The sequence below is a fragment of the Schistocerca nitens genome, chromosome 9, assembly GCF_023898315.1.
Source record: "Schistocerca nitens isolate TAMUIC-IGC-003100 chromosome 9, iqSchNite1.1, whole genome shotgun sequence".
NCBI lineage: Eukaryota > Metazoa > Arthropoda > Insecta > Orthoptera > Acrididae > Schistocerca > Schistocerca nitens.
Window position 1 is genome coordinate 78,319,046 of NC_064622.1, and position 72,089 is coordinate 78,391,134.

Below are 72,089 nucleotides of genomic sequence, written 5' to 3' on the forward strand. Positions count from 1 at the left end.
ATTTTACAAAAAAATGTGTTGTTCTGACAAAAATAATGAAGTTTCTTGTACCTATTTTCAATGTCGGGCGGTACTGTACCCTTTCAATCAAACCGAATAATCCTTTCGAAGTCCCGTAAAACCGTCGTCATGACTTCACCAGCTGCGGATGTGGCTTTTCTTCAGAGGAGAGGTGGTGTAGTGCTACTCCATGCACTACCGATTTGTTTCTGGTTCGAAGTTAAGAACCCATGTTTTATAGCCTGTGATGAATGTTTGTAACGCCATGTAGCGCTCTATATGAAAATCACTGACTGTGCTGTGTGCGGTCTGTGGCTGGTCTGCATTGATGGAATTTGCTATTGTAGTGTTGGCCAGTTGGCTGTTAACAGCGCGTACCGTTGCGCAGTTAGAGGTGAGTCGCCAGCAGTGGTGGATGTGGGGAGAGAGATGGCAGAATTTTAAGAGCGGACGATCTGGACGTGTGTCCGCCAGAAACAGTAAATTTGTAATACTGGATATCATGAACTGATGTTGTTGTTGTGGTCTTCAGTCCTGAGACTGGTTTGATGCAGCTCTCCATGCTACCCTATCCTGTGCAAGCTTCTTCATCTCCCAGTACCTACTGCAACCTACATCCTTCTGAATCTGCTTAGTGTATTCATCTCTTGGTCTCCCTCTACGATTTTTACCCTCCACGTTGCCTTCCAATGCTAAATTTGTGATCCCTTGCTGCCTCAAAACATGTCCTACCAACCGATCCCTTCTCCTAGTCAAGTTGTGCCACAAACTTCTCTTCTCCCCAATCCTATTCAATACCTCCTCATTAGTTACGTGATGTACCCACCTTATCTTCAGCATTCTTCTGTAGCACCACATTTCGAAAGCTTCTATACTCTTCTTGTCCAAACTGGTTATCGTCCATGTTTCACTTCCATACATGGCTACACTCCATACAAATACTTTGAGAAACGACTTTCTGACACTTAAATCTATACTCGATGTTAACAAATTTCTCTTCTTCAGAAACGATTTCCTTGCCATTGCCAGTCTACATTTTATATCCTCTCTCATGAACTTATATATATATATATATATATATATATATATATATATATATATATATATATATATATATATATATATATATATATAACGACTTTTGAACACTATTAAGTTCAATACATAAATACATGGTTTGTTCTTTGTCAAAATCTTTCATTTGCTAACTATGCCTATCAGTAGTCATGAGACCCAGAAAATATTAGATACAGGCTCCCAGGTAGATGCTGTTTTCCTTGTCTTCCGGAAGGCGTTCGATACAGTTCCGCACTGTCGCCTGATAAACAAACTAAGAGCCTACGGAATATCAGACCAGCTGTGTGGCTGGATTGAAGAGTTTTTAGCAAACAGAACACAGCATGTTGTTATCAATGGAGAGACGTCTACAGACGTTAAAGTAACCTCTGGTGGGCCACAGGGGAGTGTTATGGGACCATTGCTTTTCACAATATACACTCCTGGAAATGGAAAAAAGAACACATTGACACTGGTGTGTCAGACCCACCATACTTCCTCCGGACACTGCGAGAGGGCTGTACAAGCAATGATCACACGCACGGCACAGCGGACACACCAGGAACCGCGGTGTTGGCCGTCGAATGGCGCTAGCTGCGCAGCATTTGTGCACCGCCGCCGTCAGTGTCAGCCAGTTTGCCGTGGCATACGGAGCTCCATCGCAGTCTTTAACACTGGTAGCATGCCGCGTCAGCGTGGACGTGAACCGTATGTGCAGTTGACGGACTTTGAGCGAGGGCGTATAGTGGGCATGCGGGAGGCCGGGTGGACGTACCGCCGAATTGCTCAACACGTGGGGCGTGAGGTCTCCACAGTACATCGATGTTGTCGCCAGTGGTCGGCGGAAGGTGCACGTGCCCGTCGACCTGGGACCGGACCGCAGCGACGCACGGATGCACGCCAAGACCGTAGGATCCTACGCAGTGCCGTAGGGGACCGCACCGCCACTTTCCAGCAAATTAGGGACACTGTTGCTCCTGGGGTATCGGCGAGGACCATTCGCAACCGTCTCCATGAAGCTGGGCTACGGTCCCGCGCACCGTGAATGGAGGGACGAATGGAGACGTGTTGTCTTCAGCGATGAGAGTCGCTTCTGCCTTGGTGCCAATGATGGTCGTATGCGTGTTTGGCGCCGTGCAGGTGAGCGCCACAATCAGGACTGCATACGACCGAGGCACACAGGGCCAACACCCGGCATCATGGTGTGGGGAGCGATCTCCTACACTGGCCGTACACCACTGGTGATCGTCGAGGGGACACTGAATAGTGCACGGTACATCCAAACCGTCATCGAACCCATCGTTCTACCATTCCTAGACCGGCAAGGGAACTTGCTGTTCCAACAGGACAATGCACGTCCGCATGTATCCCGTGCCACCCAACGTGCTCTAGAAGGTGTAAGTCAACTACCCTGGCCAGCAAGATCTCCGGATCTGTCCCCCATTGAGCATGTTTGGGACTGGATGAAGCGTCGTCTCACGCGGTCTGCACGTCCAGCACGAACGCTGGTCCAACTGAGGCGCCAGGTGGAAATGGCATGGCAAGCCGTTCCACAGGACTACATCCAGCATCTCTACGATCGTCTCCATGGGAGAATAGCAGCCTGCATTGCTGCGAAAGGTGGATATACACTGTACTAGTGCCGACATTGTGCATGCTCTGTTGCCTGTGTCTATGTGCCTGTGGTTCTGTCAGTGTGATCATGTGATGTATCTGACCCCAGGAATGTGTCAATAAAGTTTCCCCTTCCTGGGACAATGAATTCACAGTGTTCTTATTTCAATTTCCAGGAGTGTATATAAATGACCTAGTAGATAGTGTCGGAAGTTCCATGCGGCTTTTCGCGGATGATGCTGTAGTATACAGAGAAGTTGCAGCATTAGAAAATTGTAGCGAAATGCAGGAAGATCTGCAGCGGATAGGCACTTGGTGCAGGGAGTGGCAACTGACCCTTAACATAGACAAATGTAATGTATTGCGAATACATAGAAAGAAGGATCATTTATTGTATGATTATATGATAGCGGAACAAACACTGGTAGCAGTTAGTTCTGTAAAATATCTGGGAGTATGCGTGCCGAACGATTTGAAGTGGAATGATCATATAAAATTAATTGTTGGTAAGGCGGGTACCAGGTTGAGATTCATTGGGAGAGTCCTTAGAAAATGTAGTCCATCAACAAAGGTGGTGGCTTACAAAACACTCGTTCGACCTATACTTGAGTATTGCTCATCAGTGTGGGATCCGTACCAGATCGGGTTGACGGAGGAGATAGAGAAGATCCAAAGAAGAGCGGCGCGTTTCGTCACAGGGTTATTTGGTAACCGTGATAGCGTTACGGAGATGTTTAGCAAACTCAAGTGGCAGACTCTGCAAGAGAGGCGCTCTGCATCGCGGTGTAGCTTGCTCTCCAGGTTTCGAGAGGGTGCGTTTCTGGATGAGGTATCGAATGTATTGCTTCCCCCTACTTATACCTCCCGAAGAGATCACGAATGTAAAATTAGAGAGATTCGAGCGCGCACGGAGGCTTTCAGACAGTCGTTCTTCCCGCGAACCATACGCGACTGGAACAGAAAAGGGAGGTAATGACAGTGGCACGTAAAGTGCCCTCCTCCACACACCGTTGGATGGCTTGCGGAGTGTAAATGTAGATGTAGATGTAGATGTAGTTAGTCCCTTCAGTAGTTAGAATGTTTTATTTAGCTGGCAGTAGTGGCGGTCGCTGTATTGCAGTAGTTCGAGTAACGAAGTTTTTTGTGAGGTAAGTGATTCATGAAAGGTATAGGTTATTGTTAGTCAGGGCCATTCTTTTGTAGGGATTTTTCAAAGTCAGATTGCGTTGGGCTAAAAATATTGTGTGTCAGTTTAGTGTTGATCAGAATAAGTAAAGAGCGAAATGTCTGAGTGCGTTCAGTTCTGCTCAGCTGTTTGAAAATCAAATAAGGTAAGGGGTTTACCAGCACAGTAATTCAATAATTTTTCTAAGAGGACGTTTCTAACTGTGTGCAGCCAGATGGCAGGCGGAAAATCAGGTAGGATAGCGTGACCTTGTTGAGATGATGACAATCGTCTCGCCCAACGACTCATCGTACTTTTGTTCACTGACAGGTCTCCGTAGACGTGCTGAAAGCGCCCATGTATATCTGCTATGATCTGGGTTTCTGCCGAGTGAAACTCAATGACAGCTGTCTGCTTAGAAAACGCATCTCTGTTACAAGAAGCCATTCTGAGGATTACGTATAGGGAGTGAAACAGTAATGTTCCAAGATGTTCCACAACAAATTCCGCAATTTTTCTACCGGTGTTGACAGAAAAAAAAATACCGGAGACAGTGAAAGTGGTATACATTTCCATGATGGATGAGATGAAATCCGACATTTTTTGGAGAAGCCAATGATGTCATGCTGAGCAGTGAAACATTAATACGAGTGTGCTTTCCGTGGCACATGTAACGAGCGGCATGACTGAAATGGGAAAAAGAAACAGATGATTGCACGCATCCTCGGTAAGGCACGCATCGCACGCACGCCTATCGGCACCTGAGGCAGGTGCGAACAGGCAGTCGCGTCCGCCACATGTCCTAGCGGGGTCGCCACTCGTGCTCGGGCAGCGCCGCACCGGCCTCGGACAGTTTATTAGGTTTGGGGCCGCGGCGCGCCGCGCAGATTGCGCTGCGGTCTGCCGACCGACCATAAACCGGCGGCTCAATAAAAGACCGCCGCTCATTAAGGCCAGCGCCGACCCAATAATTAGCTGGCTCAATCGCCGGCCGCCGCAGAGAGCCAGCGCCCGGCGCCCGACACCGGTTCGAGTCCCGGCGGCGCCCACTCACTTGTAGCGCTCACTGAGCACTGGTCGCAGTGTTACGAGCGTGCCACAGCAGTATCGATGGCGGTTATCGCAGAAAGAACCTGTTTTCGGTTCTTTATCCCTATCATTTCCCGAAATAAACGTAGAAATCGAATAACGATCGGAAAATTTTGACTCTCTCACTTTCAAAATATAGAGAATCAAAATACAGAGCGAGGCAAAAAGGACTTTGCAACTTTTGAATAATATACAAGTTTACTGAGAAAACTTACAAAATCCGTAGATGTGTCATTTTGTAGCAAACAACCTCACGTTTGAAATAGAAGTGTCAAGTGACATTTTCGATGTGACTATCATTTGTGATGTAGCAAACGTCCCACCGGTAATCACTTTCTTTCCACATTCGCCTGATTCGACGATGTTCTCAATTTATCGTACACATGTTTAAATGAACGACGTGTAAGGTGAGTACGTTGAGGATATCTTTCAGCGTATAAGTCTCTAATTCTCGTTGAATTTCGTTGGCATTCCCCGTAAATGAGAAGCATATCGACTTGTTCTTCGAAGGAATGCATCACTCACATTCGCTTGATTCGACGATACTAGTCTTACCATTTCTATTAGTGTTTTATTTCGAAACCGTCAAATGGTGTTTACATGTCAATGGCACGTTAGATGGATACGCCGTATTCGGCGAAATTTACTATTTGCAAAATATACGAGAGAGAATTGTCAGAGCATGTGCTTGGATAAGTGCCGATTTGATAAGGAATACCACTCAATCCATGATAAGAAGATTGCAGCACTGCATCGATATAATGGTCATCACTTGGAACACCTTCTGTAAATGGACGTTCATGCCACCTTTGTGACCTTCGCTGACCATCAAAGACCTTACTGTTACACATCATTGGATTCGTCTCGATAGCCGCTATGAGAAAATGAGTACCAAACTATAGCATCCCATTTAAAAAACCAAAGTTGACCTTTATATCTCTGCAGTGACCCCATCTAGCAACAAAAAACCAACGTCATATTATGGCCCCCGTTGTCCCATGCAACTTTTGTCCCACAAACTTTTCAGCTCCTATCATACTTTCGGAGTTATTCTTGGTGGCAATAGTTAGTGACTTACCTTGTATAATATATGTGTGTACAGAGGCTACAAATATTAATTCTTATATTTTGTTCTTACGTTTGTTCTTTGGGAAGATCTGGTGCAGTCCCCTGGATGATATCGATCGTACAAACAGTCGAAACATAGAAATACCGAACACCATAAGCAATGAACGAAGGTAGGTTTGTCACAGTAACATTTCTTCGTGTGCTTCTCACTCGGGAAAGAAACATCGTAAACGTTGCTGAAGATTTCAAGCGTTGGTGATAATTTAGCTTTAAATCACGCATAATGGATCACACTACAGGAATTTCACCGAAAACAATTTCAAATAATTTTCTCATTCTTTTATTATTATTTTTTTTCATTCATTCACCGGGCATACAGTTAGCGGATAAATGATGACAACTTTATTTCAATATACACTACAAAACAATCGCGTAGTAATTTTCTGCGGAGACACTGATGCTGTAGAACATGTCACAGAAATGAATAAATAATACATTGTAATGTTGTTGCTTTAATTTGCTCTGAAAGCGGTACTGATAAACAATAAAAGCGGTTTAAAAGCTGTGAGCTATGTGGGGAAGTTAACCTTGCATTACTGAGCAACTGTTTCACCAGGTATCCTGTCTAGCTTACCAAATTCCCAACCAGACTAACATTAATTATAATCTTTTAATCGTCTTACGACAACCGGTGATATATATATATATATATATATATATATATATATATATATATATATATGAAAGAGAATTTAAATAAAAAGAAATAAATCAGTTTATATTTGGAAATTTATTTTAACATTGATCATTGAAATTTCAGCATATTAAACTTGAGTCATAACTAAGCTGGTGCCTTATTTAGGACTGTGAAAATGTGAGTTTGTAATCTTAGGGAACACATCAAATATGGAGCCAAGATTGGGAGACTGCATACAACACTGCATTCATAAAATAACACACGAAGAACGTTGAAACATATGCAAGAGGAAATTAACCACAACCAACTGATTCAATTTTCACCCAAAGAAGTTACGTTCGTAGCGCAATCCTGTCCGTCATGTAATTACCACACACTGGTATACTAAATTCATACTAACTCTCTGTGAAATCTTCCCGAAAAGAATAGCTGAGGTCTACTTTGATGATTACACCACATGCTTCACGTGGTCAACTTGGTTTACACAAAGAGCGTAACTCCACAATAATTTTGATAATTAAAATAAATTAGATCGAAAAGCAATTTACAAAAGAAAAACCTCGAACTGGTTACTATCGTCTTACTATTAACCTGATGGGTCAAACAATTGTATAAGCATGTGGTAATAAGCACGTGGTACTGGTCTTACAAAGTACACCCCACGTGGGTTGAACATAAAGAAAAGTTGCTATATTGAAAAATATTGTCAAGACGAGACGTTATAATCTCACGCAAATTCGCATTTAAGATTGATGTTCTTAGTTAGAGTTACTGATCAACACGTGGTTCCACTTTACTCACGAAGTAGTGACAAAGCAGCTACTAGAAGATATTCTAAACTTCACACTCGAATTTCACTGCGTTGCAATTTAAGATAACATAAGATATTTTAGATCTAAACCTGAAATAAAGGTGATTAAATTTTCAGTTAGGCTGAACTTAAGAAATCCATTGTCCTACGGACTTAGCAGACACGCGCTTAGCCGGAGATCTTACCACTTCAGTCGCTCGCCGGGGACAGACTGACCTGGGCTACTACCAAGGGTGCTTCCGTATACAAAACGGAAGTGACAAGAGAGGCAGCTTCCTATACCAACATGACAAGGGACGGACAGGACCATACTTAGGATAGAAACCTCTTTCCTTTTAGAAAGTGTAGCTACCTGTTCCGACGTTGGTCCTACTGTTCTCTAGCAGACAGGCTTGTCTGCTACCCTCAAGCATGCAACTAGAAGGGAAGGGGGATGACAGTATCTTATCATATACAGTATATAAAAGAAAGCGGAAGTAGATTCCGTATAAGACTGTGTGACATGACGTACATATAAACTGTGTTTTAAAGTGTAGTAGCGTGACAGATCGTTCTTGTTTATGTGTAAAAGTAACACGTTTCACTACTCAGTCTCCTCCCAGATAGTCAGAAACGCCACAGTAAATTTAGAAGAGAAATTTATGCCGTAAATGACAACAGATTTAAGAAATTAACATGAAAGGAATCCAACAGAGACCTTTCAACATATATACAAAAACCGAGCTAAACTAGTGTTTCTTTCACAGGTCCTAAGTGCAATGTACCTCATGGACGTGGAAAAAGTTTAAAAAGCTGATACCCATTTTCATTTGTAATGTGAGTGCATACACACTGAGTTGCGTAAGATAATTACTGCAACCACACATCATCAAAAACAAAGCAGTTTACAACACTTTTAACATTGTTTATAGGTGGCAAAGTGCATCTGTTTCACGAAAATCAAATCAAAATCACCAACTTCTCCTTTCCAAGACAGTCTGAAGTAACTAGTTGTGTTTTCTCATGCACCACAGACATCGTTTTGAAACATTATTACACATATCAGAAATAATGTATGCTAGTTTGAACATTGACCATATTTCTGCAGTGAAGACGTACAGAAGTCAGATTTTACCTAACACTCACGTTGTTTGATTTTATTAATAACATATGTATATACTGATTCCACTAAAAATTTCATCAGTGGAGCAGAAGCTCGTAGCCGCGAATAAATACTTTAGACTCTTCTTCAGCTGAACCTGTTGTTAAACTATTTACGGCTTCTGGCCTGTTATTGGCAATATTTGATTCTGAATGTCGGACACATTTCTGGTCCAAAGTAAGTGGCTTCAAATATTTATGAACGAGTAGAATATTCTTTTTTCCAACATTGATTCCATGATCGGGACTGTTGGCTAGAAAAGAGACATATTACTAGTGACAAATTTCATTGAGGAATAAACATATTGGGAAGTAATTGTAAGTATCCGCAGTCGCTGGAGGTTCTCAAGTTCACACCTGAAATAATTCATATTATAGACTTTTGAGATCGGAATATTGTAGACTGCTTAATAAGTTACGCCAAAAAACTATCCCATATGACAACATCTGCATTGTAGATAGTAACTGGTCGGGTGGTAAAGTAAATAATTGCGGGGGCAAGCATATAAATGAATATATAAGTAAGATCGCTGATTACGTAGGGTGCAATTAAGACCGTGTCGCCGTTCCACAACTGGTTATATGAATTTTATGAAAACTGCTACGTATGTTATTTAAGGTGCACGTTAGGGTTGGTGGCCGAAAGAACAAACAACAGATTTGTTTTATTACGGTACTTTAATTGGATTTAACCTTTTCGTGGTTAATGAGATATAAGATCCACTAAACTTATACACAGTTTTGAGCGTTGGGACGTCTACATCTCATATCCGTCTAATGCTAGTATGTAGCGGGGTACTTAAGGAACTTGAAAAAAAAAAGAAAAAGCTACTGACCACAGGATTGATATATAGAAGGCTGTGAGTAATCAAATGGAACGGCGTTTGTTTATAGGTGGCAAAGTGCATCTGATTCACGAAAATCAAATCAAAATCACCAACTTCTCCTTTCCAAGACAGTCTGAAGTAACTAGTTGTGTTTTCTCATGCACCACAGACATCGTTTTGAAACATTATTACACATATCAGAAATAATGTATGCTAGTTTGAAAAAGAAAAGATCAGAAACTATCTTCCTTTGTGATAAAATAATGTATATAAAAAAATTCACGCTGACCGATTTTGAAAATCATAATTTGTGTGCAGTAGGACGTATATGCCCCACAAAGTCATAAATATCGAAAACACTGGTGTTTGGTATGTCAAAGCCGTATTCAAATGTGTTGAAAACTTGTGCCTGATATTTCATATTTTTCATTTTCAGAAGAAGAAATATGTCTTGGCAGCGACTTGTTATACTTATTTCCATAATTGTCGTCCTGATAAAAACATTCTAAAATTAAATATCGACTCGATAATTGCCATGGGTAAGCCATAGGTTCTCATTACGACATGGATGTTGTTAGGTTCATGGGACACATGTGTCCCACATCACTGATTTTCAAAATCGGTCAGCGTGAATTTTTTTTATATATACATTATTTTATCACAAAGGAAGATAGTTTCTGATCTTTTCTTTTTCAAACTAGCATTTTTAGACTTAGAGAAAGCTTTTGACAATGTTGATTGGAATACTCTCTTTCAAATTCTGAGGGTGGCAGGGGTAAAATACAGGGAGCGAAAGGCTATTTACAATTTGTATAGAAACCAGATAGCAGTTATAAGAATCGAGGGACATGAAAGGGAAGCAGTGGTTCGGAAGGGAGTGAGACAGGGTTGTAGCCTGTCCCCGATGCTGTTCAATCTGTATATTGAGCAAGCAGTAAAGGAAACGAAAGAAAAATTCGGAGTAGGTATTAAAATCCGTGGAGAATGAATAAAAACCTTGAGGTTCGCCGATGACATTGTACTTCTGTCAGAGACAGCAAAGGACTTGGAACAGCAGTTGAACGGAATGGACAGTGTCTTGAAAGGAGGATATAAGATGAACATCAACAAAAGCAAAACGAGGATAATGGAATGCAGTCGAATTAAGTCGGGTGATGCTGAGGGAATTAGATTAGGAAATGAGACACTTAAAGTAGTAAAGGAGTTTTGCTATTTGGGGAGTAAAATAACTGATGATGGTCGAAGTAGAGAGGATATAAAATGTCGACTGGCAATGGCAAGTAAAGCGTTTCTGAAGAAGAGGAATTTGTTAACATCGATTATAGATTTAAATGTCAGGAAGTCGTTTCTGAAAGTATTTGTACGGAGTGTAGCCATGTATGGAAGTGAAACATGCACGATAAATAGTTTAGTCAAAAAGAGAATAGAAGCTTTCGAAATATGGTGCTACAGAAGAATGCTGAAGATTAGATGGGTAGATCACATAACTAATGAGCAGGTATTGAACAGAAGTGGGGAGGAGTTTGTGGCACAACTTGACAAGAAGAGACCGGTTGGTAGGTCATGTTCTGGGGCATCAAGGTATCACCAATTTGGCATTGGAGGGCAGCGTGGAGGCTAAAAATCGTAGAGGGAGACCAAGAGGTGAATACACTAAGCAGATTCATAAAGATGTAGGCTGCAGTAGGTACTGGGAGATGAAGAAGCTTGCACAGGATAGAGTAGCATGGAGAGCTGCATCAAACCAGTGTCAAGACTGAAGATCACAACAACAACAACAACATTTTTCAAACACATACAAAATAAATTTTAAACATGAAAGGGTTAATACTTTTGAAGAATTTTCATGCTGAGCTGGTCGTTTTTGCCGTCTGTACAAAGATTTTATGGCCACGGTCGCCATACTTTCAATTGCAGTCTTGGGTTAATTACCTGTTCCATGTTTGCAATAATTCCTGAGCTGACATCGACACAAGGCCTTCTGGGATTTCAAGGAAGTGTCCGCTCGCACGACCTCTGAAAAAATAAATGATGACTGCCCGTGCGCGCTTGTTTAGTCTGACGGCCAGAGCGTCGTTCTGCATTACACTAACTTCTCTAGAAATTTTGTTGTGTTAGTAAAAACCGACCTGCCCAAAATGACACACACACGATGTGTCACTTCTGAGAACCGGTGTCTAAACACGAAATGCTTGGAAGACGGCGTCGCGGGACTGCCTAAAGAGGACAAGCAGGCGGCGTCACTTCGAGGGGCGAGCGCCTTTGGGGTGCTCATTGTTTCGCGGGCGGCCGCTTGTTGCTGCTAAGATACGGCACCATTTACGATAGCGCGCAGAGACCAGTCAGCAGCTGTCGGTGTTGTGCCGCCGCCGTTAATATTGTCAACGCGCGGCCTTCGCCGAGTCAGTAGCCTATTGTCATTCGCAAATGTCGTAATTACCGAAGCGCCAGGCTTGCAGAAAGCCGCGGCGTTCCGCCGTGTACAGCATTCCTGGCCGGCGCAGGTGGGTGAGCGGCGGCGCGCCGTTCGGAGAACCTCAGCCGTCCGCCGATGGAGCTCCTCTTCGGTCACCGCGGACGTCGCACCGCGCGGTCGTCCAAAAATTTTACTGAATGCCGCTGGTGCTCAAATATGCAATTATCAGTGTCCTTGCTGAAACACCTTGAGAGGAAATTGATAATATGATGGGACAATAACGAAAATCAATTCATTTTCATCCTATTCCTTTCGCTTACTTGGCGAGTGTAAAAATACTGTCCACATGCACCCACACTTTTTTTAATCATGTCTGCCAAGACCTCCCCTCTTGTGCCAAACTTTCCATCTCAAAGTGGCAGTTTTATCCAATGTTTTCTGTTATTTGTTATCTTCCCCTCGAGTTCTTGCCTACTACGACTCCCTCTAGTACCACACATATACTTTCATCTTGTCTTTCTACAGCCAGTATTTTCCACAGCTGAAATCGTTAAAATTCAACAAACCTCCAGGGCCCGATGGAATCCCTATCAGATTCTATATTGAATTTGCGACTGAGTCAGTCCCCTCTATTAACTCTAAACTATCGTAAATCACTCGAACAAAAGACTGTGCAAAGTAGTTGGAAGAAAGCTCAGGTCATACCCATTTACTAGAAGGGTAGTAGAAGTGGTCCACAAAACTGTCGTCCAGTATCATTGACATCTGCCTGTTGGAGAATCTTAGAAGATATTCTGAGCTCAAGCATAGTGAAATATGTGGAAAGAAATGAGCTTCTTCATGATAACCAACATGGAATCCGAAAACATCGATCATGTGAAACCCAGCTCGTATTTCTCTCACATGACATACTAAAAGCTTTGTATCAAGGCAGTCAGGTAGATTCAGTACTTCTTGATATCCGAAAAACATTCGAGTCAGTACCACATCTACGCTTATTACCAAAAGTACGATCGTATTAAGTAACAAGTGAAATTTGTGATTGCGCTGAGGGTTTCTTGTATGGAGGCAGCATGTTATTTTGGATGGAAAGTCATAGATTTAAATGTAACTTCGAGTGTGTCTCATGGCAGCATATTGACAGTCTTGCGATTAATGCAGTATATTAGTGACGTTGCAGACAATATTAATAGTAACCTCAGATGTTTAGCAATTGAAGTACTGTCTGAAATAAGCTGCATAAATATTCAGTCGAACACTGCTAAGATTTCAAAGTGATACAAAGACTGGAAATTTGCTTTGAATGTTCAGAAATTTAAAAATTCTCTTCACAAAACGAAAGAAACGTTGTATCCTATAACTATAAATCAATGCGCCTCACAGCTGGAATCGATCACCTCATACAAATATCTGGGTGTAACACTTTGTAGGGACGCGAAACGGAATGATTACACAGGGCAGTCGTGCGTAAAGCGCGCGAAAGACTTCAGTTTATTGGCAGAATAGTGGGGCAATGCAATGACTCTACAAAGGACATTGCTTACAAAACACTAGCTTCAGCCATCCTAGAATATTGCTGAAATGTGAGACCCGTACCAAATACAGAGAAAAGCAGCACTAATGGTGTGGGTTTGTCTGACCCGTGGGAAAGTGTCACAGAGATTCTGAGGAAACTGAGCAGATAGATGTCAATTATCCCGAGAAACCTTACTTACAAAGTTTCAAGGATCGGCTTTAAATAATGACTCTTAGAATTTACTACAACCCTTCATATGTGGCTCCCTTAAGAAGACAAGATTAGATTAATTACAGCACGCACAGAAGCGTTTACTCACTCATTCTTCCCGCGCTCCACACATGAATGGAACGGGTAAACACCCTAATAACAGGTACAAAGGGATGTACCCTCTGCCATACATTTCACAGTGGTTTGCAGAGTATATATTTAGATGTAATTGTAGATATTCTTGTCGTCTCATTTCTTATTTCATGAGTACACTTAATTTTCATCTTTGTGCAACGCTTCGATTCTCTTCTTTTCTCTTTTTGCCACAGTCCATGATTCACTACATTCTGAGTATTTATTTCTTTAAATTAAGGCCTATATTAGATACTAGTTGCTTTCTTTAAGCGAGCAATGCCCTCTTTGTCTGTGCTAGACTGTCCTTAAATCCTTTTTGCTTCGCCCATTACGCGTTATTTTGCTTCCAAGCTAACAGAACTCCTTTACTTCATTTGCGACGTGGTCCCAAATTTTCATGTTAAGAAACCTCATTTATGCTACTCCTCATTACTTTCGTTTTTCTTTTATTTACGCTCTGTCCATATTCTGCCCTTCATTAGCCTGTTCATTCCATTCAACAGGTTTCTTATTCTTCCTCACTTTCACTAAGGGTAGAACGCGTCTGCATGCACGCTAATCAGTCTTGTCTTATTCTCATTATTTCTAAGTGGGAAATAGGACAGAGACTTTAGAACCGTCACACAATCTTCCTCGAATGCCAGTAATCAAAATTTGTCCACCAGGATTGATGAAGGACAACGTCCTAATGATGATGTTTGGTTTGTAGGGCGCTCAACTGCTCGTTCATCAACGCCTGTACAGAGTCCCAATTTTTACACAGTCCAATTGTTACACAATCCAGTCTAGCCACTGTCACGGATGCTGAGATGATGTTGAAATTATGAGGACAACACAAACACCCAGTCCCCGCGCAGAGAAAATCGCCAACCCGCCTGGTAATCGAACCCGGGACCCCGGGACCCAGAGGCAGCAAAGCTAGCCACCAGACCACGAGCTGCGGACAACCAGCTACTCGCATTTAAGTTCCCCAAGTATTTCTGTTGCACTTTCGTGTTGGTAACTGTCTGTCTGTCTGTCACGGTACTGTTGTCATGTCTACTTCACACGAGCTCCACAAGCTGAGGCAACAGTCTGTAACTGATCTCTCTAGTGTTTTGTGTGCGATATCGTGTCACAAACGTATTTCCGTTCCCAAAAGCTACCCAACAAATTCGAGTATTCCTCTCGTTTTCTCTAAAACTGATTTTACGTGATAGTCCAATTTCGTATCGCTTGTTAGTATTACGACCAAATATTTAAATGACGTGATGAGTTCCGTAGGTTCGCTGCTAATCTTGAAATAGGAGACTATCGTGAAATTGGAGCCTCTCGAGCTATAAAATTTACTTCTGGGATGGAGTGGTTCAACAACATAATACAAACGTCCGAACATAAATATATCATAACTTGGACATGTTCTTTTCGGTGTCGTACTGCTGGGATATAGGGGACGAGGAGGGGAATCTCTTTTACTGAATTGGTGTAACGACATATTTGTAAATAAGTTAATATTTTTGCATTTTCAAACTTTTGAAGCAAACAAGAATAAGACATACGTCTCTTATGAGATCAAGGGTCTCATATCAGTTATATGTACGGATAAAACTAGGCTTACTCTGCCTTCTCAGGTCAATCAAATGGACCAGTGCAGACACGTTTTTCGCAATCTCATTTTAGATTAATCGATTTGCCTTGAACTAATCGACCGATCTTCACGAGTGACGGGTTATTTTATTGCGTAGAGTACGTTATGTAATACACATTCAAATTCATGGACTTCGTCGTAATAGTTTGTTTTCGGTTACATCAACAACGAAAACGATGTTGTATAAAATTTCCAGAAGTTCCCTTAGAGGCAAAGTTTAAACAGCAAACGTATAATCAAGATGACTAGAAACATTTGAAAATGAGCAGACAGGAAAATTCTGAAGGCAGTGGTATAATATGCAACAAGTCGCCACGCAAGAGCATTGCTCAGAGGACTTAGAACACGTAAATGGAAGTGGCTCTACGGAGTATCATTGTTACATACACGAAACAATAAAACGTAAGTCGCAAAACTCATATTTCCGAACGCAGATTTGCTGTCGAGATGCAAACATAAAAACTTCTCCCGATGTAGTCGACGGAAACGGAAGTTAGCAGTACGGCATGACGTAACGTGGGATCACTGTCAGGTTGGTCTTCAGATAGGCACAGCATGGAAGAATCTGAAAGGATGGAAGAAAGGCTACAATTTACAGTCGTGTTGATATGGAACTCAGGTACGCGAGGTGCCTTGGCGTGGTGCGTTTTCGAGAAAGAACAGAAAGATTATATCAGAACAGCGACCTCAGTCGCACTCCTCGCGTACGCTATTTCGGTGATATTCAGCAGTATGGCATGTCACACGTTGCTGCAGATCTTCAGTTATGCCCAGTATAATGACGCCGTCCATTTGCCCCTCCCCTCTCCCCTTCATATACCAGTTATCTCGCCAGCGGCTCGTTTTCAGACTCATGTTTGATGGAACGTTTTGGCTTTACTAACGTTTACTTATAGCCACTTCAGTTTTATCAGACGTTTCAGTTTTGTTTATATGCTAGGTTGGTGTATAAGTTCGTAGCGTTTTCCCATAAACTTAATAAATACAACAGATATACATGACACAGACTTAAGTCATCAATAATACACTCCTGGAAATTGAAATAAGAACACTGTGAATTCATTGTCCCAGGAAGGGGAAACTTTATTGACACATTCCTGGGGTCAGATACATCACATGATCACACTGACAGAACCACAGGCACATAGACACAGGCAACAGAGCATGCACAACGTCGGCACTAGTACAGTGTATATCCACCTTTCGCAGCAATGCAGGCTGCTATTCTCCCATGGAGACGATCGTAGAGATGCTGGATGTAGTCCTGTGGAACGGCTTGCCATGCCATTTCCACCTGGCGCCTCAGTTGGACCAGCGTTCGTGCTGGACGTGCAGACCGCGTGAGACGACGCTTCATCCAGTCCCAAACATGCTCAATGGGGGACAGATCCGGAGATCTTGCTGGCCAGGGTAGTTGACTTACACCTTCTAGAGCACGTTGGGTGGCACGGGATACATGCGGACGTGCATTGTCCTGTTGGAACAGCAAGTTCCCTTGCCGGTCTAGGAATGGTAGAACGATGGGTTCGATGACGGTTTGCATGTACCGTGCACTATTCAGCGTCCCCTCGACGATCACCAGTGGTGTACGGCCAGTGTAGGAGATCGCTCCCCACACCATGATGCCGGGTGTTGGCCCTGTGTGCCTCGGTCGTATGCAGTCCTGATTGTGGCGCTCACCTGCACGGCGCCAAACACGCATACGACCATCATTGGCACCAAGGCAGAAGCGACTCTCATCGCTGAAGACGACACGTCTCCATTCGTCCCTCCATTCACGCCTGTCGCGACACCACTGGAGGCGGGCTGCACGATGTTGGGGCGTGAGCGGAAGACGGCCTAACGGTGTGCGGGACCGTAGCCCAGCTTCATGGAGACGGTTGCGAATGGTCCTCGCCGATACCCCAGGAGCAACAGTGTCCCTAATTTGCTGGGAAGTGGCGGTGCGGTCCCCTACGGCACTGCGTAGGATCCTACGGTCTTGGCGTGCATCCGTGCGTCGCTGCGGTCCGGTCCCAGGTCGACGGGCACGTGCACCTTCCGCCGACCACTGGCGACAACATCGATGTACTGTGGAGACCTCACGCCCCACGTGTTGAGCAATTCGGCGGTACGTCCACCCGGCCTCCCGCATGCCCACTATACGCCCTCGCTCAAAGTCCGTCAACTGCACATACGGTTCACGTCCACGCTGTCGCGGCATGCTACCAGTGTTAAAGACTGCGATGGAGCTCCGTATGCCACGGCAAACTGGCTGACACTGACGGCGGCGGTGCACAAATGCTGCGCAGCTAGCGCCATTCGACGGCCAACACCGCGGTTCCTGGTGTGTCCGCTGTGCCGTGCGTGTGATCATTGCTTGTACAGCCCTGTCGCAGTGTCCGGAGCAAGTATGGTGGGTCTGACACACCGGTGTCAATGTGTTCTTTTTTCCATTTCCAGGAGTGTATATTCTCCTTCACTATTTACAATAGTCTGCCAACGCTGGGGCACCGCGACAGTAGAAATCACATGGTATTGAGGCGAAGAATTTGTCGAGACATGTGCGGATCTCATTTTCATCCATAAAGGATGTTCGCATGTTTCCTGAAGGTTGTTCGATAGCGGAAATGGTGAAAATCTGATGGTGCATGATCAGGTAAATAACGTGGGTACGGAATGACTTCCCATCCCAACTCCTGTCCAGTGTTTTTTGTTAGTCTAGCAAAATGCAGACATGCGTTATCGTGGAATAGCATTACTTGACCCAGTCTTCCTGATGGTTGTTCTCGGATCGCTTCTGCAAGACGACTCAGTTGTTGACAATAAATGTCAGCAGCGGTGGTTACATCTCGGGAAAACAATTCGTAGTACACCACACTGTAGTTGTTCCACCGAATGCGTATCTTTATCTTTTGTGGACGCGTGCAGGTCTTTGTACGTGAGTTGCTGCTTTGTTTGGACTCAACCATTCCTTTCTCGCCGGCCGCGTTGGTCTCGCGGTTCTAGGCGCGCAGTCCGGAACCGTGCGACTGCTACGGTCGCAGGTTCGAATCCTGCCTCGGGCATGGATGTGTGTGATGTCCTTAGGTTAGTTAGGTTTAAGTAGTTCTAAGTTCTAGGGGACTGATAACCACAGCAGTTGAGTCCCATAGTGCTCAGAGCCATTCCTTTCTCTTCCTTATGTTAGCATAAAGATACCAGTACTCGTCACTAGTAACTCTACAGGACAGAAATGGTATGTGCTGCTCACGAGCCAGCTGATGACGGGCGAGCAGAGACACACGTATGGCCAGCCGCTAATTATTGTGATTGTGACTTATGGCATGCGCTAGTCACACACCCAGTTTTTGAACCTTCCCCATTGCATGCAAATGTCGCACGATGGCGGAATAATCACAGCCCACCACATTTCCCAATTCTCGATTCCATTCACGTGGATCATTCTGGATTGACGCTTGTAAACCATCTTAATCAAATCCCGTAGATCTCCGTGATCGCGGAGAGTCACTAATGTCAAAACGATCCTCGTTAAAACGAGAAAATCATTTTCTTGCCGTGCTCTGTCCAATAGCATTATCCCCACACACGGAGCAGATGTTTCCCGCTGCCTTCGCTGCTGTCATCCTTCTGTTGCACTCAAACAGAAGAATATGTCGAAAATGTTCCGATCTCTCCACTTAGCACTCCATTTTCTAGTGTCCACAGCTCCACTCACTATCTCCCAATGAAAAAATGACAATCTGTCAACTCAAGTATCAACAGTCAAGTGCAAAAAAAAATGACAATCGATAAATAAGCCCATAGCAACCGAAATACCAACGCGCAAAAGAAAACAGCTTTGAACTTGTTCACCAACTTAATATACAGTCAAAACTAAAGTGGCTGAAAGTACGCCTTAGCAGAAGCAAAAACGTTCCAAAAAACATGAGTCCGGAAACGAGCCCTCTGGGAGACAAGTGTTTAAATGCTCAAGTGTGGCTACGATATGCCACTGATTTCGGTATACTGTTCTACTTAGGACAAATGCATTTGAAATTTAAACGTTTCTATTAAGTCATTATCTACCTGGGGGCTACATTTCACCTATGGCCTACCCTAAGCAAAAGTATGTTGCTGTTTACTGGACAGAGGTACCTGTTAAGGGAAGAGTTACACATGTCGTCCTCACACTTGGACGCAATACGGTATTCCTCTGTGCAATGAATTGCGAATTCTTTCACACGCCCCTTTATTATCTCGTAAATCTAGGCAAGACTGTAAGCTTGGATGCTCCTGTTCTTCAAGTTTATCAATACGAGTGCCATACATTTCACTTCTAAGACGACCCTAGACAGAAAAATCCAGATGACTAAGGTCAGGTGATGTTGGGGCCCAAGATACAGGCCCAACAAGACCTGTCCATCTAGTTAAACTTCCCCTTATAAATATTATACATGACTGTGCTTAAACTAACACTTTTTTTTAGCGCAACGCAATCTCACTTTCAGTAATCCCTACAATAGAATGGCCCTGACTAACATTAACCTATACCTTTCACAAATCACTTACCTCACCAAAAATCTTCGTTACTCGAACTACTGCAATACAGCGAGCGCCACTACTGCCAGCTAAATAAAAGATTCAAACTACTGAAGGCACTACTACTGATAGGCATAGTTAGCAAATGAAAGATTTTGATAGAGAACAAACAATGTATTTACCTTAATAGTGTTCAAAAATCATAATATATAAAGCAGTTCATGACATCCATTCTTACAAATGTACTGTCTCTGATGGACACTCGTCCAGATCATCCGCTCTCAGAACTCCGCCATTTCTCTCCCCACATCCACCACTGCTGGCGGCTCACCTCCAACTGCACAACGCTACGCGCTGTTAACATCCAGCTGCCCAACACTACAATGGCAGACAACAATGCAAACTAGCCACAGACTGCACACAGCAGAGCCAGTGATTTTCATACAGAGCGCTACGTGCCGTTACCAATAAGAAAACCTAAACATCTTACTTACACTAGGAACGTCTTGGCGTCTTAGTTGTGTTCTTACATCAGCAGAAAAATGTACAGATACCCCTTACGCTTGTACGATATTCCATGGCGTTGCGCAAGCAGAATTTCCTCAGGCGGTTAAGGGATAATCCCGCCGCGGAAACCGCCGGCCTCGTCCGTACTGTTTTATTAGAACAATGTGTGATCCAATGGGGCGATCTCCCAGTACCTCTAGCCACACGTTCAATGAGAAACGACGCTGACGTGTTCACTCAAGAACAGCACGTGTGTTTAACGTCAAATTCGAGCACAATTACACGGGGGCTGACTCAGAAAGTTAACATTTGAAACGAGATATTCAAGGCATTGTGTTTTTTCATGGAAAGACGTATGGTTTTTAAGCGGCAATCGAAAACTCTTGAAAAGACGAATACGGCGTCGAAAATATTCGCAAAAATATCCGAGAAAAATGTTAAACTGGAAGGCAAGATGGCTGGAGTTTGCTATTGCGATGTAAACACTATAAATTGGGTCTCTCGTGCAAAGCTCTGTCATCGTGTCAATCCCTTCAACTGGTTACTATTTTCCTAAAAAGGCTTTCGCTTAAACATGAGTACGTACACACATTTGAAATACTTTACTTAAGGCTCTTGTGATGTGCAAGAAGTTAGCATATAGTTCCAGTTCCAACAGTCACCAGTGACATTGGATTTTTGTCGTATAAAACAGGGACAAAGGGAATTACGTTCAATCTTAGTAGGCCTATCATCTTGCGGCATACCAAGACGCAGCCTGGCACGGTGTTCAGGACGTAGCAGCCGAGTCCAGTCGTATTGCCTTAATATCTCCGCTCATTTGTCGTACACTTTTGAGAAAATTTTCAATTCGTGCACTAAACACCTTTATATCACTGTACTCGCCTTATCGAGAGGGTCCGTCAAAAAGTATAGCGTTCGAATTGAAAAAAACCTTACTTGCTTCAGTATTTCGTCATACTTAACAAAATTACATATATCTGTGCATACTATCATATTTTGAGCTGTTCACGAAATAGAATTTCAATTTCTCTGGCCCCCTTTCTTTTTACCTTATGACTGAGCAGATTACTGTCTACAACTTCCTCTGCCTCTATTTGGATTTTCTCGAGGTCCTCTTTAACTTGTTGGAGTCATGACACATTCTTTAACTGTCCGATGAACAGCATAATGTTGTGTGTAAGCCTCACTGTTGGTAGTCTTTGAACATGTCCATAAAGTTTCAATGTTCGTTTTCTAATGTCTGCTGCCAGGTTGGAGAATTTCTCTTTTGCTTTACAGAATTTCAGTCAGCATCCGTTCTCCGTTTTTTTCTTAGTCAAGAATTTGCTCATAATCCATCGTTGTTCCTTTTAGATGTTTTCCAGATAGGCTTTTCTACCGAGAATTAAAGTTTTGCTCGCGTACAGAGTTTGACGTTTGATCATCATATTGTAATGTCTAACCATTGTATGTGTGGACATGCACTTTTTACTGTACACGTATGCATTATCCTGTACACTCTCTTAAGTTTCTGTACTCGAAGTCTCTGTTCTTCCTTTTCCAGACCCGTTAATTTTATGATCTCACTGAGGTACTTGAAGCGTGTATTGCTTTTGGTTTGTTCATACTCCGTGTTTAATTTATGAACGTCACATTTAGCGCAGATGAATTAAGATTTTTCTAAAGATATACGATTTCAGCGCACCTGTTTGACTGCTGTGACTTTACGATTTCAAAAAATGGTTCAAATGGCTCTGAGCTCTATGAGACTTAACATCTGAGGTCATCAGTCCCCTAGAACTTAGAACTACTTAAACCTAACTAACCTAAGGACATCACACACACCCATGCCCGAGGCAGGATTCGAACCTGCGACCGTAGCAGTCGCGCGGTTCTGGACTGAAGCGTCTAGAACCGATCGTCCACTGCGACCAGCTCACGATTTCACTGCCCGCTACTATCACTAAAGCTTCGAAACAAAAGCGAGAGATGTTAATGGTACCCCCGGGTTCCCGGGTTTGATTCCCGGCGGGGTCAGGGACTTTCTCTGCCTCGTGATGACTGGGTGTTGTGTGCTGTCCTTAGGTTAGTTAGGTTTAAGTAGTTCTAAGTTCTAGGGGACTGATGAGCATAGATGTTAAGTCCCATAGTGCTCAGAGCCATTTGAAACATTTTTTTTTATTAATGTTACCTTTTGTTAGTCCGTAACCAATCTCCCTGTGAACACCAGTTTTAACTTCAAAGGCCTCTGATATTTCCCTTGTGAATTTTACGTCGGACTTTGTGTCCTCAGTATTCGCTTGATGAGGATTACAGTATTTGGGTCTAGTGCCTACCGTCCTAGGATGCTAAACAGAGACAATAGGTCAAGCGAGTTATATGCCTTCTTGAAGTCGACTGAAGGGCAGGTGTTTGCGTTCTTTCAGGTTGCCTTATATTTTAGTTTTGTTTTTGAGTTCAAGATGTGTTTTATGCATGAGCGCACTGGTCGAAAGTTCGCTAGTTATTTGCCGTCTTACGTCCAAATTGTACTTATGTTCTTTGAAGTAAATATGCTGAGACTATCTTGTATATAACGAAAGATCGCCGGCTGGAGTGGCCGAGCGGTTCTAGGCGCTACAGTCTGGAACCGCGCGACCGCTACTGTCGCAGGTTCGAATCCTGCCTCGGGCATGGATGTGTGTGATGTCCTTAGGTTAGGTTTAAGTAGTTCTAAGTTGTAAGGGACTGATGACCTCAGAAGTTAAGTCCCATAGTGCTCAGAGCAATTTGAACCATTTTTGAACTTGAAGGATCCCTTTATTGTGGAGTGGGTGGGTGAGTGCGCACATCCAGTCTTCTGGCAGCTACATATCAATGATGAGTTGTCTAAATTCCTCGTGTGTCTTCGCCGCTATGTGCATCAATAATGTCATCTTCCCCACGTGTACCGTTGTTTTTGAGTCGAAGCATATGACTGTAGACTAGGCATTTGGTGCGTGGTTGATATTCTGTGTGTGCTTGTAGAGGAATCTCCTTGGGAAAGCTTAAGGCGTTCCTGGACAGGTGAGCAGGTCAGAGAAGTATATCGAGCTAGCTCGACTTGTCAGAGCGAGTTCACCGCCCCGCTTTACTGACTTGACTCCCGGTCGCTGTGAGCGACAGGCGCCGGCGACAAGCTGTTAACCGGCCGCTGACGTCACGCAGAGTAGGCGCTTTTTTGCAGGGCGCTGCCGCCCTCCTCCGCCGCTGATTGCTGACTGGCGTGCGGTGGCAGCAGCAGCAGCCTCCAACGGCTCCAGCGCTGCCCGGATTTGCCTGCCTCAGCGACAGCGCCGGGGACCGCCGTGTCTGGTTTCGTGCAGGGGCGGCCACGACACTGCTGAAGGCGGCGTCCCTCCCAGTCCCTAAGACTGCCATCTCCGAGGGAGCTGCCCGCGGGAAGTGGGCTATGAGTGGCAGTTGGGCACGCCTTCTCTCATCAGCAGCGTTAGAGCATCACTACGCTCCACACACTCTCTCGTCACGTGCATCTGCTGAGCGGGGCCTGTGTCGTAACAAAAACTTGCTCCAGACACGTACTCGAACCCGGATTTCTCGCTTCTTGCTGGCAGTCGTCTCAACCAATAGGCAATTTCAGCGCATCTTCGGACCCGACTCAAAACATAAATTAGAAATTTTCATTAGCAGTAGTTTCCCTTCAGTTACTTCCGAACAACCACAGAAGGTTCTCAATTCCTGAACAGGACCACAAGGAAAACGAATTATGACAGAGGGCTGTGGCTTACCCTGCCACAAGGGGTAAATATACATACTACTCACGTTTGAGTCCTACCAGGTCACGCGTCGTACAACAGAGGACATTTTCTGAGTTTAGTTTTACCTTCCTTTCGTGCCCATTTTGGATCCATTTTCTCAGAATGGGCTCTTTTTCCGCTCGTCACACCAAGTAGTTACGGTCTGCTTGGATTGGTCGTGAACTTTCTGTCTGAAAATTTTTTCTCTCTGATAAATCAAGTTGTGTTATCCCCACCTTCCCTTAGGTCTTCTTTAACAGCTCCAGTCGATTTTATTGCCTCAGTTTTAGCTTTACTGCAATTGTCGTATAATTCCACAAGCTCTCTAGTTCATCTGATTGGTTCCAATCTCATTACATTGGGCAGAATTTTAAGTCTGCGTTTTTCCTTATCCAACTAAATGTTGGTTTGCTTTTCAATTCATTTTTGGCACCTAGTCTGTATGTTTTTTCTTTGCGGTAATTTGGACCTTTTCCAGATTACTTTTAGTTTTCTCTTTTTGATTTATTCAATACGTAAGTATGCAGTTTACTGCTTCTCCAAGAAGACGTTTTTGGTTATGCGAGTACACTTTTCATTGATCTTTAGGAGGAGATTTACCTATTTTTGTTTCCACAAAGAATTTACTTCGTTCGTTTCCATGAAAAGATTCCCTTGAACAACTTCTTTTCTTTCCAAGAACTAGTTTCAGTTTTCAGAAGGCTTAACTAAAACAGGCGGAAGACGTTTCAGGACAAATACTGTGAGGGAAATATCAGTACACGCTAAAAGTTTTAGCCAGTGAAGGCATTTTTATACCGTAGGGCGGAGCTGAGGGGGTAGAATGAGATCTGTTCGTCTCCCCCTCCATCCCCCCTAAAAAACAAAAAAAGCCAACATATTCATTACGCTAGATTCCAGCATTTCTGAGTGTTACTTTTCTTATATCAATTGTCATCATAGAATATAGACTGATTCCTCCCACTCTCTCCATTCATTTGGTGTGAGTGAAATTAATTCATTTTCTTCACAGTGGGCGCAACAGTCATAAAGTGATTCAATGAAGGTGGCATTTTTCCGTTTTATTTGGTAGGACCTCTTTTTAGTCATATACAGAATTCGGCTTAAAAATCCACTTTCCAGTTTTACCCAGAGCAAGGAGCCATACTTATGAAAATGGTGCACAGTCCACCTGTCGTACTACCGTTCGCGATGGTTTACAAATTACGCCGTTCGTGATGCTGAAGTGCACTGACCATCACCAAACCCTCGCGAACGGTAGCTCATCGTGTAAACACTATAAAAAGGCTTTTTAAGCCGACTCTAGTTGCATAACTAATGAGAGGTCTTGATAAATAAAGCCCGAGCGGAAAAGTTTCGCCTTTATTCGATAAATTATTTCAGTTGCTGCGCGTCTACACTGAACTCATACACTGAACCCATCACGCACGTGTCTCGAAGACAAGGTGTCAGTGTGCGCAGTGGGAGCATTCCTGTTCAATCCCGCAACTCGAAAATCCCTGGCTGACGTCAAGCAGTAATGCCCAAGCAGTATTTCTCTTATTATGTTGGGGCAGCAGTAATGCATTAATATTTCATGCTGAGTGGAACACGCTTCCTTAGCTTACTGCCTGCTTGTTTAATCAAAGACGGTTAGTTCATCCCGCTGAAAATAACAGAAAACATAAGGGTATTAAATTGTCTTCGGGTATAGCTCATGGTGCGTCGTATAATTACGAAAAACGTAAGTCATCTACCAGGAAATTCCGGATCCCATTTGTTCTTTTCACGCTGTAATGAGGATTAGATAGGATACGAACTTCGCACAGCTAACTTCTTCTTAAGAAGTGCAGTACATAACATAACGTATGTATTCTCTTTGCTCTTTTCACCATGATATATATATCGTGCAAGATTCTGTACAGCGCATGGCGCAGAGTGGTTCATACTAGTATCAGCGATGTTCTGCCATGTTCAGTTCGTGTACAGATCGACCAAAACAGGACTGTCCGTATGTACCGGTTCGCGCCCTAAGGCCGGTATTACCTTGGAGGTATAAGGAGGGGAGATGGCACTATGGCCGTCTGCTGTACGTCTGTTTGAAGCCGGTCGGCCGCCATGTTTGATTGGTCAAAACAGTGACAGAGCTCTTGTTAGAATTGCGTGTTCTTCATATTTAACGTTATGTCTGCGAAATAATTTCAGATGATGAGTGTTACAATGTTTACATGCATAACACAACGTCAGAATAGCTTTTTCAGGTGTTTTCGTTTTGTTTTTAATGCGTTTTTGCCCCAGCAATACAACTGATTTGGTCTCGTTAACTTAAGTGTTTCTTTTGGATACGAACTTCGAATGATGAAAAATAACAGTGTACAAAGCTCTTTTCAAACTCAAATCACCTTTTACTGTATTTGTGTCGATGTAAACTGAAAGCAGAACCCGAAAGCTATGCTAGTTTACATACCGGATGATATTTCTTAATCGTTTACACACTTATACAAAATTTCATTTGTAAATACAAACATCGTTTGTGCTTTGTCAAGAAAAATAAGCATATGAACCCACAGAGCCCTACGAGCTTCATTGATCAGAAATCTGAAATAAAATAAGAAGAAAACAGTTTCACAAAACGTAAACAAGGCCGCACATCTCACGAATATAAACGACAATATTTTACGAACGGGGCCACTTACGCATGGAACGTGATTCTTTTTAACTTGGTAGCACTATTCCAACGGTTAGTACACCCGTAAACAACGCAAACCGGCATTTTAAAATGAAAAAACCTTCAGCAGCTCTAGACAGTAGCACAATCGGAAACGAGTCTTCTGACCAAACTGCAATGGCGGAGCTCGGTTTCTGTCAGCTTCAAGTTTGTGACGTCATAGCATCTCCCCTCCTTATACCTCCAAAGGGTATTACACTATCAAATTTCTTTGTCTAAGATTTCATCAAAGATGTGATCAAATATTCCGTCAAATATACAGTATTTGACAAAGATCTTTGACGTAGCGCTAGAAGGGATATTACACTGTCATCATATTTTTCGTCAAAGTTCAAGATGGCTGACAACAACAACTTGTTATTAACCGCAGCAGTTGCATGTACCACAATTGCACTGTGTGCGCATGTGGAAGAGAAGAGGGGGAAAAAAAAGGAAACATACCTGGGTGAAGCCGTGGGATTTACGACGACACGATAAAAGCATTCAACAAAACTTGTTACGTGAGCTTATAGTGGAGGACGTCAAGTCGCACATCAATTACTTAAGAATGGATGAGCATACATTTCTGTATGTGCTCAGTGAAGTGTATCCTCATATCACAAAGCACAATATTCACTCAAGAACTGCTACATCTGCAGAAGACAGGCTCACTGTAACACTCCGATTCCTTGCTACAGGAGAGGGTTAGGTTAGGTTAGGTTAGGTTATGTCAGGTCAGGTCAGGTCAGGTCTCCAATCTTCTTAATCTATTTTTGTATTCAGCGTGCCTCACGTTGTAAAGCGCCTCATCAGCTTCATACATCTCTATTAATTTTGTAGTTGTCGGCACACACCAATTGTATTTACCGGCAATGTTTATAAAAACACTACAGACGACAGAATGCTGCAGCGATGCTAGCGCTCCATGTGGTAACATGTCACATTGCAGTGAACAGAAGACAAGCGAGTTCTTTGATCAAATATACAGCGAGGCCCTAGATTTGATCAAATATTGGACGACAAGTTCCCTATTACACCATCAAATATCTTTGACAAAGATATTGGACAAAGACATCTGACAAAGAAATTTGATAGTGTAATACCGGCCTAAGGTCGGTATTACACTCTCATATTTCACTGTTAAAGTTAAAAGGTCAAATACCTCGTCAACTCTCGCCTGTCGTCAAATAAATATGATCAACTCCAGAGCCTCGCCGTAGATTTGATCATAAAAGTCGTTCGTCTCCTGTTCACTGCAATGTGAAATGTATCCGCCGGGAGCGCTGCCGTCGCTACAGCTATTTGACGTTTCTGTATTGTGTTTGTAAACATGGCTTCAGAGTTAGTTTGTTCCTTCGACTCTTTCCTCTTTTTTAATAAACTTGCTTCGACTAGGGTCGGGGGTGAGCAAGAAGCACATTCCATGCTATTAATTATGTGTTGATGGGCAGGTGGAATATGCTGCAGTCGACTTCATGTCCACAATCACCGCTACAACCATCCCTCTTTACCTCTGGAAACATCCAGGCAGCTTTTCAGCAAGCTAGAAAATACGATGTAGTCACACTCTAAAATAAAGAAAGATCTTCCTTAGCTTCCCATTCTACATTGTCCATTTTTGAACTCTGCATGCCAAAAGTTAAAAAGCGCTTCATCTCTAGAATGAGATTTTCACTGTGCAGCGGAGTGTGCTCTGATATGAAACTTCCTGACAGATTACAACTGTGTGTCGGACCGAAACTCGAACTCGGGACCTTTGCCTTTCGCGGTAGAGCACTTGCCTGCGAAAGGCAAAGGTCCCGAGTTCGAGTTTCGGTCGGGCACACAGTTTTAATCTGTCAGGAAGTTTCAGCGCCTCATCTGTTTCGTACTTTTATTAATTTTGTAATTGTTGGAACACTAATTCCATTAATTAAATTATTTAAAAATGAAAACAATTCTTATTGCCCATATAGTGTACGAAACAGTCATTTACCTTCACATATTCGCTCTGCAGTGCTTTATAAATCGCTTCACACGTTTCTGGAATTTTTTGGTTAATGTGCAATGTGATATTCGAGAGCTGTGTTGTAAATTACAGTAGCACTCTCCTGTATTAAGAAACCACAATTTGCCTCTCTTTTGCACATATAGCATTTCTCAAGAGAGAATATTAGCGAACGAGGTGGTATAGTAGCTAGCACACTGGGCTCGCATTCGGGAGGACGACGGTTCAAACCCGCGTCCGGCCATCCTGATTTAGTTTTTCCGTGATTTCCCGAAATCGCTCCAGGCAAATGCCGGGATGGTTCCTTTGACAGGGCACGGCCGACTTCCTTCCCCGTCCTTCCCTAATCCGATGATCTCGCTGTTTAGTCCCCTCCCCCAAAACAACCCAACCCAACCATCAAGAGAGTATTTTGTTTTGTAATACGAGAAGCCACTTTACTGAGCAAATACCGAAATACAGTCTCATCCATTCGTAAGTAATTTATATATAAGTCTTGACGTTCTCCACTTACAGTTCTCGTAAGAAATTTTGCTAAATGCTTTTATTATCTCGACGAAGTACCTATGGCTTCATCGAGGTTGTTTCCTTTTTTTCCGCTGCTTTTCTTCCAAATACACGCGCAATGCAACTGTGGTACTAACAACTGCAGCGCATAATAGCAAGTTGTGTCCGCCATCTTGAAATTTGACGAAAAATATAACGTCAGTGTAATACCCCTTTTAAGCGCCACGTCAAAGATCTTTGTCAAAAAAATTTGACGAGTATTTCCTGTATTTCTTTGTCAAATATGATAGTGTAATACCGGCCTAAGCCATCGTCTCATATTCTCATAGGTGCAGCCTACGAGCGATAAACAATTAAGGCAGCAGGTTTCTTGCACCGTCTTCATCAATTAGCGGTTCTCTAAATTTGGCCAACAAGGGTCCACTGAAGCGACGTTGGACTATACTGAACTGCTGCATCTCGGAATTCGCTCGATGTTTACTGTCATGCTAACATGATAAGCGTTGTAAACATCGAACTGGCCGGATTAGGACCCTGTATGGGAGGATTGGCGTTTCACGTCCGCTCGAGGACGAGGTCATTAGAAACTGAAATCACGACCTGACTGAACAAGGATGAGGAGGGAAATCGATCGTATCCTTCTCAAGGAAAATCATCGCTGTATCTGCCTCAAGCTGTTTACGGAAGCCACCGAAGACATAATTCTAGGAGGCCGGTTGGGTACTTGACCACTGCTCCTCTTGACGGAATGTCCAGTGCCGTAACTAAGGTACACCGTCCCAAACCTCTCTCATCGTCCCAAACCTCTCTCGACAAATATTTGTTTTCCATCCGACTTGCCTGCTACTGATACCATGTTTTCGTCACACTTCTATCGGCTCCTGCTACTGCCTCTGGCTATTTAAACTCCAGTTGCTTACCACTAACCTTGCGGTTCGAATCTGTCGCGCTGTCGCTAGCATTGTATTGCATGTATCCAGATATGAAAACACCTCCCATGTAGCGCATTATGTGGAAATACTGTCTAGTCTATTGCGAGGTGCTCTACAGTCATTTCATTAATCTGAAAAATGTTTTATAGCTTGAACCCGATTGAATTAGACGCCCAAAGAATGAATAAGTAGGCGTATCACATGGTTTAAATATTCCTCGACCTCGTCTCGTATAGCAAGTAGCGGGAGAAACGATCTGGAGGGCGAATTTCAGATGACACTTCGTTTGAAATAACTAAGAAGGAACTGTCTTGCCACTCAGCGCTCCGTCCACAATAAAACGATGTAGTAAAAATCAAGACTCACGTGAAAGGTACTATGAGAGTATAAATAAACAAGAATTGTGCCCTAGATAAAGGACCGGCGGTGCGTGCAGTTAGTAATGACTGATTACCTGGTGCCAGTGGGTTGCTACTGCAACAGCTTCCATTGCCGTGCCGATAGAATGTAAAACCTGATGACTTTGGTCAGCACGAACTTCAGGTCGACTCAGTGGCGACGAATCATCTAAAATGTCACAAATATTTCAGTGTGAGCGACATTAGACGAAGAATTGGGGTTGGTAGCACTGATGCATTGGTAACGATATAATAAGAAAAAAAAGGATACCGTAGCACCAATAAAGTAATTTGCTGTCTTCGAAACCATTTGGTACGCACTGAGAGAAAGAAATTTATTCATTCATCAATGTCCTAATAAGTTATCACAGACGGTCTGGTCTGCTGCAATTACCAAGTTGATGAGGAACAATCATAATAAAATAAAAATTACTATGTGGTGGCAAAGGACAATATGTCACACTAAATTCTACTCTAATCTAGACTTTATGCAGTCGCAAGCAGTTCAATCTAAAGACTGAGATTTCCTCAAGGCCCAACAACACAGACATTCACTTTCATTACGTTCTACATCTACATCTACATCTACATTTATACTCCGCAAGCCACCCAACGGTGTGTGGCGGAGGGCACTTTACGTGCCACTGTCATTACCTCCCTTTTCTGTTCCAGTCCCGTATGGTTCGCGGGAAGAACGACTGTCTGAAAGCCTCCGTGCGCGCTCGAATCTCTCTAATTTTACATTCGTGATCTCCTCGGGAGGTATAAGTAGGGGGAAGCAATACATTCGATACCTCATCCAGAAACGCACCCTCTCGAAACCTGGAGAGCAAGCTACACCGCGATGCAGAGCGCCTCTCTTGCAGAGTCTGCCACTTGAGTTTGCTAAACATCTCCGTAACGCTATCACGGTTACCAAATAACCCTGTGACGAAACGCGCCGCTCTTCTTTGGATCTTCTCTATCTCCTCCGTCAACCCGATCTGGTACGGATCCCACACTGATGAGCAATACTCAAGTATAGGTCGAACGAGTGTTTTGTAAGCCACCTCCTTTGTTGATGGACTACATTTTCTAAGGACTCTCCCAATGAATCTCAACTTGGTACCCGCCTTACCAACAATTAATTTTATATGATCATTCTACTTCAAATCGTTCCGCACGCATACTCCCAGGTATTTTGCAGAAGTAACTGCTACCAGTGTTTGTTCCGCTATCATATAATCATACAATAAAGGATGCTTCTTTCTATGTATTCACAGTACATTACATTTGTCTATGTTAAGGGTCAGTTGCCACTCCCTGCACCAAGTGCCTATCCGCTGCAGATCTTCCTGCATTTCGCTACAATTTTCTAATGCTGCAACTTCTCTGTATACTACATCATCATCCGCGAAAAGCCGCATGGAACTTCCGACACTATCTTGTAGACTTTAGAGCTAACATTTAACACAGATGCATCAGGGCAAAGATGTCAGATTAAATGGAAGAAAGAAAACGGAAATAAACAGGTTTGAGGAAGGCGTAGATAGTGTCGACACTGTGACAGAAATACTGATTCGCTATTGTAAAGAAGGAAAACCGCTGGGGTATGCTGACAGATAAGCTACGCTCCTGAATGCAAAGTGGTTTTTCATAAGACAGAGGTTAGTGGGTACTATCTTCCTGAGTCGTGTGACTGCACTAGAGAAAGATTTAAAAGGTCCCGAGTTCGAGTCTCAGCGCACACTCCGCACTCTCATTCTGGAGAAAGATTTAGTTTTAATCATAGATACACCCAAGGCGCGGAACTTATCTGATCTTGTACTTATGGAATGATGACAATTTCTTGATATGCGAGAAGAGGTTCTCAGGACACAAATGACTAAGGAACCGAGTAAGAAGACAGAGAGTGTGGAAACCACGCCGCCTATCCAGTCGTATCCGGTCTATTTAAGGATAGCAAGAACAGCCGAACGTTACGCGCATTGTTATATCCAAGTATTCGTGGCTAGCTCCTGTCTACAGTTTTCACAGTTTTTGTCTTGTTGAACTACGTTACAGTACTAAAGGTTCGGCACTACTAAAAATCTGATTAGTTTTCCCTTTCTTTCGCGTGGAATATTTGTGTAAATTTTTTGATTGCATGTAGGCAACAAATAGTTTCCTGCACGCTATTGAAGTTCGTTCTTATCAATTTAAATGATTATCCGAAACGTTGTCGAGGTCTTTTACTATACCGTAAGGTGGCTTGCGGCATATCGATGGTTGGTTGGGCTGATTTGGTGGAAGAGACCAAACAGCGAAGTCATCGGTCTCATCGAATTAGGGAAGGATGGGGAAGGAAGTCGGCCATGCACTTTCAAAAGAACCATCCAGACATTTCCCTGAAGCGTTTTAGGGAAATCACGGTAAACTTAAATCAGTGTGGCCGGACGCGGGATTGTCCGTCGTCCTCCCGACTGCGAGTCCAGTGTGCTAACCACTGCGCCACCTCGCTTGGTTGAAATTAAATGAAATTTGAGCAGTGTGGGAGGAACTGCCTTACGGCAATGTCCCTTATCAACTTTCGGTGCGACATAAGGGTAACTTGCGACATCTTAGGGTTTAAGGTAGCACCTTAGTTTTGTGAACATATTGTGATAATAAACAATTGTCGTCATTGATAAGTGATATGACAGCACCAAGTTTCTTAGCGTTGATATAGAACAACTGATAAAAGAAAAGCTTCTGCCATAAGCACTGGAATCGAATTATGACATCAGGATACGTTTTCTGGAGCGAAAAAAAAAAAACAACAGATGAAATGTTTCAATGACGTAGATGTACAGTGCGTCCGCAAAGTCTCTCTACAGCGTCGAGCTCAGCGTGCCTCGCTTTGAGGGGCACGTAAGGTTGGCAGCACATTCATATCTTTGTGTAGGCTAGGGGCCTGGATTCACTGCTAGTGGCTGCAGTTATCTTGGGAGAAAAACCAATACACATTCCTAAGGTTTTTAGAACTGGAAAAAGTGTTCGAGAATGTAAAATGGTTCAAGACAGGAATGCAGTCTTTCGCCTTTACTGTTCAATCTTTGCATTGAAGAAGCAATGACAAAAATAAAAGAAATATTCCATATTTGGTTTAAAATTCACGGTGAAAGAATATAAATGATAAGATTCGCTATTGACACTGCTATCCTCATTGAAAGTGAAGGCGAATTACAGGACTTAGTGAATGGAATGAATAGTCTATTGAGTTGAAAATATACACTGAGAGTAGATCGAAGAGAGACGAAAGTTATGAGGAGCAGCAAAAACGAGACTAGCTATTAACAATAAAAGAAACGGCCTTGCCGCAGCGGATACACAGGTTCCCGTCAGATCATCGAAGTCGGGCTGCCGGGCGTGGCCGGCACTTGGATGAGTAACCAACCGGGCCGCCATACGCTGTAGCCATTTTTCTGGATGCACAAAGCCTCACGACGGCAATTGAGGAGCTGTTCGACCGAATAGTAGCGGCTGAGGTCAAAGAAAACCATCTTAACGACCGGGAGAGCGGTGTGTTGACCCCACGCCCCTCGTATCCGCATCCTCAGCTGAGGATGACACGGCAGTCGGATGGTCCCGATGGGCCACTTGTGGCCTGAAGACGGAATGCTTTATTAACATCAAAACTGGGAACCATGAAGTAAATGAAGTGAAGGGATTCTATTACCTTGAGAGGAAAATAATATGTAACAGACCAAGCATGGTGGATATAAAAAGCAGATTAGCAAAGGCGAAGAAGGCATTCCTGGCCGAGATAGGTCTACAAGTATCAGACTTCTGCTTTAACGTGACATTGACATCTCTGAGGATGTACGTTTGGAGCATAGCATTGTTCGGTAGTGAATCATGAACCGGGGGACAACCAGAATGAAATAGAATCGAAGTGTTTGAGAGGTGTTGCTAAGGAAGGATGCTGAAAATTAAGTGAAAACGGAACATATGGAAAACGGTGACAAGTATAAGTGATAGGATCATAAGACATGACGCCTTAAGACATCTGGGATCAGCTTCCGTGGTATTAGAGGGAGAAGTCGAGGGTAAAAACAGTAGGGGTACACAGAGACTGGAATTCATCCAACAAATAATTGAGGATGTGAGACAGCCAGCCGCTGTGGCCGAGCGGTTCTAGGCATTTCAGTCCGGAACCGCGCTGCTGCTACGGTCGCAGGTTCGACTCCTGCCTCGGGCATGGACGAGTGTGAAGTCCTTACGTTAGTTAGGTTTAAGTAGTTCCAAGTCCAGGAGACTGATGACCTCAGATGTTAAGTCCCATAGTGCTTAGAGCCATTTGAACCACTTGATGTGAGGTACAAGTGCTAGTCTGTAATGAAGAGGTAGGCGAGGGTCATATCAAACCAGTCAGAAGACTGATGAAAAAGAACCACAACAACAAGGAGGTCGGATTGCCATCTTTGCTCCTGATTTTCATACAGATGCTTTTCTTTTGTCCAAAGGTCTCTGCATCTATCTTTCCCATACTCATACACGCTTCTACAGTCTTACATTTCTGGTGTAGCCATTACTGCTTTACAAGTTTCCACTTTCTGTCAGTTTCGTTTTTAGTCGTCTATATTCAGTTCTACCTGCTTCATTTTCTGCATTTTAAAAATTTTCTCGTCTCGTCAGTTAGATTTAATACCTGTGTCTTATCAAAAGATTTCTACTGTTTCTACTGGGGCTTGACCTTTTTTTATTTGATCCTCCGCTGCCTTCATTAATCATCTGCTTAGCTACTCTTTCGTCTTCTATTGTGTTCCCTGTTCCAGTCCGTCGTAACTCAAATGTGCATTTGAAACTCGCCAAAACTCCTGGTTCTTTCAAATTATAAGGCTCCATCTTCTCATTTTCTACATTTCTGCAATTTCATCAGTTGTATCCTGCTGTTCATCACCAATAAATCATGGGCAGTCCACATCTGCCTCTGCAAATCTTATGCACTCATAAATCCGGTTTCGAAATCTCTGTTTTACCGTAATGTAATCAGTCTGAAACACTCTTCTGCCTCCAGCCATGTGCCTTTCACGTGTACAACATTCATTCATGATTTTTAAACCAATTATTAGGAATGGTCAAATTGTCTAACACATGGTTTCCCCTTTCACTCCTTTCCCAGTGTCCAATGTTGTCCTACAATTTTTTCATTTCGTTCTTTGCCCACTATAGAATTTCAGTTCGCCACCAAAATAAATTTTCACTTCTTTTAACTATGCGAATACTTATTTTTTCTCAACATAGATTGTTTCAGTCTCTTGATCATCTGCATAAACAGTAGCAATATAACATATAGTACTGTGGTAGGTATTGTTTTTTTTTGTCTATCTTGGTTATTATAATGCTGTTCTTAGTAGTATACCCGCATTTCTATTCTCTTATTCATTATCAGATCTACTCCTGCATTGCCCTATTTGATTTTGTATTTATAATCCTGTACTGACTTGACCAGAGCTCCTACTCTTCCTCCTACGCGCTTCACTAATTTTCCCACTGTGTCTAAATTCACCCTATCAATTTCCATTTGTAAATTCTCTAACCTATTCACCCGATTAAGGGATGTAACGCAACTCACACCGAATGGTGGAACGCCAGTTTTGTTTCCCGTGCTGACATCATCCTCCTGCGTAGTCACCGCGGGGAGACTTATTCATTGATACTGCCGTCCGAACTTCTGGTGCATTCTTTTGGTGACCTCAGGATGTCTTTTCCAATACCCCGTGGGTTCTAGGGTCTTAAACATGTGTTGTCATCTCTTTTCGAACCCAACTCCTCCGGCAGATGCTATCTACTCCTTGCTCTTTCATAATATACTTCTGATAGTCTTTGTGCAAAAACTTGGATCTTATATCTCTGTCAAAAATCCCTCATATTATGGATGCAAACTTGCGAGCGCCAAACATCAGTTCGGTTTTTGCGATCGACTTGATCCTGGTTGAAGCCTTTCGCATGTCTGTCGTGAAGTTATTTTGTAAGCCAACCTATTTCATTTATTATTATTACTGAAATCTGGCCTAAATCTAACCAGAAATTAAGTTTTGCGAACAGTATTTTAAGGATAGTACATCGCTTTGAAAAGATTTCATTTCTCATGGCAGGCTAACCTGTAATAACTTGGGGATTCAGAGTCTTCCCAGCTCTGATACCGTAACCAGGTGGCACTAATGCTTCAGAAACATCCGTGTTATTCGTCGTGTGTGGTGGGTTGTGGTATCTCTTCTGAAGGGGAAGCGATCCCTTCCTGGATCCCATTGTTGTTGCAGTGGGGTGTCGAGCATCGCTAACGCCACCCCACGAGTGCTCGAAGGCACGGCCCAACCCGAATAAAGCGACAGGCCCGCTTAGTTAAAATTCATAAACAGAGCCATTTGTGAGCTCGTCATACATAATTCGCCAATAACTCAGCGGCGCTTTAGAGCGGTGGCAGAGGCGGGGCCTTTCTTACGGCGCCTTCTGCAGCTTTCGCGCCGTTCTAGGAGTCTTTCTAGACAAGTGATAATGTTCTATGGTTTTACGGTTAACTATCCCATTGGTCGCTGGAATGGGGGTGTGAGATGTGCAGGATCGAATTGAATGTCTCAGATTTGCTGATCACAACAGATTTACTACGACCCTTCGAACAAAAAGTGCATTTAATGCTCAGTAGAAAAGTGGGATTGTGTTGTCAAAAGAAAGTAGTGACTTTGTTCTACAAGTTAATGAACAAAATAGGTCTAGAGCACGTAGTTTTTATTGTGTTTATTGTAAAGACCAGTTTCGGCCGAATGTGGTCGACCTTCAGGTGCAGTATATGGAGAGGACGATGGCGATCAGCGCAATCATTTGGTGCAAAACGGCACCCACCACCGTCTTAAGTACATTTTAGATCTGAAGACGGAAGAAATGGGGCCGTGTGTTTTCCTTCTTACTTATTTTGATTCATTTACCAAAACACTTCCTAAGTAATGTACAGGCTGTATCAAAAATCAGCCGGTTTGGCACGTCTATATTTCTGTAACTAATAAACATATACAATGAATTTTGTGCTTTGATGAACGAGAAACCCAAAAAGTTTTTTTTCTTACCTTTTCATAGGTGTTCCATATGCCCCCGTGAGATGCACGGCATATGTCAATGCGGTATTCAAATTGTTCCCATACTGCAGCGAGCATGACTAGAGTGTAGCTTCCACGGCTGCTGTTATGCGATGTCTCATTTCATTCACAGTTGTTGGTAATGGAGGCACGTAAACAGAGTCTTTTATTAACCCCACAAGAAATAATCACATGAAGTCAGGTCCGGTGACCTTCGAGGCCAGCAATGTAAGGCTGAATCATTTGGTCCAGTGTGACCGAGCCATCGTTCAGTAAATGCCTATGTGGTGGTGCCCGATCCTGTTCTACATCTACATCTACATCCATACTCCGCAAGCCACCTGACGGTGTCTGGCGGAGGGTACCCTGAGTACCTCTATCGGTTCTCCCTTCTATTCCAGTCTCGTATTGTTCGTGGAAAGAAGGATTGTCTGTATGCTTCTGTGTGGGCTCTAATCTCTCTGATTTTATCCTCATGGTCTCCTCGCGAGATATACGTAGGAGGGAGCAATATACTGCTGGACTCTTCGGTGAAGGTATGTTCTCGTAACTTAAACAAAAGCCCGTTCCGGGCTACTGAGCGTCTCTCCTGCAGAGTCTTCCACTGGAGTTTATCTATCACCTCCGTAACGCTTTCGCGATTACTAAATGATCCTGTAACGAAGCGCGCTGCTCTCCGTTGGATGTTCTCTATCTCTTCTGTCAACCCTATCTGGTACGGATCCCACACCGCTGAGCAGTATTCGAGCAGTGGGCGAACAAGCGTACTGTAACCTACTTCCTTTGTTTTCGGATTGCATTTCCTTAGGATTCTTCCAATGAATCTCAGTCAGGCATCTGCTTTACCGACGATCAACTTTATATCATCATTCCATTTTAAATCACTCCTAATGCGTACTCCCAGATAATTTATGGAATTAACTGCTTCCAGTTGCTGACCTGCTATTTTGTAGCTAAATGATAAGGGATCTATCTTTCTATGTATTCGCAGCACATTACACTTGTCTACATTGAGATTCAGTTGCCATTCCCGGCACCATGCGTCAATTCGCTGCAGATCCTCCTGCATTTCAGTACAATTTTCCATTGTTACAACCTCTCGATACACCACAGCATCATCTGCAAAAAGCCTCAGTGAACTTCCGATGTCATCCACCAGGTCATTTATGTATATTGTGAACAGCAACGGTCCCATGACACTCCCCTGTGGCACACCTGAAATCACTCGTACTTCGGAAGACTTCTCTCCATTGACAATGACATGCTGCGTTCTGTTATCTAGGAACTCCTCAATCCAATCACACAATTGGTCTGATAGTCCATATGCTCTTACTTTGTTCATTAAACGACTATGGGGAACTGAATCGAACGCCTTGCGGAAGTCAAGAAACACGGCATCTACCTGTTGGTAAATGAAGTCGTTCGAATCAGTCTCCAACTGTGAGAAAAGAAAGTTCTCAAGCATATCGAGATATGTGCTTCCTGTAACAGCGTTCTCAGCAAAGAAAAATGGACCATACACCTTTACCCGTGAAACTGCACAAAACACATTAAATTTTGGAGAGTCCCTCTCATGCTGTACAACTTTACGTGGTTGTCCCGTACCCCATATTCTCACATTATGATGATTCACCTTTCCATTTAAATGAAATGTCGCCTAGTCAACAAACACTAAGTGTGGAAGAAAACTCTCATCCCCCATCTTGCCAAGAACGAAATTACAGAACTCCACACGTTGTTGTTTGTCACTTTCACGAAGAACTTGCAGTAGCTGAATTTTGTATGTTTTCAAGTCTAAACGTCGATACAGCACGGGCCGGACGGATATCGGGGGCATGTTGAGCTGTCGAGCTGCACGGCGAACAGATTTCTGGGGCCTCCTTGTGAAACTATGGCGGATGCATTCGACGTCTGTGTCAGACACCCGGGGGCGGCCCGGCGATTTGCCTTTTCACAAACAACCTATTTCTCGGAATTGTTCAGGCCATCGTCTAATGCTCTGTGCTGCAGGAGAATCCACAACATACCTAGTACGAAAGTCACGCTGGACAGTTATTACTGACCCGCACTGCCCAGAACTTACGACACAAAACTCTTCCTATTGTCCCGACACCATTTTTACTAGAACTACAGTGGGCGCACACTGCTGCTACATAGCGGGAACCATGTAAAACTCGAGAGTTGGCTCCTTCCAACAGTACCTTGTTGAGGTACGTACCTCAAATAACATTATAGTTATGGTTTTTTTAAATCGGATGATTATTTTTGATACACCCTCTAATTTCCCATCAGTTTCAGTTTACGAGAGAAGACTACAAAATTTTCCATGTGGAGATAGGATCTGCAACTTGGTAAATAATTTACTAGACCGTAAATATTTCTGAACACAGACATTTGAATCAGTTTTGCCTCTACCAGCAATGTAGGTAGGAATCTTGTGTACGACATCTCACAACCAACTGGGGAATTCTGGAAGTAAAGGATCTATAAAGTACTACATAGACCAAATGGGCAGAACTTTCAAAATCCGCTTCCAACGGTTCATTGACCGTTTCTGCCTTAACAAACGCGACAAATCAGCTGTAGCTAAATATATAGGCGACACAGGTAACAGTATTACAATAGATAACAATATTCAACAACTAGATACTTCAGAGAAGAATGGGAGAAATGGACATCTTAGAGTAAATGGAAATATGGATGCGCAGCAAAAAATAAAATTAACATCGAATGAAACGATAGATTTGGCGAACTGGCAGCTCTTCGTCAACTTTAACTCACAACTATTACATCAGAGAATCCACAGAGAACAACAGTATGTATGGCTCTGTATCTTCTACAGCTATATTTGTGTAATTTTTTAGAGGAAGTTTATGTAACTGTTAGCAACATCGGTTATATTTTCTCTTGATGCAATATATTTCAGCTGCTAACAACAAAGGTGTTCCGCCAAAGTGTGCAGAGGACATTACAAAGCGACAGGTAACACCAGAATCGACACAGAGATAGTGAAGTCGAACTAAGCTTTGTTTTGACCACCACCTTGTTTCTAGAGCACACTGGCGTTGATTGTAATAAACAACATGTCGCAAGTGTTATTTACAATTTCCTAAACAGCGGACAAAGAAATCCAGTTAGACACAGGAATGAAAGAGAGTGAATACGCCACAGAAAGAGAGCCACTTCAGATCAGCAGGGCAGGCCGCAGAACATGTCAAGAGAAAATAAGACTTATGTGTACCTGCGTAAATGTCTTTGTAATCCCATTTATCGCATGATACTGACGTTGTACTTGGAAACACGTTGCAACATTAAATAATGTAAGCAAGACAACGAAAAATTTTGGTTGACAAATGGCCCTGAAAAACTTGTTCATATATTTTAATAAACAGTAGTTAACAGGTAGTTAAATGATGGACGATAATGAGAATATTTAACTTATTTACACTCCTGTTAAACACCTTTGGTTAGGACCGTTTCATACAAATGCTTGCTGCAAGTTTATTGTGTCCTCTGTGCAATAATGACCGACACCAAATGTTTTCCACATACGACCTCTTCTAATGGCAGGCAGGAAGTCTATTACGACAGCTACGTACTTCCCGATGAGAAAGAGAACAGTTGCTAGATAATAGCGTCAGCGATAACTATTCCACTATATATATATATATATATATATATATATATATATATATATATATATATATGTGTGTGTGTGTGTGTGTGTGTGTAGTGGAATAGTTATCGCTGACGCTGATATATATATATATATATATATATATATATATATATATATATATATATATATATAAGGCTCACCGGCCGCTTGACCATCTTCTTCTTCTTCTGTGCGAATGCACAAACAGTGCTCGAACTCATGGGAATCGGCAACGCGCCGCGAGTAATGATTATAATGGGCGGGGGCACTACGAATGTAGTGCGGGGCAATACGTTGAGACTGTGGGTTTCGCGGGAGGCGTGCCAGAGATAAATCCCTACAGTCGCGCTATCCTCTGTGTCCTCGGTGGCTCAGATGGATCGAGCGTCTGCCATGTTAGCAGGAGATCCCGGGTTCGAGTCCCGGTCGGGACACACATTTTCATCTGTCCCGGTTGACGTATGTCAACGCCTGTAAGCAGCTAAGGGCGTTCATTTCATTGTAATTTATTCCACTATATGACTGCTGGTCAGATTAAAAGTAATATTTCAGTCGTTATTGAATTAATACTGAAATTTAAAAACTATTTCATGTCTCTAGAACGGAAAAACTATATACTAAATAAATTATATCACAGCCGATACCACTGACCCCAATTATATCACAGCCTAAATCGATAATTTCAAGAAAAGATATCTGGTCTATACTGTGTTTTGTTCAAGCAACTGGTCTGATATCCCAAAAAAATAATAATGGCGAGATTTATGTGGATGTATATTTGGAAAGCTTCAGGTCGGATCGTTTTGCTCCTTCGGAAATACAGCTCCGGACAAGGTGAGAGAGCGCTCTTTTTTTGTGCAGCTCTGCCGTCAACACCGTATTCGATTTTTAAAGCGTATCCGTCCACGTTTCGCGCAGCCACTTAGCGAGACTGCGTCCATCATCGAGTCTGTGTCGGTCGGTTCGAAGTGCCGCGCCATAATGAGGCTCCGGGCAGTAAATCGCAGGCACTCCGCACTTTCGCTAAAATTTTATTTCACGACTCGAAAAGTTAATGGGAGGAGGTGCTTTCTCATTAAGGTGTTCCGACCGTCCGACGTCAAACGTCTGTGGCTGGAGGGGCGCAGTCGACAGCTGCGTTCCCGACGCCAACTGCAGACGAAGAGCGGCCGTGGAGAAATGGGCGCCGAGTGGCGGGACAGCAGTTGCCGGACGCTCCAGACCGACTCCGGGCCGCCGGCACTGTTTTCCAGTACGTCCGGCGTTGCTCACCGCCGCCAGCGACGAACGAGGGCAAATTCCAGGCTGGAGCGCCACCAGCGCTTAACGACGCGTGGGCTCACGTCACGCGAGTCGCGCACGCACTCTCTGGGGGGGCTTAATGTCCAGCATCAGAGGGAGGCCTCCTGGGGCCTTCAGGGTTGCCACCGCAATCTGTGACGAAGACCTCCCGGAAGTGTCGACACCAACATTTAGAACAGCAGACTACCAATTTTTTTAATTTTTGTGGCATGTTTCTACATATATATACTAAGATGGTATCTGTTCTTTCGGACATGTCCGAAAGAACAGATACCATCGGTGACCATGCAGCTCGTTAGAATGAAATTACAATGAAATGAACACCCTTAGCTGCTTACAGGCGCTGACATACGTCAACGGGGACAGATGAAAATGTGTGCCCCGACCGGGACTCGAACCTGGGATCTCCTTCTTACATGGCAGACGCTCTATCCATCTTTTTTTTAACACCAACCTTTTTTTTCAGAAGAAAAAAAGTGCCAGAGGAGGCATCGAACACGAGATCTCTGGCGTAAGAATCCAAGCCCTAAACACCTTTTTTTTACCATCTTTTTTTTGCGTGTTGCCTCCTTGTTTGTTTTTTTTTACATATGATTAAGAAAGGTAGGAGAAACAGAAACATTTATTATTCACAAAATCAACTTAGTACGTCCTGACACATGATAACTGTCCTGGAAGGAACCTCGCTGCCGTCCTACCATGCAGCATGAAATAACAACAAAATCAAAGTGGGGCCACCTCCAGCACCCTAAAAAAAAGTATTTATAGATATGAAAACAAAATTTGAAGTACATCCATTTGCTATCTGTGCAAGCGTTAGTTCAAAAATGGTTCAAATGGCTCTGAGCACTATGGGACTCAACTGCTGTGGTCATTAGTCCCCTAGAACTTAGAACTACTTAAACCTAACTAACCTAAGGACATCACACACACCCATGCCCGAGGCAGGATTCGAACCTGCGACCGTAGCAGTCTCGCGGTTCCGGACTGAGCGCCTAGAACCGCGAGACCACCGCGGCCGGCCGCAAGCGTTAGTTTTTCCTACGTCGCACACTCGCATAGTGTTCTTAGTCGATCACTTTACTTGGTCGGTTTCACAACGAAAGCACCGCCGCTCATCTTTGCGCACCCGGCACACCCCAAGTATATGGCGGGTCCGCAAAAACCGTTACTAGGAAATTGGCATACCAATCCTTGTACTTTTGTAGCCGTAATAGTTTGGTGTGTCCATCTTGCAAGTATTGCCAGTAATACAGGACGTTCAGTAAGTTCGTACATGTGTCTCTATAGATGTAATGGACCGTCATACCTGTGATCCACGCCACTGCGTTCGTGTTATGACGCGGAAAATAAGTTTCTTCTGGAAAAAATACTATGTGAGAGCAGACTGCTGTATAGATAGTGCGCCGCATGAACGCGATTATCTTTCTTGCGAGAGTCCAGACAGGCAATGCCTCGCCGCAGACCAGCCGATGGTCGTCCGTATCCAGCACGCCGCATTGCTGACACAAGGGCGAATCCGCCAAATGTATTGCATACTTTTTATCATCCATCTGAGCCACCGAGGACACAGAGGATAGCGCGACTGCAGGGCTTTATCTCTGGCACGCCTCCCGCGAAACCCACATTCTCAACGTATTGTCCTGCACTACATTCGTAGTGCCTCCGCCCATTATATTCATTACTCGCGGCGCGTTGCCGATTCCCGTAAGAGTTCGGGCACTGTTTGTGCATTCGCACAGAAGAAGAAGATGGTCAAGTGGGCGGCGAGCCTTAACTATATATATACTAAGATGGTATCTGTTCTTTCGGACATGTGTAATGAGTATAATGGGCGGGGCACTACGAATGTAGTGCGGGACAATACACTGAGAATGTGGATTTCGAGGGAGGCGTGCCAGAGATAAACCCCTGCAGTCGCGCTATCCTATGTGTCCTCGGTGGCTCAGATGGATTCCAAATATACTTCCACATAAATCTCGCCATTATTATTTTTTTTGGGATATCAGACCAGTTGCTTGAACAAAACACAGTATAGATCAGATATTTTTTCTTGAAATTACCGATTTATGCTGTGGTATAATTGGGGTCACTGGTCGCCGGCACGGTAGCTCAGCGTGTTCGGTCAGAGGGGTAGCTGCCCTCTGTAAAAAAAAAAAAAAAACTGAGTTAATCGATCAACAACGAACTTAAATATCTGTCTTACGACGTCCGCCCCGAGCAGATGCAACGAACAAAAGCGACCAAAATGAAATTTAAAAAATAAATAAATAAATAAAAAGATGGCTAGAGCGTCTGCCATGTAAGCAGGAGATCCCGGGTTCGAGTCCCGGTCGGGGCATACATTTTCATCCGTCCCCGTTGACGTTTGTCAGCGCCTGTAAGCAGCTAAGGGTGTTCATTTCATTGTAATGTTTCTACATCTCCAACTTTTTTATTTTTGTGACAGGTTTCTACGAGGGTCGTTTAATACGTAATGCCCATCTTTTATTTTCTCAGAACATATTTATTGTTAAGGGTCAGGATTTGGTGCCAATATACATCAACATGTCTTGAGCATGTCCTATTTTTCTACGTAGTCTCCATCACGTTCTATGGCCAACGTTGTGGAAGAGCATGTATTCCCTGCTGGTAAAAGCTCTTGTCCTGTAGGCGCAGCCATGTTTTCACTGCATTACTGACACTCTCGTCATATTCAAAGTGTGTTCCCCGTAGAGAATCTTTAAGCTCTGACAATTCAGATGAAATGGCCTTTATTTGAATCGTGTGGCATGCTGTGAGCATTTGTGGAACCCATCGTGAGCACCTCTTTGAATATCCGGGAATCTCGTTCCAGTGCCGACCGACTACTGTAGAGCCAATTGTTGAGGTGTGATGCACCGGTCGGCACGAATAATGGCATCCGCACGATTCAGCATGTCTGGAGCAGTGGCTGTGACAGGACGTCCCGAGCGTGGCTGATCAAGCAGCTCTGTTTCTGCATTTTCTGAGGCTGTAACTTTTTTTATCCATCGCCCAACTATAATCCTATCAACTACATCATCGCCATACACTGCACGCAAACGTTTATGGATGTTCACCACGGTTTCTTTTTCTGCACGCAGGAATTCAATAATAACACGCTGTTTGTAACGTGAGTCGTATGTAGACGCCATTTTGACGCTGCACTGCACCTCTGCCACTCCCAGACCGGTTCGAAACTTCACCGGCGCACAGAACAAACATCAAATGTGAAGCACCAAAAAGGACGTTTGTCTATGTATATTAACGGCTTTTTAAAAAATTTGGGGTATTGCTAATTGAACGAGCATCGTACATCTACGTCCATCTACCTACATCTACATGAATACTCTGCAGTTCACTATGAAGTGCCCGGCTGAGGATTCACCAACCACCTTCAAGCTCATTCTCTACCGTTCCACTCACGAACAGTGTGCGGGAAAAACGAACACTCAAATCATTTGTTCGAGCTCTGATTTATCTTATTTTATTATGATGATCATTCCTCCCCTTGTAGGTGGGCACCAAGAAAATATTTTGACACTCTAAGGAAAAACTTGGTGATTGAAACTTCACGAGAAGATCCTGCCGCAGCGAAAATAGCTTTTGTTTTAATGACTGCCACTCTGATTCACGTACCATATCCGTGGCGCTCTCCCCCCCCCCCCCCCCCCCCTGTTTGCGATAGTAGAAAACGAGCTGCCCGTCTTTGGAATTCTTAGATGTCTTCCGTCGGCCCTATCTGATGTGGATCCAATACTGCACAGCAGTATTCCAGAAGAGGACGGACGAGCGTAATGTAGGCACTCTCTTTAGTAAACCTGCTGCATTTTCTAAGTGTTCTGCCAACAAATCGTAGTCTTTCGTTCTCTTTGTCCACAACATTACCGGTCCAATTTAAACTATTCGTAAATGTGACCACTAAGTATATAGTGGAATTTACAGCCTTTTGATTTATGTGGTTTCTAACAGAAATTTAGCGGGTTCCTTTTAGTACTCATGTGGATGACTTCATACTTTTCATTATTTATAGTCAGTTGCCACTTTTCGCTCCATCCAGATATCTTGTCTAAATCGCTTTGCAATTTATACTGATCATGTGATGAGTTTATAAGTCTGTAAATGACATCACCTGTAAGTAATGTAAGAGGACTTCTCAAATTGTCTCCTAAATCGTTTACACACATCAGGAGCGCCAGATATCACTTCTGGTTTACTTGATGACTTTCCGTCAATCAGCCGGCCGAAGTGGCCGTGCGGTTAAAGGCGCTGCAGTCTGGAACCGCAAGACCGCTACGGTCGCAGGTTCGAATCCTGCCTCGGGCATGGATGTTTGTGATGTCCTTAGGTTAGTTAGGTTTAACTAGTTCTAAGTTCTAGGGGACTAATGACCTCAGCAGTTGAGTCCCATAGTGCTCAGAGCCATTTGAACCATTTTTGAACTTTCCGTCAATCACTACGAAACTGCAACCTTTCTGAAAGGAAATCGCGCAAAACTGAGACGGTACTTCATAGGCGCGCTTGCGAGGAGCGATGTCAAATGCCTTCTGCAAATCTAGAAACGTGAAATCAATTTGGAATCCCTGTCGAGAGTACTCATTACTTGGTGAGAATAAAGTTGGTAAGTACTCATTAGTTGGTGAGAATAAGAGAATAGTGAGTATCACAAAAACGATGTTTCCTGAAACCATTTTGGCTGTTTGTCAATAAATCGTTCTCTTCGAGGTAACCCATAACGTTCGAACACGGTATACGTCCCGAAATCCTACGGAAAATCTACGTTAGCGTTATGGGTCTGTAATTCAGCGGATTACTCTTATTTCCTTTTTTCAGTGTTGTGCAACGTTTCAGTCTTTAGGTACGGAGCTTTCGACGAGCAGACGATTGTATATGATTACTAAGAGTGGAGCTAATGTGCCAGCATACTCTGAAAGTAACCTGACTGATATACCCTCTGGACCGGACGCCTTGTCTTTATTAAGTGATTTAAGCTACTCCGTTTAATGCGGACCACAACGAATTCGCCTCTTGTGCCATCCTATCCACGTCAGAGCAACTTACACTCAACTCTCTCAATTGCTGAAATACACTCCCGGAAATTGAAATAAGAACACCGTGAATTCATTGTCCCAGGAAGGGGAAACTTTATTGACACATTCCTGGGGTCAGATACATCACATGATCACACCGACAGAACCACAGGCACATAGACACAGGCAACAGAGCATGCACAATGTCGGCACTAGTACAGTGTATATCCACCTTTCGCAGCAATGCAGGCTGCTATTCTCCCATGGAGACGATCGTAGAGATGCTGGATGTAGTCCTGTGGAACGGCTTGCCATGCCATTTCCACCTGGCGCCTCAGTTGGACCAGCGTTCGTGCTGGACGTGCAGACCGCGTGAGACGACGCTTCATCCAGTCCCAAACATGCTCAATGGGGGACAGATCCGGAGATCTTGCTGGCCAGGGTAGTTGACTTACACCTTCTAGAGCACGTTGGGTGGCACGGGATACATGCGGACGTGCATTGTCCTGTTGGAACAGCAAGTTCCCTTGCCGGTCTAGGAATGGTAGAACGATGGGTTCGATGACGGTTTGGATGTACCGTGCACTATTCAGTGTCCCCTCGACGATCACCAGTGGTGTACGGCCAGTGTAGGAGATCGCTCCCCACACCATGATGCCGGGTGTTGGCCCTGTGTGCCTCGGTCGTATGCAGTCCTGATTGTGGCGCTCACCTGCACGGCGCCAAACACGCATACGACCATCATTGGCACCAAGGCAGAAGCGGCTCTCATCGCTGAAGACGACACGTCTCCATTCGTCCCTCCATTCACGCCTGTCGCGACACCACTGGAGGCGGGCTGCACGATGTTGGGGCGTGAGCGGAAGACGGCCTAACGGTGTGCGGGACCGTAGCCCAGCTTCATGGTGACGGTTGCGAATGGTCCTCGCCGATACCCCAGGAGCAACAGTGTCCCTAATTTGCTGGGAAGTGGCGGTGCGGTCCCCTACGGCACTGCGTAGGATCCTACGGTCTTGGCGTGCATCCGTGCGTCGCTGCGGTCCGGTCCCAGGTCGACGGGCACGTGCACCTTCCGCCGACCACTGGCGACAACATCGATGTACTGTGGAGACCTACCGCCCCACGTGTTGAGCAATTCGGCGGTACGTCCACCCGGCCTCCTGCATGCCCACTATACGCCCTCGCTCAAAGTCCGTCAACTGCACATACGGTTCACGTCCACGCTGTCGCGGCATGCTACCAGTGTTAAAGACTGCGATGGAGCTCCGTATGTCACGGCAAACTGGCTGACACTGACGGCGGCGGTGCACAAATGCTGCGCAGCTAGCGCCATTCGACGGCCAACACCGCGGTTCCTGGTGTGTCCGCTGTGCCGTGCGTGTGATCATTGCTTGTACAGCCCTCTCGCAGTGTCCGGAGCAAGTATGGTGGGTCTGACACACCGGTGTCAATGTGTTCTTTTTTCCATTTCCGGGAGTGTATGTTGTTGGATATATTCCAGTCTTTCGTCTTTCTCCAAAGTTTTGACTCCTTACAGCTCCCTATAGTACTATGGAAATTATTCTCTGATATGTTGACAATTGTTCTACCAACCTACCCCTTTTTCTTATCAGTGTTTTCCGTACCGCCGATTCTGCGGACAACCTCCTCATTTCTTTTCTTACAGATCCAGAGAGAGGCAGCTCTGACGTTGTCGTTGACAATGAAAGCAAGACTGAAGAAAAAGTAGGCTACATTCATTGCATTTGTCGATATGAAAAAAGCGTTCGACAGAGTCAGATGGTGAAAGACGTTCGAAATTCTGAGAAAGATAAACCAAGAACAATAAGACTGGAAGAAATGGTTCAAATGGCTCTGAGCACTATGGGACTCAACTGCTGAGGTCATTAGTCCCCTAGAACTTAGAACTAGTTAAACCTAACTAACCTAAGGACATCACAAACATCCATGCCCGAGGCAGGATTCGAACCTGCGACCGTAGCGGTCTTGCGGTTCCAGACTGCAGCGCCTTTAACCGCACGGCCACTTCGGCCGGCGTGACTGGAAGACCAGTTACAAAGGGCGTAAGGCAAGGGTATAATTTTTCGCCTCTACTGTTCAGTCTGTACATCGAAGAAGCAATGACGGAAATAAAAGCAAGGTTCAAGAGTGCAATCAGAATTCGGGGTGAAAGCGTGTCAATGTTAAGATTCGCTCATGATATTGCTGTCCTCAGTGGAAGTTAAGAAGAATTACGGGATCTGCTGAACGGAATGAACGATCTACTGAGGACAGAATACGGATTGAAAGTAAATCGAAGAAAGTTGAAAGTATCTAAAAGTACCAGAAATGAGAACAGCGAGAAACTTAACATTAGAATTGGGGATAATAAAGTAGTGGAAGTTTGGGAATTATGCTTTCTAGGCAGCACAACAGCCGATGATGGACGGAGCAAGAAGGACATAAATAGACTAGTTTTTGTATGCCCATCCTTTTGGCAGGACGTCTTTTAGGGGACGCCGTTTACTATTGTGAAAAAATAAAGCGTCTACAGCCGTCTTTATGATTTTATTTATTTTGTTGCAACGCGTTCCGCATCCACTACAGCCTGAAGATGGCGCATTGAAGCGCCGAAACTGGTTGCAACAAATAAATAAAATCATAAGGACGGCTGTATACGTTTTATTTTCTCACAATAAACAGACTAGCGTTAGAAAAAAGGGCATTCATGGCCAAGGGTAGTATGCTAATATCGAACATAGGTCTTAATTTCGGGAAGAGAATTCTAGAATGTACGTCTCGAACATAGCATTGTATGGTAGTGACACTTGGACTATGGAAAAGCCGGAACAGAAGAGTATCAAATCATTTGAGATGTAGTGCTACAAAAGAATGTTGAAAATTATGTGGACTGATAAAGTAAGGAATTAGGAGGTTCTCTGCAGAATATGTGGAACACACTGATAAGGAGAAGGGACAGGGTGATAGGATGGTTCAAATGGCTCTGAGCACTATGGGACTCAACTTCTGAGGTCATTAGTCCCCTAGAACTTAGAACTAGTTAAACCTAACTAACCTAAGGACATCACATACATCCAAGCCCGAGGCAGGATTCGAACCTGCGACCGTAGCGGTCTTGCGGTTCCAGACTGCAGCGCCTTTAACCGCACGGCCACTTCGGCCGGCTGAAGTGCTTCAAAATACATTTTCATAACTTCCTTTCTGAAGGTAAGTGCTGTGTTTGATACCAGTAGACTTATCTCGGCCAGGAATGCCCTCTTTGCCCGTGTTAGTCCGCTTTACATGTCCTCCTTGTATCGCGCGTCTTGCGTTATTTTGCTTCCAAGGAGCAGAATTCTCTCACTTCATCTATCTCGTGGTCCCAAATTTTTAAGTTAAATTTATCACTAATCGTATTACTGTTAGTGATTTAGTAATTCTTCTACTCTCAGTCCTCATTCTGTGTTCACGAGTCTGTTCATGCCATCCAGCGACTGTAAGTTTTCTTCCTTTCAGTGATGACAACAATGTCAGTAGCGACTCTTAGTAGTGACATCCTTTCACGTGATATTTTAATCCAGCACCTGAACCTTCATTTTATTTCCATCATCGCTTCTTCGATTTGTAGATTAAACAGTAGGAACAAAAGACAACATCTCAGTGTTACACATTTTCTAATCCAAACAATTCTTTGTCTTTTTCCTTTTTTTTACATTCTTTTACACATCTTATAACCAATTAACCGAGTTTCTCTACAGCTTATTTCAATTTTTCTCAGAATTTCGAACACCTTTCACCATTTTAGTCGTACGCTTTTCCTACATCTACAAATCCTATGCATGTGTCTTGATTTTTCTCAAGTTTGTTTCCACTACGACGCATAACGTCAAGACTGTCACTCTGGTGCCTTTATGTTTCCTAAGACCAAACTGGCCGTCATGTAGCAAATCCTAACTTTTCTTCTCCCCTCTATTGTGCGTGTGTAACGGCCAAATGTTGCAGCTAGATGCGACTCATCGAAATAGGTTACACACAGGTGTGTAGTGAACGTGGCAGCACGTCTCAAGTTAACCGACTCTGAACTTGTGACGATAAGCGCAAGGCGCTTGGGTCTTAGCATCTCCAATGCCTCTCTATGACTTTTGGCCATTCGGTGTACCACATCTAACAGAAACATTACTTGCTGTGTTGCTTCGTTATTAACGTCTATTTTGGCAGTAACTGGTACACATCTTCGAAATAGCATTACTTTTGTTTTTCGTGTGGAAATATTTAAATTAGACATCTTCGCTACTTTCACAAGCAGTTGCGGCCCATGTTGTGGAGAACTGAAGGTTACATTATTAAATAGACTACTGGTCATAAAAATTGCTACACCAAAAAGAAATGCAGATGATAAATGGGTATTCATTGGATAAATATATTATACTAGAACTGACATGTTATTATATTTTTACGCAATTTGGGTCCATAGATCCTGAGAAATCAACACCAAGAACAACCAACTCTGGCCGTAATAACAGCCTTGATACGCCTGGGCATTGAGTCAAACAGAGCTTGGATGGTGTATAGTACAGGTACAGCTGCCCATGCAGCTTCAACACGATACCACAGTTCATCAAGAGTAGTGACTGGCGTATTGTGACGAGCCAGTTGCTCGGCCACCATTGACTAGACGTTTTCAATTGGTGAGAGATCTGGAGAATGTGCTGGCCAGGGCAGCAGTCGAACATTTTCTGTTTCCAGAAAGGCCCGTACAGGACCTGCAACATGCGGTCGTGCATTATCCTGCTGAAATGTAGGGTTTCGCAGGGATCGAATGAAGGGTAGAGCCACTGGTCGTAACACATCTGATATGTAACGTCCACCGTTCAAAGTGCCGTCAGTGCGAACAAGAGGTGACCGAGACGTGTAACCAATGGCACCCCATACCATCACGCCGGGTGATACGCCAGTATGGCGATGACGAATACACGCTTCCAACGTGCGTTCACCGCGTTGTCGCCAAACACGGATGCGATCATTATGATGCTGTAAACAGAGCCTGGACTCATCCGAAAAAATGACGTTTTGCCATTCGTGCACCCAGGTTCGTCGTTGAGTACACCATCGCAGGTGCTCTTGTCTGTGATGCAGCAACAAGGGTAACTGCAGCCATGGTCTGCAAAATGATAGTCCATGCTGCTGCAAATGTTCGTGCAGATGGTTGTTGTCTTGCAAACGTCCCCGTCTCTTGACTAAGGGATCGAGACGTGGCTGCACGATCCGTTACAGCCATGCGGATAAGATACCTGTCATCTCGAGTGCTAGTGATAAGAGGCCGTTGGGATCCAGCACGGAGTTCCGTATTATCCTCCTGAACCCACCGATTCCATATTCTGCTAACAGTCATTGGATCTCGACCAACGCGAGCAGCAATGTCGCGATACGATAAACCGCAATCGCGATAGGCTACAATCCGACCTTTATTAAAGTCGGAAACGCGATGGTACGCATTTCTCATCCTTACACGAGGCATCACAACAACGTTTCACCAGGCGACGCCAGTCAACTGATTTTTGTGTGTGAGAAATCGGTTGGAAACTTTCCTTATGTCAGCACGTTGTAGGTGTCGCCACCGGCGCCAACCTTGCGTGAATGCTCTGAAAAGCTAATCATTTGCCTATCACAGCGTCTTCTTCCTGTCGGTTAAATTTCGCGTCTGTTGCACGTCATCTTCGTGGTGTAGCAATTTTAATGGCCAGTAGTGTATATTTAACGTGTCTAGAAGAAGACCGTACTTCCATTTTTGTTTCGTTTTTGTGTGTAACGTTATCATACGAAGGACATTAGCGAATCATGCTACCTTCTGACATCAGAAAAGCGAGCTACGCATTCTGTTGCGAAAAAGGAAGTCAAGAGGTCGCAAATTATCGCGGACACACACACACACACACACACACAGGGAAATGTACTGAGCAGGATTCAGAGCTACCGTTGGCCGTAAATCCAGTGTCCACCGGCACCGGCGTCGGCGTGCGACTTGCTTTATTTATTTCGCGCTTCAATAATTCTGACGAAACATTTATACACGTAACGAATTACCTCGCGGCAAAGCGCCGGGGGTGACAGCATCGACTCTGGGAAGAGGGAGCGAGCCGCGGGCTGGATAAACTAAAAGAAAGGCGGCGAGTAAAAAGAAGAACCCCCGCTGAAAGCCACAATAATTTTCCCGCCGCGCTTTTCGCAAGGAGCAGCCGGGAGCCGAACCACTTTGCGACGAGTTTAAGATACTGCGCCGGCGGCCGAGCCGGAATAAATCTCCGGTTGGCACGAAGCGTGAGCATGCGGGCTGACAAACACACACACACACACACACACACACACACACACACACACACAGCACACAGCATAGATACACTTGTTTACGAGGGGTAGTCACAAAGTTTCAGTTATCACCTAGAAAAAACAAAAGCTGCGACCATGGATTATGGTGATGCTGATAGTCGTTCGCTACATATTCGCCGTTGGACTCGACCGATTTTTCGCAACGATGGATGACCTGGCGGAAACGTCTGTCCGAGAGAGTACGTTCCGGGAAGAGTCGGACAAAACATCACTTCGTCCCATATACCAGTAGTCTCGTGTAATGACCACAAGGAGAAAATTGGAGAAATCAGAGCTAATACGGATGTTTACCCACAATCATTCTTCCCGTGCGCCTCTTACAAATGGAACGGGGAGACGGGAATGAGTTAGTGGTAGCAGACGTACCCTACGCCAATTAGTTAGTTGCTTACATGTTTCACAGGTCATTTAAACGATTCCTTTATCGAAATGATGTGGAACGAGTCAGTTTACGTGAAAAGTATACATGATTAGTGTTAACATTAAGTAACACTTTTTTTTTAGTCGAGCTCGTGCAACGAAACTTAAAAACCAAGTTTTCTTTGTCAACAGAAATTCGTCGATGGAAAAGGAGTTGTCCAGAAGCAATGAATTTAAGGTAGGTTTAAAACATGTTTTGTTACCTGTTAGGCATTTTATGTTAGTAGCCAAATGATCAAGAATTTTTGTTGCTGCATATTGAATTCTTTTCTGAGCCACTGACGGCTTTAACAATGGGTACTAAAGGTCATTTTTCACTCTAGTGTTGTAGGTATGGGCATCACTGTTCTTCGCAAACTGCGATTGACTATTTATGACGAATTTCATTAAGAAATATGTATATTGTGACGGTGCCGTTAAAATGCCCAGTTTCTTGAAGGAAGACCTACGTAACGCCCGTGTGTCAACACCACATACTATTCTTACAGCTCGCTTTTGTGCAATCAATACTTTCTTTCTAAGTGATGAGTTACCCCCAAAAAGTGTTACGTACGACATTATTGAGTGGAAATATGCAAAATATGTCTGGGGGTTGATTCGTTTGTTTCCAACATTAGCATTTACACGAAGAGCAAGAGTAGCAGAACTTAATTGTTGGAGAACCTCACTAACATGCTTCTTCCGGTTCAAGTTTTCATCAATATGTACATCGAAAAGTCTGGAGCATTCCACTCTATTCACTGACTCCTGTTCATGTGCTACATCAATTGCTGGTACGACTATTTGTTGCACAGAACTGGATTCAGTGGACGTTTCAAAATTTAGGGAGAGTCTATTTTCTGAGAACTACTTTATAATTCTCTGGAAATTATGATTTACCGTCTCTTCTGTGGCTTTCTCTCTAATGGGATTTATCATAACACTAGTATCGTCTGCAGGAAGTACCAATTCTGCTACTTTAATGTTAGATGGAATGTCATTCGCATATATAAGGAATAGGAATGAACCAAAAATTGAACTCTATGGCTCTTCCTTTGTGATTTCTCTCCAGTCACTAAAATTTGTCACCCTTCCGTCATTCTATGAATTATTCAGCAAAGCCTTTTGCGTTCCTCTTTATTAAATATGTTTCAAACTGGCTGTATGTAAAGCTATCAGTTCCATAAAATTTAAGTTTTTCTAAGAGAATAACATGATATGCAGTCAAATGCCTTGGGAAGAGCACAAACAATAATAAGTGGCTATATTTTATTATTTAAGGATTGTACTATTTGACGAGTGAAATGTATAATTAGTTTTCTCAGTCGAGCAGCCCTTCTGGATTCCAAATTGTAATACGCTAAGAAAATTTTTTCCACTTAATTGTGAGAGTGCTCTTGAGTGCATCACTTCTTCGAATATTTTGGAAAAAGTTGTCAGTAAGGAAATTGGACGATAACTGTTTAAGACGGTCTTGTCATCTTTCTTATGAAGAGATTTAAAAATGATATATTGTAACTGTCTGGAAAAATTCCTTGCGCCCACACACGGTCCGGTGGTTTGACCAATCCAGACGTACAGGGGAGATGTAGACGATGTCTGCATTTTGGGTGCTCAGTTTTCTGTTCATCTCCATCTTGGTTGTGGAGCAATGGCTTATTCGTCCGCGAAAAGAGGATGAAGTGATAGAGTACAGTCTCAGGAGAATACGGAGATTGGGCAAAATTTGATAGTGTAAAGAACCACCATGCGTGACACGATATTTCGGTGGTATGCTCCAAAGGAGGTTTGCCCCTTCCGAGCATAATCTGTTAGCACCCCAACATGGCAGCCCCAAAACACAGCATCACCTAGCCCTATAATGCTTTGGTCTTCTCCTTTTTCGGCGGCTGTGACTCCGTATGTTTCCACTGCTTACTTTGCTCCTTTCTCTCGGGGTCATAGTGACACAATCGGCGGGACGCAGCGGGAGACGAACTGTGTCATCTTCAAAGTGTCGCCCAAGGTACGGAAAACTCATCTGTGAGTAATTGTTTTTACTTTTTTCTACTGTCGTCTCGACTGTAGCACACCCGTCTTCTAGCACCAGAGCCTCCACGAGTCTTGTGATTCGCTGTTCTTCATAGAAAGATGTGGTAAACCTCCATTCTTGGTCATTCAGGCATACACTGACGAAAAAAGAATCGCAATACCAAGAGGGAGTTGTGCGACATAAACCAAAGTTGGTACCTGCAAGGCCGGCCGGTGTGGCCGAGCGGTTCTAGGCGGTTCAATCTGGAACCGCGCGACCGCTACGGTCGCAGGTTCGAATCCTGTCTCGGGCATGGATGTGTGTGATGTCCTTAGGTTTAAGTAGTTCTAAGTCTATGGGACTGATGACCTCAGATGTTAAGTCCCATAATGCCATTTGAACCATTTTTTTCAAACACACGCTGTAAGAATCGTCATTGGACGTGATGGGTTGATGTTAGTCAAGAATGTTTTTAAACTGACAAAGATGCCATTACCAACATCTCACTGAGTTTGAATGAAGACGTGTAATAGGGCTACGAGAAGCTGGGTATTCCTTCAGTAATATTGGTTCAAAATGGTTCAAATGGCTCTGAGCACTATGGGACTTAACTTCTAGGGTCATCAGTCCCCTAGAACTTAGAACTACTTAAACCTAACTAACCTAAGGACATCACACACATCCACGCCCGAGGCAGGATTCGAACCTGCGACCGTAGCGGTCACGCGGTTCCAGACTGTAGCGCCTAGAACCGCACGGCCACCACGGCCGGCCATTAATATTGCAGAAAGACTTAGCAGGCATGTGGAAATTGTACATAACTGCTGGCAGCGGTTCTCATGAGAATGTACGGTTGCAAGAAGACCTCGACGTTGCATTACCGAGAGGGAAAACCAACGTGTCCGGCCTGTGGCTCCGATGTATCATACTGCATCTGCAGCAGAAGTTAGAGCAGCAGTTGGCACCACAGTGACACAACGAAGTTTTACAAATCGGTTACTTCAACAGCTCCGATCCAGACGCTCTGTAGCGTGCATTCCACTGATCCCAAACCACCGCCATTTGCGACTTCATTGGTGTCAAACGACAGCTCACTGCAGGGCAGGTTGGAGGTCTGTTGAGTTTTCTGATGAAAGCTGATTCTGCCTCGGAGTCAGTGGTGGCCGTGTATTTGTTAGGAGGAGGCATGCAACCAACCCGTCTGCGTTCCAGACACATTGGACCCACACCTGTAGTTATCGTCCGGGAGAGCGGTTTCGTCTGACGGCAGGAACACTCTCGTGGTTACTCCTGTAAATGTGTTCGTCTATCTGGTGATTCGACCTGTTGGGCTGCCATTCATCAACAGCATTCCAGGGGGTGTTTTCTAACAAAGTATAGCTCGCTCACATGCCGTTGTTGTAATCCAGCACACTCTACGGATCTGTGCTCAATGACCAGACCTGTCTCCAATCGGGCACAAATGGGACATCATCGGACGACAGCTCCAGCGTCATCCTCAGACAGCACTAACTGTCCCTCTACATCTACATCGACATACATACTCCGCGATCCACCAAACGGTGCGTGGCGGAGGGTACCTCGTACCACAACTAGCATCTTCTCTCCCTGTTCCACTCCCAAACAGAACGAGGGAAAAATGACTGCCTATATGCCTCTGTACGAGCCCTAATCTCTCTTATCTTATCTTTGTGGTCTTTCCGCGAAATATAAGTTGGTGGCAGTAAAATTGTACTCCAGTCACCCTCAAATGTTGGTTCTCTAAATTTCCTCAGTAGCGATTCACGAAAAGAACGCCTCCTTTCCTCCAGAGACTCCCACCCGAGTTCCTGAAGCATTTCCGTAACACTCGCGTGGTGATCAAACTTAGCAGTAACTAATCTAGCAGCCCGCCTCTGAATTGCTTCTATGTCCCCCCTCAATCCGACCTGATAGGGATCCCAAACGCTCGAGCAGTACTCAAGAATAGGTCGTATTAGTGTTTTATAAGCGGTCTCCTTTACAGATGAACCACATCTTCCCAAAATTCTACCAGTGAACCGAAGACGACTATCCGCCTTCCCCACAACTGCCATTACATGCTTCTCCCACTTAATATCGCTCTAAAATGTTACGCCCAAATATTTAATCGACGTGACTGTGTCAAGCGCTACACTACTAATGGAGTATTCAAACATTACAGGATTCTTTTTCCTATTCATCTGCATTAATTTACATTTATCTATATTTAGAGTTAGCTGCCATTCTTTACACCAATCACAAATCCTGTCCAAGTCATCTTGTATCCTCCTACAGTCACTCAACGACGACAGCTTTCCGTACATCACAGCATCGTCAGCAAACAGCCGCACATTGCTATCCACCCTATCCAAAAGATTTTTTACGTAGATAGAAAACAACAGCGGACCTACCACACTTCCCTCGGGCACTCCAGATGATACCCACAACTCCAATGAACACTCACCATCGAGGACAACGTACTGGGTTCTATTACTTAAGAAGTCTTCAAGCCACTCACATATTTGGGAACCAATCCCACATATGCTCGTACTTAGGAGTCTGCAGTGGGGCACCGAGTTAAACGCTTTCCGGAAGTCAAGGAATATGGCATCCGTCTGATACCCTTCATCCATGGTTCGGAAGATATCATGTGAAAAGAGGGCGAGTTGCGTTTCGCAGGACCGATGCTTTCTAAAGCTGTGCTGATTCATGGACAAGTCGGCCGAAGTGGCCGAGCGGTTCTAGGCGCTACAGTCTGGAACCGCGCGACCGCTACGGTCGCAGGTTCGAATCCTGCCTCGGGCATGGATGTGTGTGACGTCCTTAGGTTAGTTAGGTTTAAATAGTTCTAAGTTCTAGGGAACTGATGACCTCAGCAGTTAAGTCCCATAGTGCTCAGAACCATTTGAACCATTTCCTTTTTTATTCATGGACCACAACTTCTCTGTCTCAAGGAAATTCATTATATTCGAACTGAGAATATGTTCGAGAATCCTGCAACAAACCGATGTTAAGGATATTGGTCTGTAATTTTGGGGGTCCGTCCTTCTACCCTTCTTATATACAGGCGTCACCTGCGCATTTTTCCAGTCACTACTGACCGACCAAGTGCAACAGCCATGGAACACGAGCTCACATACTGACATCCGACACCTGTACAACACAAGGCCTGCACGTTTGCATCCTTGCATTCAACATTCTAGCGGTTACACCGGTTATTAATGCATCAGCATTTCCCATTTACAGTGGGACTGGATGCATGCATTGACGGCTGTCATAAAGTTGTATTCTCTCCTGAGGCAAGCTGGCTTACTACTGTTGTATCCACGACACTCACACTGGGACAGGATTGAAGTCCGAGTTACTCACACTCATGTTCTGTGGGGGACAGATCTGGGGATCTTCCTGTGCACAGTAATACCTCATCATGACGCAACAGTTCGTAGAGACAAGTGCACCCTCATGTATGCACGAGCACTGCCCCGTTGAAAAGTGCACCACATTACTGTCGCGTAAGAGGTAACACGGCAGTAAACAGGATGTCCGGGACGTTCCGTTGTGCCGTCAGTACTAGTCCTGACATGACGTCATAACCGATGCCCCCCCCCTCCCCTCACACCAGGATGGTTCTCCAAATGGGGCTTCTCCCGCGGTCGCTGTCATACACGCCGAAGATAGTCATCCGGTGCAGTGCTGAACCGCGACTGATTCCAGAACACAACGCGACGCCATTCATTAGCAGACCATGCTTTCCGGTCATAGCACCACCCCAAACGCAGCCGTTTGAGTTGTGTTGTTAATGGCAGCAGATGCAAGGCCTAGTACTGCTGCTGCCAGCATCCGACCAATGATGCGGGACTACAAAGAATGTCGCACGTAGTGCATTACTTGATCTAGGAAGGCAGATGCAGATGTGAAGGGGTTACGATGTGCTTGATGAGTATGCCTGTCCTCACGTTCCCACGCAGTCTAATATCGGGCAACTGTCACAGCCGAATGCCCTCGAAATTTGCATATGGCACGAGTCTACCTGCCAGCCAAACAGAGAACCACAATAAGGCTCCTTTCAAAATCTGCCAGGTGCTGATAACGCTGCCTCAGACGTGTACGCGCCATCGCCGTTTCCATCACAGTAATCTCACTCGACGCGCCACGCTTTTCAAGCCCCTTATATATCCTACCAGGAGTGGTAACAATACGAAACACGAACAACATCAATGCACTCTGGTCGCCGTTCTACCTGACATAGAGAATTGTAACTCGAGCTATTTACATACCCGCCGATTCGACTATATCTTCTTGCTGCTTGCCCTTTTTTTGTAGTATAACACCCCAACGACCCCCTTAAAGTCAATTAAGACAGAATATCATAATATGAAGTAGGGAAGAGTTATCTTGACAAATACATCTTAGCCGATAAGTTAACACCTAGAAGTTTTGATAACAACAACATTATACATCACTGAGAGTTTTTGTTATGAAAAGAGGAGGAAAAAACCTCAAATTTAATTAATGGACAAATATCCAAGTGATAATGGCAATTAATATCTTGAAAGCTAAGTCCAAGGTGATGTTAGAGATAACTTTTATGTGGAAGAGAGTTGTAAGCGCAACGAAGAAATTCAATGCGCCTACAATACTCTTTCACAGAAGAAGCCGCTTGCTGGCTCTCGTCCTGTAAAGACGTGCGAGAACAATTCTTGTCTTAGTTATTGAGAGTACGGAACGCGGCGAGATTTTTTTGCGTTCAGAAGTGTTTCTTGCGTGACGTGATTCACGAACTTCGGAAACTGATTTTCTAAGCAGAGACAGGAACTGATAGACACGTTTAACCGTGCATAACGCGTTAATTGAACTTTATTGACGAAACTAGTGAATATTGGACTTGACTTTCAAATAGTTGGAACTAAAAGAGCAGTGGATAGTATATCAAAGGACTACACTCAATTAGTCTCGAGTAGGACACAATTACACGACTTCACAGAGATAATACAATTATGCTGAAGAGTCAAGTTGTCGTAATTGTCAAGAAACTTAATTTTAATAGAACTGACTTTACCAGCCAACTGCGTGTGCGTGTGGTGCGAAAGTTGTAAAGTATTTAGTGGCCAAGGAACAATAAACTGTTCGTTCCAAGTGAAATATCAAGCGTGGACTACATTATTAAGTGGTTTAATCAATGATAGTTAACCAACGACTGTTCAGCAGGGACAATTTAATCTGAATATCAAAATACCTACTTCATTAATTGAAAAGAGAACTTTTGAACATTTTTTTTTTTAACGTTACGGCGTAGGTTCACTGAGACGTGATCAAACAGTATCTGTGGATGTCGCTTCATACAGGTTCAACAACTCCATAGCAACGAGCCAACAACGTACGAGAAGACTGATAACTACAATGTTTCCTCGCAATTGGAAGTGCGTACGATGCGGATGAGATAAGATTTAACAACTACTGCATATCCGGGCAATGAATCATTCAATCTTAAATCAGAAGAAGCATCCATCGTACGAGTTCGCATTTCTGTTGAAACGTCCCCTTAGAAAAATTTATGAATGACTGTGCTGATACACCTCTTACATTATTTGCTTTTCAAACAGCTGAGCACAACTGAACGTACTCAGACATTTCTTATTCTGATCATCACTAAACTGACACACAATATTTTTAGCGCAACGCAATCTGACTTTCAAAAATTCCTACAAAAGAATGGCCCTGACTAACAATAACCTATACCTTTCATGAATCACTTACCTCACAAAAATCTTCGTTACTCGAACTACTGCAATACAGCGAGCGCCCATACTGCCAGCTAAATAAAGATTCTAACTATTCAAGGCACTAACTACTGATAGGCATAGTTAGCAACTGAAAGATTTTGGTAGACAAAAAACAATGTACATACCTTAATAGTGTTCAAAAGTCATTATATATATAAGTTCATGACATCCATTCTTACAAATTTCCTTTTTCTGATGGACACACGTCCAGATCATCCGCTCTCAAAACTCCGCCATCTCTCTCCCCACATCCACCACTGCTGGCGGCTCACCTCCAACTGCCCAACACTACAATAGCGAATATAACAACAATGCTAACCAGCCACAGACTGCACACAGCACAGCCAGTGATTTTCATGCAGAGCGCTACGTGGCGTTACCAATATAAAAACCTAAACAGCCTACTTACACTGTCTCCCGTTCACCAACAAGGACCTACGTCATCGCGCATCGTGTCTCAACTCCACTGCGAGAGCTGTGGCAGCAGCAGCTCTACGGCGTCGAGAATATCAGCACACGGTTGGAGAGCGGGGACACCACAGTAGGCAGTATAAATTTCCGGAAACTTGTAAAGTTTTGGAGGTGGGGAGGAGGCGAAGACCTTCGCTTGTGGAAGAGAACTGATGTTCTTTCACATGAACTGATTTTAGAGATGATTGTTCGACGCTATAAACCCCAATTTATCAGATTAGTCATCTCAATTTTTTAAAACATTTTGAAGATTATCCGTTAACATTTTCCTATATAATGAAGCCTATGCCCAAAATCTGTAAACGAAAATCAGTTGCTCGGCAGTAACAAATAGAAAAGAAAAAACCCAGCCAGTCGCATTTGAGAGGAAAAGGAACGCAGACATTGGAACGTTACGCCAGAATCGTGTCCTGACGGAAGCAGTTCCTCACGGCAGAGGGACACGGCGGCTCTCCCGCCAGTGGCATCGGCTGCGCCGCCCGATGCTCCACGCCAGTCTGGCGACGATCCGACAGGGCTGCGGAAGCAGACCCGCACGCACGCCGGCGAACTTCGCGAAGCGCCATTTGCATATTAGGAACCGCGCCTTAATTTCACGCCCTGTGCCGTTCCGATAGCGATCCAAGGCCTCCTTCCAGCTAGCACTTGCGGCACATCCGCCTGGCACCTGCGACGCAGCGTCTAGGTCTACAGTCGCGCATGTTCACGAGTGCACCACACACGTGCTCCCAAACAGTGAAGCTCCCCCACTGTTCCAGAATAAATGCTTTCTGCGACCTCTGGTACTGTTATTCTGTTACATGTCGAATGAGCAAAATCTAGCGTTGCAAAACCTTACTTTTGCGTCATGCGTAGTTTGATCGAAAAATCACTACGTTTAGCTTCCGAGCGCCTAAATGAAAGATAGCTTATAGCCACATCTCAGGCTACATGCATGACTATATTTTTGTGAAATCGGTATCGGGTACGGCCCAACTTCAGTGGTATCTAATACAGAGGCCTCGAAAAGCAACCGCACCAATATGCCAAAGAATACTCTGGGCGGTTCTAGGCGCTACAGTGCGGAAACCGCGAGACCGCTACGGTCGCAGGCTCGAATCCTGCCTCGGGCATGGATGTGTGTGATGTCCTTAGGTTAGTTAGGCTTAAGTAGTTCTAAGTTCTAGGGGACTGGTGACCTCTGAAGTTGAGTCCCATAGTGCTCAAAGCCATTTGAACCCATACTCTGGGCAAAGAACTAATCAACATATAACAGAACACCAGTATGAACGTCTAAAACATTGACATGCAGTTTATTTACACAGGATGATTTTTTGCACGAATTCCAGGGATTGATCGATGAAACGATGCGGAACAAAAAAGGTCTAATAAACTTATGTCCGGAAATGCATGGTTTACAAGCCTTTACTAAACTTACAGCCACCACAAAATGGTGAAAGGAAAACAACGGTTTATCAGTTCCTATATTTTCGCTGTTCATGTAGTAAAACAGCGGCATCAAGAATGACAACGTGACTTTCAAATTCATTACTTCTTTTGTACTAAGTCTATTCACAACACATTTACCAGACAGTGTCCACAAATGCCGCTGAATGAACCTGCAAAACTCCATCATTGTACGATACAGAGAGAGGGGGAAGAGAAGACGGACAGAGAAGGGGAAGAGGGGGGAGTGGACAGGGAGAGGGGATGCCGGGGGGGGGGGGGGGCGGGAGATTAGATGGACATAGAAAGAGAAATGGTTCAAATGGCTCTGAGCACTATGGGACTTAACATCTGTGGTCATCAGTCCCCTAGAACTTAGAACTACTTAAACCTAACTAACCTAAGGACATCACACACATCAATGCCCGAGGCAGGATTCGAACCTGCGACCGCAGCAGCAGCGCGGTACCGGACTGAAGCGCCTAGAACCGCTCGGCCACAACGGCCGGCACCAGCTTCTCCAGCAGGTTGTTGAGCCTGAATAGCGGCCTCGCCCCACGTCGACTGGGATGACGTCAGGCTGACAGTGCCGCGGCACACCAGATTCTCGACGTCCTCGCTCTCGGCTTCGCCCAGAACTCGCTCGTTCGTCTCTGTGCAGCAACTGTCTGCTCCAGCACCTACAGTCCCTGCACGTCATTACGTACACCCCGGCCCCTGGCGGTGCGCCGACAGGTTGTCCAGCTCTTGCCACCACGGCGACGGCGCTGGCCTCCGCATGATGCAGCTGCAGCCCATTGACCACTCCGCCAGACATCCTTGCCACGCCGGGGCGCTCGTGGGTATCATCTGCCTGTGCCGTCCGCCCTCTCGCCGCCACAGCTAGACGCTACGGAGACGGGGAAATCGACCGCGCCGTTCGACACAGCACAACCTGATAGACCATTTAGTTGCAGGATTAGCTGATACCCGGCAAAGATTCACTGGAATAATTCCAAAAAAATGTAACTTGCTTACAGACCACTCGTCTGCCCGTCTCTTGAGTAATGATCGTTACTTTGGCATCAGTAAGGTTGAGTGAATAGATAGATAGATTGAGAAGATCCAACCAAGAGGGACGCTTTTCGTCACAGGATTGTTTAGTAAGGGGGGAGTGTCATACGCCGTATGGTGGCGTTGCGGAGTATAGATGTAGGTAGCTGCAAATTACTCGGCTGAAGTTTATATGGCTGTTTTGCCAAGTACTAGTATAAAATTGACAGCACAGCTAATTCTGTACTTAGAAAGCTACCTTATAATGTGTGCTGAGAGACATTTCGTGTACCAGTGACTTCCTTCCCCCCCCCCCCCCCTCATATGGCACTGGAAAACCACTGCTGGTAAGCCTCGAATGCCAGCCGCGGTGGCCGAGCGGTTCTAGGTGCTTCAGTCCGGAACCTCGCGACCGCTACGGTCACAGGTTCGAATCCTGCCTCGAGCATGGATGTGTGTGATGTCCTTAGGTTAGTTAGGTTTAAGTAGTTCTAAGTTCTAGGGGACTGATGACCTCAGATGTTAAGTCCCATAATGCTCAGAGCCATCTGAACCATTTGAAGCCTCGAATCTCGCTGATGTCACCTCCATGATCTCTTCGCGAGTTACACGAAGGAAGAACCACTGGAGTGAAGTGAGCATCCCGAAGAGGCTTTCGTCTAAAAGATTGTTGCCTTAATTATAACTTTCAAGGTTATTCGTTTAGTTAACTCAAGTCCTTAAACAAACTCATGACAGAAGCCACTGCTCTTCTTTGGATTTTCTCTATTTCCTCTGCTAGTCCTACCTGCTACGGGTCCCATCCTGAGGAGCAATATTCAGATATCGGTCTAACGAAGGCTGTGTAAGCTACGCACATAGCGAGTGCACTACATTTGCTGGGGTTTCTTCTAATGAGTTTCAGTCTAGCGTGTGTCTTTCTTACGTTTTGTTTTATATGGCCGTTCCACTTAAAATCGGCCAGCAAGTATACTCGCAGATATTTAATGGAGACTTCCACAGTATCGGCCATTCGCTACAATTTTCTGGCGTAACAACTTTTCTATAAGCAAAAATATCATGCGCGAACATCCTCAAGGAGCCTTCGACACTATCTACTATGTCATACATAGTCCTCTTTTTATCCACGGACCGCCAGAAGATGGCCACTGGCTGGTCAAAACCGTTTACGGCATTGTGGAATGTTCTTGTTACTGCGTCATAAAAATATTTAAAAAAAATTATGAACTGTTAGTGAAGATACACGCTGTATTTAATGCTCGCTTCGAAGACAGCTGAACGTTTTACAACCAAAATATTAACGACAGACAAAGTTTTGATCTGGCTGAATTCGTGCGATTTTATGCGTCAAGTAATTAGCCGTAAGGATATGAAGATTCACGTTGAGTAAAATCTCACATTTTCAGTTGTACATGCGATCTGTTTCGCAAGCAAAACTTTTTTATCCACAACTGTCCTGATCACACTGGCTGGAACTACAACGGTTTACCGTTTTCAAAGCATCGATCCTTGGCGGACCCAGTTTCTTGTTACGAAAGTAATACATCGAACAGTCACTTAACGCATATCTTGGTCAGTTGACAAAATATAGGTTGATGTCAAGCGACCGAGCTCGTTAGCTGACTCTTCGAGATGTTACCTTTGTAACAAGGAACTGGTTCTGGTAATGACTCGTAACAGTGTAAACCGGTAAACCCTTGTAATTCCATACAATGCGATATACACAATTCCGAATAAAATAGGACACTTTCTTGTCAGCGGACCATCGCGGTGCTGGTGTGAAGGCTGCAGATAGGCCTACGGTAATTAGCTGCAACCAACTGCGAAGCGGACGGCCGGGGCTCTTCGGTAACACTGCCGTGGCCCTTGAAGCGAGTCGAGTATCGGCGGTGCGAATCTGGCCAGGAAACGCAGCCGCTCGCGACCACTGACCGTGGATGATATATCGTTACCGCCATTACTATTGATCATCATCATCATCATCACCACCACCACCACCACCATCATCAGTCCCAGGCTCTCGGCGGGCCGTGGCCAGCGAAGTCTGTCGGTAATCAACGGCCATTCCACTAATTAGCAGCAACTAACGATCTACGCCGGCGCAGCGTTTGAATGTAAATTCTGCCGTCACGTACGACCGTACCGCGGCGGGGAAAGAAGTGCGAGGGAGGAAGCGAAGGCTTCGGGAAATGCCCCGTCGTGTGGAAACCCGGCCGGCGATGGTATCGCAGTTCCGTGTTGTGCCGTCCGTGTTAACGAACCGAGCGCGCCCAGCCGCCCTGCCTCGCGCCGGATGCCAGGCGGCGGGAAGGTAGGTGTGCGCAACCGGCCCGGCACGCTGCGCCTTGGGGAAGCGCGGGCGCCTCTTCTCGCATCCGTCAAGAACAAGTGCGAGGGTTAGTCGTGAAGTTTTAATTACCACCTTTTGAAAGAAATCATGCGGATACCACGGAGCTTGGTGATGGTGTTAGCCTCCTCTACGTATCACACCCTTCGACGCGCCACATTTTTCCCAACGATGAATCACTTGGCAGAGACCTCTGCTGTAGAAGTCCTTCTTAGCAGTTCGGGGAACATTCCACTTCCAAAATCAAGTCGTCATCATTCTGGAAATGCCTACCAATAGGTTATCAGCGCTGGTTTGGACCAGGAAAACGGTCTTGTCACATCCATCGTCAGGTTACACATCCGGTGACAGGTTACACACTCGTGCTCCCTGGTGTCCCCAACTCCCCAAGGGGAACCAATGGGAAGTGATCAAGGTCACTCAGTGCAGTACCCCCACACCTCAGGCAGTTGCAGGATAGTGGTCAGGTGGTACAAAATGAACTGCTGGAAACAACTCTCTTTCCCTCCAGGCTAATGGGAGCACAATAAAATGGTAGGAAACACCTTCCCTCCCCCTGGACCAATGAGGGTCACGGACCCTGTCCCTCTTCCCCTTGTAACCATCTTTTATAACTGGGATACTTGAGTGGGAAGGGTTCACTCTGGTGCTGAGCAGCTTAGGGAGACGATCAGCTTGTGTCTATTTGTTATTAATAAATTACGTTAAGCCACTTCACTTGAGATATGTTCGTTGATAGTTTCATATTACGTCATTCAAGGCACCATCAGAGATCACGCCCGGGCAGATATGTAAGTCCTCGCTCTCATTCTATATAATCTCACATATTTATCTATGTTAACCACATTTTTCGTATTTTCCACAATATTATGTATTTTTCATCCATTTACATATTGTTTCGTATTTTCCACAATTTTACTTATTTTTCCACTATTGCTCATTTTTATAACTGGGGCACTTGCATGGGGGGGGGGGGGGTTACTGTCAAGCTCTTCAGAGTAGGGAGAGGATCAGACTATGTCTATTTCTTATTAATAACTAGACCTCAAGTGATGTGACTTAACGTAATTTATTCATAACAAGTAGACACAGCCTAATCCTCTCCCTTTGCTATCCAGCTCCAGAGTGTACCTTCCCACTCAGGTGTCCTAGTTTTAAAACATTATGATAAGGGGGAGGAGGAGGGGGTACTTGATAATTATTGGTCCATGGGGAGAGGAGGGGTTACCCAGCATTTTATTATGCTCCCATTGGCTGGAAGGGAGAGGGAGGGGTTTCCCATCAGTTTTATGTCACCTTACCACTACTGCACAAATGCTTAAGATGAGACGGAGTCCCCTGGGTGATCTTCATCAATTCCCAGTGGTTTCCTGGGGTAGGGGTGGGGGGTGTGGGAGGCACCAAGGAGCTCAACTGTGTAACCTGACACCGGATGTGTAATATGATACTAAATTTGATAAAATCAATATCTTTGTCCGAACTGGCACCGATAACCCGCTAGCATCAGCTATCCCGATGGTGTTTGAGCCTTCGTCTTTTTCAGCAGTGGTGTACCCACCGTGTTTCCATTGCTCTCTTTGCTCCTCTGTCTCAGATTCATAGTGACACACTCAGCATTTGGCTAGACAAGTCATGTGGGTTGGCCTGACACACCTGCAACACTTCTGTTACTGACTCAGTACGGTGGGATTTTTAAATTGCTGGGAGCACTTGCCAGAGTCAGCTGGTGGTGGCTTTCGTCACTTTCAAAATGATGTGCAAGATGTTGAAAACTGATCCACTGCTTCAGTTTTCATCCTCTCGGTTGTGATACGCCTGTCTTCGAATACTGGGGTCTCCACTCCTCTTGAGAATCCTGATTATTCTCAGAGAGAGTTGGTCTGCTACTTCAGTTCTTTGTCATTCGACTCGTTTCACCACACTGAAAAGATTTCACCTTCTAACCACTGTACCATATGATGATGCATGGTAGCTGTGCACTTCCAGCAACCCAGCATTGATTGTTGCAACTTTGTTCTCTACAAACGCACGAAAGAAATTATCGCATGATACTCATTTTATCAATAGCCTGCGCTATTTTATTTTGGCTGCTCTAGCGATGTGCTGTGACACTGTGCCGCAGGGGTTTCAGTGAGTACTGGGACTGCAAACACGTACCTGCAAATTAATTAAATAACTTTTATAAGGTGAATGCTGTTATATTCTCCGGAAAATCGTTGAACACACAACACTGCACACAAAGTACACGTGCCGAAATGTGTTAACTTTAAAATGTACAGCGCAAATACACGACGAATTCGTCGCACAGAAATAAACGTCACGAAAGTTTTCGCCGCATTTCGTGTTTTAATAACTTTAAAATCATTTCCCGTATGTTTCTGTGAAGATCGAAAAGAAAAAATCTCTCTTAACGAATGAAACAAGAAGTCTACTGATACCAGTCACTGTTCATTTACATCCACAAAGCGTTTCGTTGGCTTAAAGCTCCATCATCAAGAAGATTTACAAGTGTTAGTACGATATATATGTGTTGTGTTATAACTGTGGGGTAAACTGTGGCACTGTCTCCAGTAATCACGGGCTCCTTTCTTTGTCGTAATACATAACGTGTAAACTGTCACACTTTGTAAACAAAGATGGTGTCTTGAAAAAAAAAAACCTTTTTCCTTTATCATAGTGCACAAAACGAACTGCAATCAAGAGAGCTCAGTGTTATGGCCCAGACGGCCTACTCTGGAGCGACCGAAAGCCGTGTTATCCTCTGCAAAATGCCTCACCGAATGCGGTATGTCCGCAGCTCGTGGTCGTGCGGTAGCCTTCTCGCTTCCCGCGCCCGGGTTCCCGGGTTCAAAAATGGTTCAAATGGCTCTGAGCACTATGGGACTCAACTGCTGTGGTCATCAGTCCCCTAGAACTTAGAACTACTTAAACCTAACTAACCTAAGGACATCACACACATCCATGCCCGAGGCAGGATTCGAACATGCGTCCGTAGCAGTCGCACGGTTCCGGACTGCGCGCCTAGAACCGCGAGACCACCGCGGCCGGCTTCCCCGGGTTCGATTCCCGGCGGGGTAAGGGATTTTCTCTGCCTCGTGATGACTGGGTATTGTGCGATGGCCTTAGGTTAATTAGGTTTAAGTAGTTCTAAGTTGCAGGGGACTGATGACCATAGATGTTAAGTCCCATAGTGCTCAGAGCCATTTGAACCATTTGATGCGGTATGGAGGGGCGTGGGGTCAGCACACAGTCCTCCATATCGTTGGCTTTCTTGACAGTGGCGCTGCTACTGTTCAGTCAGCCAACTCCTTGACTGACATCACAAGGCTGACTGCACCCCGTTCTAGTCCTCCCGCCAAAAAACAATCCCTGGTGGTAGGGGGAATGGAAACCGGGTCCTCCGAACACCAGCCAGAATTGCTGACCATTGAACTATGGAATAGGACACAAAACGAATAACGGTTACGGAAACGAGGTCCCAGCAGGAAAGCTAGAAAATCTGCAAGAACCATCTGAAGATGGATATGTATCAAGTCCGAAACTGATAATTGTTTGCTTGAAAAATAACCTTTTAAACCATGTTGTTGTTGTTGTGGTCCTGAGACTGGTTTGATGCAGCTCTCCATGCTACTCTATCCTGGGCATGCTTCTTCATCTCCCAGTACTTACTGCAACCTACATCATTCTGAATCTGCTTAGTGTATTCATCTCTCGGTCTCCCTCTACGATTTTTACCCTCCACGCTGCCCTCCAATGCCAAATTGGTGATCCCTTGATGCCCCAGAACATGACCTACCAACCGGTCTCTTCTTGTCAAGTTGTGCCACAAACTCCTCCCCACTTCTGTTCAATACCTGCTCATTAGTTATGTGATCTACCCATCTAATCTTCAGCATTCTTCTGTAGCACCATATTTCGAAAGCTTCTATTCTCTTCTTGACTAAACTATTTATCGTGCATGTTTCACTTCCATACATGGCTACACTCCGTACAAATACTTTCAGAAACGACTTCCTGACATTTAAATCTATAATCGATGTTAACAAATTTCTCGTCTTCAGAAACGCTTTACTTGCCATTGCCAGTCTACATTTTATATCCTCTCTACTTCGACCATCATCAGTTATTTTACTCCCCAAATAGCAAAACTCCTTTACTACTTTAAGTGTCTCATTTCCTAATCTAATTCCCTCAGCATCACCCGACTTAATTCGACTGCATTCCATTATCCTCGTTTTGCTTTTGTTGATGTTCATCTTATATCCTCCTTTCAAGACACTGTCCATTCCGTTCAACTGCTGTTCCAAGTCCTTTGCTGTCTCTGACAGAAGTACAATGTCATCGGCCAAACCTCAAGGTTTTTATTCATTCTCCACGGATTTTAATACCTACTCCGAATTTTTCTTTTGTTTCCTTTACTGCTTGCTGTCTCACTCCCTTCCCAACCACTGCTTCCCTTTCGTGTCCCTCGACTTTTATAACTGCCATCCTGTTTCTGTACAAATTGTAAATAGCCTGTCACTCCCTATATTTTACCCCTGCTACC